The sequence below is a fragment of the Megalops cyprinoides genome, chromosome 1 (genome assembly GCF_013368585.1).
Source record: "Megalops cyprinoides isolate fMegCyp1 chromosome 1, fMegCyp1.pri, whole genome shotgun sequence".
Classification (NCBI taxonomy): Eukaryota; Metazoa; Chordata; class Actinopteri; order Elopiformes; family Megalopidae; genus Megalops; species Megalops cyprinoides.
In genome coordinates, this window is record NC_050583.1 from 34,263,622 (window position 1) to 34,335,710 (window position 72,089).

Below are 72,089 nucleotides of genomic sequence, written 5' to 3' on the forward strand. Positions count from 1 at the left end.
AAATTGGATTTTTAATGGTCTTTCTCAGGTCATTATTTAAGGATTTATATAATTATTTAAATTCTGGTCTCCTTCCAGTGTTGGCTAGTTGGCTGGCTCAGTGAAGGTGAGTGCAGCTTGTGCGCTCCGCAATGTCTTTTTTTGCATTCAGCTGTGAACAATTCCACTTTAACAGGTGATACCTGCAGAGACACGGATGCGCTTTCCAGGATGACGAGGCACAGAACACAGACTCAGGCTGTTGCAATCTTTACAGGGTGGGAGATTGAACTGTGCTTCTCAATGGACTCAGTTCATAGAGAATAGCAAGTCCTTTAACAATGACACATCAGCCAACATGTTAGAACAAAACAGCACCTTGTACAGTTTAAAAAAGGCTGAGAGACAGAGGGAGAAAATAAAATCTTCTATATCTGTTAGCCTAAACAGGACAGCCAATTCTAAATAAGATCACAGAGGCAAAAGGATCAGTAACAGAGAAGTGCAGCAGGCCACTCATACATGGGAAGGTGAGAGTAGAGGAGACGGGAGTGGAGAGGAACAGGCGCCTGCATTCACTCCCAGACACTGGCAGTGAGAACACAGCAAGAGAGTGAAAGTGGAGGAATGAATGTCACGGTGCGGTGAATGAGTGGTTTCCAGGCACTTAGGAAACTGTCTGCTGTTTTCATCCCTCCTGCGCTGTCAGTGGGATCCGCTGTTCATGGCCACATTCGCGTTTCCCCTCTCCCGAGCAGCTCTCCAGGACCAAACACAGGGCAATAAATTAACGCAGGATGTCAGGTGTCCTCTGTGTCTGGGGCTTCATGCATTCCTTAGTGTGATTTAAGTCTTTGCCCAGGTTCGGTCTGAACACTCTCACACGAACACTCATGCACACACACGCGCGCGTTCTCACACACATACACACACACACACACACACACACACACACAAGTGTTCATACACATACGCACATCCACACACATTCAAAAAATGATCTACATTAAAAAATGATTGCTAAATCCTTCAACACTTGTACTGTTTGTGTAGCGTAATGTGTATGTGCATAGCTTAACACTGCACCACAATGTTAACCTGCAGAGCCTGAAGCAGTACCTAATGGATCTCATTAAGGACGTTATTGGTCACGGAATGCAGTCAAGTCACGGGGTGGTTATTACAGGTCTGGTAGCTTGACGGCTCAAAGTAGAGATATCAGAGTAACAAATGCAGAACATTGAACATTGTGTGGAGGGCAGTGTCATTCCCTAAAACAGACTGCTGAAGAGAAATGACTGAACAGTTACCGTGTTTATGCCATTATCCCAAGTGAGTGATCTGAGCAATAAATACAGCAAGAATGTTGATCTTCTTACAATGGAGTCAGGAGGCACCAAGCACATGTACGACCGCACACTAAAATAATAGACTACTTGTACTGAGATATCTGGCACCAGCAAACAATGGCATGATGTTTGAAATGACTTCTTAAAATTATAGCAAATGAAATTCACCTTGATTGCTCCCTCTCAGACCACATGAACATGTAACGTCACCCCATGGCAACATTACAGAGGCTGCATAGGCCATCCCATAACAATTGAAGATTGAATGTGTGAATAATAATACAGTTGTGTCTCCTTTTTGGTCAATCTCACCAGACGATGTATGCTCTCCCCCTCAACAGTTCTATTGTCAACACACTGGGACCCAGAAAAAACGGCCCAAATCACACAGTTTTCATTCAAACTATATGGCCCCTCCTCCACATGCATGTTTGGTTTTGAACTGTAGATATATGACACATTATTTATTATTCTAAATGTGCGAGGAGTTAAAATGAAACAAAACACTCAAAATCCTTTGTATTCATGTGCGTGTGGGTGCGTGTGTTTCATTTCGTCTGTAGGACTATTTTTAATACATTGCACTAGAAATAAAACTGAAATGCTCTAAAGTACAAATGATGTGGCCTAAGAACAGAACTAGCTACATGAGCTGTGCCATTATCAATAATAAGTCAGTGACATTGAAGGACAGCGACACTGGTGGCTACTAATGTTGCTAAGGCAGTTTTATTTTTTAAAATTATTCTTAAAATATGTAATAGGAATCGCATCTGTCTTTAGTTTCTGCGTGCCCCTAAGCCCTTTATACTTAGTTTAAACAAGTGCGGTGTTTTGTGTTCTCGTTTTACGACTGCCATATGGCTGCCAGTGAAAACACCATCCACGGGGACTTTCATTTAACCGCCTTCGGATTGGTATGAATTGCAGGGTATGTTTTTGGGCATAACTAAGATGGATGCTTCACTTTAACAAAAATGACAAAATTATCTGTTGCAAAATAAGGGATTGATAAATTGATTTTTAAATTATCCCTATGAAAGATAATCATTACTTTTCGGTGACAGTAAACTAAATATGTATCAATTATTATTATTTTACTAAGTTAATTCAGACGCTGGATAACATCTTGCGTGAACATCAATATTCAGTAATATCTCGTTTGACATATCTAGCCCGCTTCAGTCATAAAGTTTCTAGCTTAAAATCTCTCTCTCTCTCTCTCTCTCTCTCTCTCTCTCTCTCTCTCTCTCTCTCTCTCTCTCTCTCTCTCTCTCTCTCTCTCTCTCTCTCTCTCTCTCTCTCTCTCTCTCTCTCTCTCTCTCTCTCTCTCTCTCTCTCTCTCTCTCTCTCTCTCTCTCTGCGGTTTCGACTATGTGCCAAGGGGCTCTTGTGAGCAATGTTTTCAAAGTCTGGAATTGATTTTAATGGGGAGTATCCTTTCCCTGCTTTTCAACCTATGGATGTATTCGAGCTTTCTTGCTTGGCTTAAACGTGACAACCGAGTGCACTTTCTCACCTTGGTGCTTTATCCCTGTTGCTCAAGATAGCCAGCACTTCTCAGCAGTAAAACCCGAAAGCGTTTGTAAACGGCTGTATTACAAGGTGAAGCTGCCATCAGAGGTGTGGAGATAGTCGCACAGAAGAAGCAGAATCCGTTTGCAGAACTGGTGTATTTCCTTTTTTTTCATTTTAGACATATATTTATTACTTTTTTCTTTTAATTGTTTTGGATTTCAATTACTGGACTGCGCTTGCGTTTTCTGCCTTCAAAGGGAGACTAGCGGGATTTGACAGAGGTTTGGTAAGTCTCCATGTACCTTTCTATTTGATGCGGTACTGAACAGGTTTCGCAAAATTGCGTGTAATTGAAAGAGTTTGAGGGGAAAAGGAACTGTCAACTGTCGCTATGAGTTAATTATAACAACAGCAATAACTGTTTACATGCTTTTCGCGTGTTTTCTATTGATTTATCTAAACAGTTGACATTTTCGAGATTTAATTTCAGACATTTCTTCAGATGAAAACAAAACATTTTGGACACCTTTCAGAGGGTTCAACTACGACGCGTACAACACGGAGCATTAATTTAGGAATGACTTGTAGAAAGAGAGTTGGCGCAGCGTGGGTGTGAAAAAGTTACTGATCTTTGACAGCCATTTCCCTTTTCTTAGATTATGCGATCACAGAACTGCACGTGCGTCGGTGCTGCTCCCTTTCTAGCTAAGTTTGGGCGCTGTTTTTCAGTTTCCTAACAACTGTGTCTCTTACCTTTGACAAAATACAAACTGAGAAAATCTATTTGCTAGTATTTCAGACAATTCAGATCTTTACGATGAGGAATAAATATCCACTGTAAATTATTATTATTATCGCTATTTTTGTATTTGCACGTAAGCTAAGTAGCTCCGGCTTGCCGACGGGAAAACAGGTGTATGATGCACGAAAGCGAGAGAGTAACGCAAAGCGCTGAGTGTCACGTGTAGTTTGACACTTTTACAAGGCAAAAGCAAGCAAAAAATATCCCGTCCAGAGTTTTTCATATAACTGCGTTACAAGTGATACCGTTCAGTCAGCGTTCAGTATGTGGCCTTCTTTAATATCAATTTCATGCTGGCCATCTAGCTATGCCAAACAAAGCACCACCTTGCAGTTCCCTATTACCCAACGAGACTGCAAATGCCAAGTCTCCCAATGCGTTTGTCAACTCTAATATTTTTGTCTAAGTTTGATGACTATTGCCCTCATGTTAATACTGAAGTTAGGATATGTTGTCATTTAATTTCACAGTCACTTTGCGGATTCCAGTCAATTTACTGAAGACTTCCTATACCTAGCTCAGTTGGGTTTAAGGCATTGCTAAACGCAAACTAAACTTGTGACAATGACACTGTTTGCTTTTCTGGATCATTGATTGTTAAATTAGTTCTGTACAAACTATTTGATTTAAAAAATCCTAAGTCTTTTCTGTTTTCTCTTGACGAGGAATAGCTAGATCTGTATTCAATTGTTCTATGACCCTAGTGAGAACGAATTCGAGATACACGTTCACGTACGTGGTAAAACACTGAAATATTCTTTTTCTTATGGAAATTTGCCACAAGTAACAGAGAAAAACAAAGTTTGATTAATAACGCCTCCTCAGATCATTTATCCAGTCGCCGGACAGATTTTTTTCTCAGAAGGCTGGCTATTTAACATTCTAGACACGAAATTTGAAATGAATCCCGCGAAGCAGTTTGTTATGGGAATAATAAGGGAGTTGTGGCGGTGTCTTCCACGTTCGAGAGGACGCGCGAAATTTCTAAAAATTATCAAAAACCATTTACACTGTTCCACGGACAAGGTTTTCAGACCAGAATTAGGCATGGATGCTATCTAGGTCTGACATGCATGCAGATTTAAAAGCAGTAACACGGTAATTTATACGCCTGTGTGATGGTTTGTGTCATCTACAGCTGCATACCAGGAGAGCTATCTATTTTTATGGGCCCAAGTAAATTAAACTACGCACACAAACCCACAGAACTGCAGACTCATGTAACAGACACACCACCCTACGGCATAACTACATGTGTTACGTAGGAAACGTTGTCGCCTTCATTCTGCGGACAGGTTAAGTTGGTATGAAATCAAGACCTTGACATTTTTCCATTTCACTTCCTTTCCGTTATGTGGTGATAACCATTGTCATTCAGAGATGGCAACTGATCTGTAATTTTCGAGCTGATTGTTTGGGATACATCTTTGTCAGTCAAAATTCATAAGAAACTCCCAGCATATCTGCAGCTACGAGTTCTCTGGCTGTAACAAATGGTCATGCACAAACAAGTCACGAGATGTTAAAAAAGTTTTTATCTTATGGCTGAAATCTCCCAGGATCAGGGTACCCATGTTTCTGTGACCTGCTGACAGACAGGACGGAATGGTTTGATATATTTAACTTGATTATGGCTGTGGGTGGTTCTGAATACCCATTTGTGTGCAGAAGGAATTAGAATAATATTTATGATAATCATGATTCTCGCAGTAACGAACCTCATGTGAGACGGGAGAGCTGTTTGTGAGAGGATTCGATTTTCAGCTCCAGGTGGCTGATGGGAAGCAGGGACTGCCTCTTCTCCTCTCCTGATGTAGCAGATCACTTTCTCTGCTTTGAAAGGCAGGGTTCCCTGGGCCGTTTGGCACGGGCGAGGTGAACGGGTAAAATCAACACATCCAATATATTTTTCTTCCCTGGGCCGAGCAGCTTGAGGAGGAATGGAATGCCTGTTTTTTTTTTCTCTCAGCTCTCCCTCTTTCTTTACACTCGTGTTGCTGAGCCCTGTTTCAGAGATAAACGGTCATCATTTTTCTCAAAACAATCCAAGAGACTGTGGCAAAGGCAAAATGCATATGCTGTTCTTTTGCACTGCAGATTGTGCACTTTTCAAAAGACCATTATGGATGTGATGATATATAATTATTCCCATTAGGTCATAGCTCCCCGGAATACTTCAATTACGTTAATGTCTGTGTTTTTGGAGAAACAATTTAGACAAAAATCCCACATAATATCTTTAGCTGAATTGCTCGGTTAAAGCAGGTCGTACACGGCTCTCCTTTCCTTGTTCTGTTTTTTTTTTTTTTTACAATACTTCGCAATTAGCAGGCTTTTATGTTTATGTATTCAGCTTTGGTTGAATTTCTGAGCAGCTCACTGTATCCGCCAGTAAATGTAAGTGATGACGATCACTGGGTGCAAGACTTCTTTTGTTGGTGGGAGAGGGGTGAAGACAAAGATCTGTTTCTTGTCTGAGGGTGGTGGAAGTACGTGGCCCGCGCCCGTCTCCCGGACGTCCCTCGACCATCCGTCATTCGTCACTGCAAAGCCTTGCGAAGCGCTTCCCGTGGAATCTGCTCTGAGATTCCGACGCTCAGTCAACTGCTCCCCAGCCCTGCCAAGTCCACATGTGTCATCTCCACAGATTTCCTCCAGATGCTGGGGATTTGGGGATGTGTGAGAGGTCTCTTTCTGTGTACGGCTTGGTCATGCATTCTCCAATTCAGGCTCTTCTTTTTTTGTTTGATATTTATTCTGATTGCCTCCCTGTGCAGCAGTGACTGGGAGGTAAGAGCACACTTGGGCGGAAGCTGTTCACTTGGTATTAATCCCCTGTTTTTATATGCACATGAGCGGTCACAAATATCATAATTACAGCAATCAAAGATAATTGTTGCTATCAAAGTTCATGTGTGCGCCACAGATTTAGTTGTAGGGTCTGTGTGTGCAAAGTTTTTACACTTCGATCTGTTTGGATTTGTCCATATCAGACAGACCTGCCCATGTATTTGGAACAGGTAGAGGATATTAAAATAGCTAGTGTAATATGCAGAAGTAAACATGCACTTGTTTTCAGTGGCATGAGGCTTGGACCAGTGAGATGTTTAAGTTGGATGAGGAGAAAATGAGTGCTTGCCCTGTAGGTCGTGTGGCTTGAAGCATGAAGCTGGGTCAATCATGCCATTACTCACCAATGGGAATGTACCATTACTGCTTAACTTGGCAAATGTACAACACTGACCCCACAAGAAAAGAGGTTGAGAGAGTGTAATGGAGGGAAAGAGAAAGGGTCGGAGGAGTGTGTGTGTGTGTGTGTGTGTGTGTGTGTGTGTGTGTGTGTGTGCGTGGGGGGGGGGGGGGGTGGATGAGGGATGGGGAAGGGGTGCTATTTAATGAGTCCAGCTCCCTTTGAAAGTCCTGGCACCCTTGATAATATGTGTGTCAGTATTTGAACACTTAATAAAATTATTTGCGGTTTCCCCCGGAGTTCAAAGCAGCTCGCTGCCTGGCTGTTGGGAAGGCGCTTGTGCAATGGAAAATGCAGCCTTCCTTTTGGAATGCCTCAGAAACCACAAGTTGCCTACCGCAGCACAGCGTCAAAGGCCTCTGAACGGGGGCCTTGGGCCTAGTGGCTGCTCTCACTGATTAAGACATGACTTACCTGGCTCATGTGACCGGCCGCTGCTTGATCCCGATCCATCTCACAGCATGGAGGCGAGCGTGGAGAGAAATTCCCACATCGTGCACAGGGGAAAGAAAAAAAGCGTAACGATGAAAAGGGAAGCAGAGGTAGCTCACTAAGGCATGCAGTTTGGTGAAGGCCTGGTGGAACCTCTGTGAGCTTCAGCAATTTGTTTTCATGTTTTGCAGTCTTCATCCAAAATAGAAATCTTGAGAGGAAGCCTGGGAACGGAAGACTTGCCATGTGGAATGATCACCAGCCAGTGTCATCTTCACAGCTTGAGAGCATATGCTGGCTTCTTTTATGATACCAAACCATCAGCATTAAATGAGGGCAATAAATGCTGTCTATAGGAAGCAGCAGTATAACCACCCATCATGATATGAGGTGGGTTCTCCTCATTTGTTCTTGTGTGTTCCTCATTGATTAATTCCAGGAAATACTGGAATTGCAGGAAATATTCTCATTTCCTCTGTTCAGTTCAATTAAATCCAAATTTCCTGAACTCCTTTAAAGAGTCTGCCTGTCATTTCAGGTCAAAAGGTTTATCTGTATAGGCACGGTTGCACATTGGTAGGCAGGGAGACTTTCTGTATGAATCTGATTCCTTTCTTGCTTCTGCAGAATGGCTGTAGATGACTGTTTCTCTATGTGTCAGGGTTGCCTTCACTGTTTGTCATTGAAGAAATTTGATAGTGTGAGCTCATTGGTGGAGGCTCTCAGGAAGTGTAGGACACTCCAACCCAAAAGTGAGAGCCAACATATTCCTCTTGGGATCTCTCCATGGTGCTGAACCCTTTCTGTGGTCACAATCATTCATTCATTTATTCATTCATTCATTCTTTTGCATCGCTCAGCTACCAACTGTGGCGACTCTGAACAGCGTCAGTTCATTTAGGTCAGGAAATGAAGTCTGAAAGGAGCCTGGGTGCTGAATATGGAGGACTCCAGACTGAGGATCCTTAGCCGACATTTGTTTGTATCTGCCAGTTCCTTTGACTTCTGCACAAGCTGGTGGCATTTCCTGGTTCATTTCCTTTCTTTTATGCATCCCTCCATGTCCTGTTTGGCAGCTCAAAGCAAACCCTGTTTCCTTTGTGTCATTATGGAGTTTTCTATCTCCAGTAAAACATCAAGAAGCTTGGCGTAAACTCTCACATTGTACGTTTTTTTTTTTATCCATTATTAAGTGACACCATTTGTTTTGCTCCTGTAAAACACCTGTTTACTTGTGGCAGCATCTCTGAAAGGGCTTTCATTTTTGAGACTTGGTTGTTCACAAATGCAATGGCTTGTATTTGTGAACTACCAACATAGCTCAATGATATCTGCGAGTCCTGGTACAACGTGAACAGCACAATGAAGGCTTTCCCCGGAGCTTTAAGCAGCTGCTCATGAGGAGTCAAGCTCAAATCCAGATTTCCCCCATGTTGACTTGCTTGACAGCCGTAGTTTTGATTTTTTTTTTCTCTGGTTTATTTTTTCACTCAGTGTGAGGGCAACTATGCCTACCACTGCGGCACTCAAGATCATGTGGCTCTTATTAAATTTGGGATTGCTAACACACTCCACCAATTTTGATTTAAGCGATTGAACGTAAACGTCACTGCATGGCATCTGTAATGCCCTGCCAAATGACAGTGTTTGACTTTGTGTTTTTAATCACCTCTAAAGAAATCTGTGAAGTGCATGGATGGATGGCTGGCATTGCACCGTACGCATCTAGTTAGTAATGTGGAGCCCACATCAACGCTTACTGTATCAAAAGATTTTTGCTGCAACAAATGGGTGCATTTTGCCTTCATGTGCAATATGATTTGCTGTTTCTACATAACATAAGATTGTGACTATTCAACAGACGTAGTCGGGGAGCATAATTGCACCAGCACCTGTTTTAGCTTGATCAAACCTCAGTCTCCAGCAGCCAGTAAATAGAGTGCTTGAGTGAGTGTCCAGCCAAGTACTGTTTCCTGTCTGTGTGCCTGAGGAAGGTGCCGACCAGTTGTTCTGAGCTTTCTCTCAGGTTCTGTTGTTTTAATGTGCGCTGGAATCCACAGTCAGGGAAGTGTGGGCTGTGGGAGCAGCTGCATTTCTTTCTTGGGCGTTCTCCCTCTCGGAGCAGGAAGATGGGAGCGCAGAAAGTATTTTAATAAGTCCCGGGCTCGGCTGCTGCTTAATGCACTGCAGTGGCACACATGAGGCCCACAGCTTCTCATGCCAAAGCCCAAGTCTGAGACCAAGAGCAGGGGCTTGAGACGGCAGGTCACAAAGAGACACACCCGTTTCTGTTTCTTTACAATGCATGGGAATCATATTGCTTAAAAATGCGTTTAATTGGCCCTGCTAATTGTTTTAAGAAATTATTTCCCAACACAGAATAAAATCTCCTAAAGCCAAACTAACATGGAGGGACAGGAGCGTAGCACACTCACAAACAGACACACAGAAGCTGCTTTTGAGCGGACCAGGGGATTTCTCAATTTGTTAGTGATCCCCCTGTTAATGGTACCCTCAGCTGTGAGCTGGGCCTCCCTCCCCTTCCTCTGGTGCTAATGAAGACCAGAGAGGTGCTCTGGGACCATGCCCCCCCCCCACTGTCCTCAGGCTGAGTTTGAACCGCCGACCCTTGACCTTCGTTACCTGCGGAGTCCCCATCACGAGGGACTTCGTTTATCCAGCTGGAAGGGTCAGAAAGTGTGAGGAGAGGAAGGGATGTGAGAAATGGGGAGGGAGGGTGAAGTACAGCTGAGGCTCCTGTTTGCTTTTCATCTCATTTGTTGATCCTGCCATTCATAGTCTGACCGCTCGCCCGATGACTGTGAAGATCCCAACAAAAGGAACAGAACGAGGCGGTAGCTCAATGGAGCTTCCTTGGCATTTTTAATCAGACATATTGGTCTGTGTAGGTCCTTTCCCTGAGCTGAGTCTGGTACAGATGAGGTGTTGAGTTAGGTTGGGAAGCTATGGAACAGATCAATATCAGTCTGTAAGCGTAAATGTACAGCATCTGCAGGGGGAAGATTAGACATTTCAAGCAGTGAAGTGAAATATATAGCGACGGGGACAGAGTCTTTCATTATGTTTATACATTTCAAATATGTTTACATGTGTAAACTGAAGGTACACCTGCACATTAGACATGCCATGAATTAAAATGAAATGGAATGTATTGCTATCCTTTTAAAAAAAATGCATCCAAATCCATAGTTTGCAAGTGATAGAGAGAAAGTGTTAAACACATTAGTTCTGGGCGTCAGTGTGTGGAATCTCTGGTTAAAACCCTGAGTGCCTGGTAAAGCTGATTAAAGCCCAACCTGGGATTACTGGGGTCCTGAAACAGTGGGGATCTGAGGGCGAGTGCTCACACAGGTCAGAGGAGTGGCTCAACAGCGAGAGGCTCCAATTAGCGTGGGCGAGGGGAGCTCTCCCCCAGCCAGAGAGCTTAAGACAGGGCAAGAAGCTCTGCAGCCATCCTTCTCCTCCCTCCCAAGCCAAATAATGCCTCTCAGCACCTCTTGTTGTTTTAATCTCTGAACTGAGACACACAGAGAGAAAGGCTTAAAAGGAAGAGGGCTCAATGTGGGATCATCTCCCAGTGACAGGAAAAGCTGAAAAAACGTTCCCCGGAATTTGTCAGGCAAGACCACCCTTCCCCAACACCCCTGGCCCAACCCCCACTCTTAGTCCACAGTGAGAGTCCCAAGCCTCCTTGCTGAACTTTCCAAACTCTACAGGGGCGTAGGACTGATAGCCACTCTCTCAGCTGTGACAGCAACCACAGCAAAGATAAGGAGGACTGAATGCATAGGATCGTGTGTCCTGAGTTGTACCTCTTGTTTGTAAGGCAATACAGCTGGGAGATATTGATACAGAATGTGATAAGGATTTTTGTGATTAGGCAAAGCAGCTGCTAATGAAGCAAATGAACTGATGTTAATGCTCAATGCATTATTCTCATTGCATTATTCATTTGTATCATTTATTTTTCATTTATGGTATATTGATGTGTTATATCAATATCAATAAATAATTATTTGCAAGTGTAAGCTTTGTACTTTGCTTTGCAGCTTAGTAAGTTCAGTGATGACCAAATTTAATCATTAAAAATGTGTGTTTGAAAGTAACACATACCTCTGCAGTAGTCATAAACTGAAATTAAGGACAAATTTTGATTAAAGTCAGGGGGCAGAACCATTAGAACAATTATAACAGGTGAACAAATGTTTATTATTTAATTCAAAAGTTGAATTAAACACATCTTCTCGGCAGTTTGTTTCTGTCACACTTCCTCGACAGGGGCAGCCTTAGAGAAAACAAAAATAAGACAGGGGTCTGCAAATAATTTAATGCAGTAAGCTAACAGTATAAGAAGCATAGACAATTGGTTATTATTTTGTTAATCTTTCAACCCACCAAATTACACATTTAATTTACCAAAACACTGGAAAATATTTATAAATATGAATGACTTAATTAAATTAATAAATAGCCACACCCTAACATGTTTGTAAAATGAGGGCTAACTGTTAAAAACTAAAAAGAATATTTCATTTAAAGGAAGCCAACAGGTAAAATCTGATCAGTCATATCAGTTCCAGAGGACAGAGTGCATAAAATTGGATTACCAAAGTCAGATCACATCCAAGGATAGACGTCTTGTCCCATAACTAAAATCTTGTACCCCTTTCCCCATCCCCCACCCCCAAGATACACACACACACACACACACACACACACACACACAGATAGCAGTAAAAAATGAATCCCTGTGCACACACACTACAGTTAGGTGAACTTGCAGAAACCCTGGAGACCCTGACAGCCCTGACAAAATGCAGGAGTGCCTGTTCTCAGTCGTCACACACACACAGATCCAGGCTCCTGAATGCACCCTCTTCCTCCCCTGTCATCTCCCCTGCCTGTGTCAGACAATGCCAACCCACAGATGGCACAGTGATACAGTTAGCAGTGTCTACAGCGCACCGATGCTTCAGTTAACAGTGTCCCACAAATACACTGCTTTCTTTCTCTCATCACATTTCTTACAGTAGGTTTCTGGTTTCAGAGTAATGATGATGGACTCATGCGTTACATCCCCGCCCTGGTGCGTTTCCAGAGAGCGGCGTCTTGAAATGTTGTTAGCACTATTCTCATCGTGAAGTGAGGCACCTCTTTGTGGTATGTTCCTCACAGCTGCAGTTGTTCCCCTTTCTGTCAAGAGGGACGGTTTGTTCCATCATACAAGGAATACAGACCTGTGAACCTGAAACCTCTCAGTACAGTAGTTACAGACATCAGCATCTGTCAGCTGACAATTAGGCCACCAGCATTGCAGAATTCAGAAAGCACACAGAAATTAACAGGCAATCAATACAGATTGAGACAGGATGTGACTCTCCATAATGTAGTGTTAGTTTGTCCATTTTTTCAATAGCATAAACAGCTTGCGACGCCACTGACTTGCCATTGAGGGGAACCATAAAAGTTGAATTAAACAGCGGTGTCAGCCCTTTCATTTCTGTTTACACATCCGTGCGCCAGACTTGCTTGACAGGAGCAGCCCCTCGCAGGGGCAAAGATGAGAGAACTGTAGGAAGAGGTGGTGTTCGGCGCACCATATTTGGTCATTCATGCCTTGCCCCTCTTGTCTTTCACCTCAATCTGTCTCCTTTTCTTTCTTTACTCCACTCCTCTTCTCCCTCTTTCTCTTGCTCTCTTTAGCCACTCATTAACACAGTGCTGACGGAAGCTCGAGGAATGCTAATTAGTTGCTAATTATATCAGCGGGGTCCTCGGCCAGCCAGTAACTCTAAGTCTTGTGTTCTGGCCAGGCTTTAATGGAATCGCTCGCCAGATGAAGCACTGGAAACACGCTCGCCTTATTATTTTTCGCGAGACACCCTCAAGGTACTTGATCAACTCCTCATTCTTTCCACAGAGGGCACCTCTCTCTCTCTTTCTCTCTCTCACACACACACACACACACACACACACACACACATACACACATTTGACGAGAGAAGAGGTCAAGTCTTTTGGAAGAGAGGGCTGGGAGGGAGGGCGAGAGGGGAAGTGGTGTTTTTCGGCCGAATGGACCCTTTCTCCTGTGCTTTGACAAGTCCCTGTGTTAGGGCCCAATAAAAAAGGGAACCTCACTTCTGCTTTTGAAGTCGCAGGCTCCTTCTTCCTGATGGACTGTGACTGAACTAGAGGCAGAGGCAGGCTTTTGTTCTGCTGAACAAGGGAGGGAATGAGAGGGAAAAGGAGTATGAGGAGTGCGACTCCGTGCAAGTGGGGGCCACCCCCCCCCCCCCCACCACCATTGTGGCTTAATAAATACCTCCCAAAAGGACTGAGGGTGCCTTCTCAACCCCTAGATGAGCATCTGAATTGGGCCTCTTCCATGCTGACAACCTGAGAAGTGAGCAAAAATGTGTGGGGGACCAGAGAAAAAGGCACAGGCCTTTAACATTAACCTTTCAAAGACAAATGAGGGAGAAACGAGTTTTGCTCGACCACTGTCGCTTTCCAATTAGGGCCTGTTCCTGAGCGTAATCACCACTCCGTCTCCCGAGATGTATTTTTAGGGCTTTTTCCATTGGGGCTGATTATGATTAGCCCTGCAGTGTGAGCCCAGGGAGGGCTGCAGGAGACCATACTACAAAGAAGCTCAGTTTAAAAAAAAAAGGCAAATATTTGTCAAACTTTAGATCACGTATTTACCTGTGAAGGAATATGACCCTTCAGTGGCTCTGTTGTTTGACAATAATTGAGTTTGCTTTGTGCTCTATGTTCCAGACCAGCTATAACACAAATATGTCCAGGCGCGTGCTGACTGGGGCTCTAACTGTTAGAAGTGCTGGCGGTTTTTACAGTGCTGCTGCCAGACAGAGGAAATGAACGTTCGTTTTGTGCATAATATGAGCAGTTTAGTTTAAAGACCCATTTTTTTAAGTGGAGGTTGTGCATTCCATGTGTACAAAACTTTTGGTGGAAAAAGATACAGATGTCGATGTGTCCTGATGTGTGATTTGTTGAATAAAGCACACCCTCAGTTGGGAAAGAAAGCATTTGCCATTTTTATGCTTTTCAGCTTTTGTTTTGTTTTTTTCTGTCGTAGACCATGCAGAGAGGCATAGGCCTGAGTGCATGAATGGAATATTTCAGACTGAGATTATGTTGTGACTTCTCCCGGGTTTTTTGGTGGGGGGGTTTCTGGGGGGGTGGGGGGGTACATGACCAGAATCCCACACAGGGACCTGAATGGAGGTGCTGAAAGGGCAGTGTCATTGAAATTCAGCACACAGTCCCAGGCAGCCCCTAACATCTCTCTTTATATCTGCAATTGCTCCCTTTCTCTGTTCCACTTCAGAAGTGAGTAGAAGGAGGAAACACCCACTCAGACAGGAGCAGGTCAGAGATGCGTTAGTGCCAAGCAACCTGCAGTTTGAGCAAAAAATCTGAGGGATTGGAGCTCGGAGGAACCATGCTGCTAACTGATGTTTTGAGAATAGCAATAATGATAAGACCAGGCTTTGTGCTGCAGATTGTTCCTTTGCGAAATGAGTATAATGTACAGCAAAATCTATAAATCAGTGTGAACATGTTGCTGTAGCTTTTGTAATCTTTATGCCATAATCTTTCTCTCTCTTTGTAATCTTTATAGGCTGTCAAATGGATTTAGCTTCCCTTTTTCCACTATTCACATGCAGCTCCCTTGCCTTCAAAATCTACATTGTACCCACTGCTGTTGGTCAGAATGATCTCATTGTGCATTTTGCTGTTTTTGTGTGTTTGTTTCCTGCTCTCGATAGCACTGGGCTGCCGGAGAAGATCTGTACAGCAGGACTGTCTCTTCTCTCCCCGAGGCCCACACAGCAAGATGAGTCAAGCCTGGGTGAAATGGCTGCTGGGAGCCTGCCTGCTGGGCATGGCGGCCGCTGCTCACAACAGTAACCCCTTCGCGGGCCAGCAGAGCCCCCTGGACCCCTGCTACGATGACAACGGCGCCGCCCGCCGCTGCATCCCCGAGTTCATCAACGCAGCCTTCGGCAAGGAGGTGCAGGTGTCCAGCACCTGCGGTAGGCCGCCCTCCCGCTCCTGCAGCATCGTGGAGCGCGAGGAGAAGCCCACGGTCCGCACCTGCCAGATCTGCGACGCCTCAGACCCGCGCCGCGCCCACCCTGCGTCCTACCTCACCGACCTCAACTCCGCCCACAACCTGACCTGCTGGCAGTCGGAGAACCTGCACACCTCCCCGCACAACGTCACGCTCACCCTCTCCCTGGGCAAGAAGTTTGAGATCACCTACGTCAGCCTACAGTTCTGCTCGCCTCGCCCCGAGTCGCTGGCCATCTTCAAGAGCATGGACTACGGCAAGAGCTGGACCCCGTACCAGTTCTACTCGTCACAGTGCCGGCGCATGTACAACCGGCCCAACAAGGCGGTGATCACCAAGCAGAACGAGCAGGAGGCGCTGTGCACCGACGGGCACACGGAGCTCCACCCGCTGTCCGGGGGGCTCATCGCCTTCAGCACCCTGGATGGGCGACCCTCAGGCAAGGACTTTGACAACAGCCCTGTGCTGCAGGACTGGGTAACCGTGACGGACATCCGCGTGGTCTTCAGCCGGCCGCAGCTGCCCCGCGAGCTGGGCGGGCCAGGCCGGGAGGAGGAGGCGGGTGCGGCACCTGCCACGATGCCACCATACTTCTACGCTGTGGGCGACTTCCAGGTGGGCGGCCGGTGCAAGTGCAACGGCCACGCCTCCCGCTGCCTGAAGGACAAGGAGGGCAAGCTGGTGTGCGACTGCAAGCACAACACGGAGGGCCCGGAGTGCGACCGCTGCAAGCCCTTCCACTACGACCGGCCCTGGCAAAGAGCAAGCGCGCGCGAGGCCAATGAGTGTCTACGTGAGTCCCTATTCTTCCTCCTCTCCCTCTTCCCCTATGCACTGTGCCCAAAAGAATGCTTATCATCCTCTTGTGCATTTTACACTTTCTGCTCTGTTCACACATGCATAAGTTTAAATCAGTTTAAATCAGGTTAATCAATAATGACCAAAGTTATCTCTTATCTAATGGTATTAGATCAGAGTGAAGCTGCTCTTCCTTTTCATTTTCACTTCCGCATACAGCATAGCAAGCCATTTAATCTCAGGGTTTCAAGGTTTGTTTCACCTGCTCTTGAAATCATTTTTCATGTTTTTAGTCCCGATACAACAGTGCCTTCCCAGAGTCAAAGGCCAGTGTGCCAGTTTCCCTGAGGCCCAGCTGGTGGTCTCTTGTGTGTGTGTATCATATCCAATCATCTGCCTGATTAAGCGCAAAGTCAGTCATCTCCACTAAAGCAGAGCTTTACCAGCTTTAAAGGGCATTAGAAAGCGGTGCTGTCCTGCTGTGGTGGCAGGGGTCGCTTGTTATTTCTCACCTCATGGCTCCGCACACTCACAACAGAAGACTTTTACGCTGGGTCTCACCGTTCCAGTCCCAGCCCTTGCGCGGCTCCTGTGAATTTTTCCACAGCCAAAACTCTTGACTGTGAATGCAGAAGGAACAATGAGAGGGTCTGGCCCACGAGAGTATAATGAATGTAAATACAAACAGCTGCCTGTTTTGGTGTTCAGCGCCGCGTCTCCCTCTCTGCCCATCAACTCATGGCCCGTTCCTCCCTCGCTTGACTGAAGGAATTATTCTCCACCTCTGACAAGCGCTTGAATGAAGCTCAGAATAAATAATGAGGGATTTGAGTCAAGTTCAGCCCGGGCCCTGACGTGTGGACAGCAGTTTAATTGTGCAGTGCAGTCGCCCTCGCACAAGTGCCATCTCTGAATGTGGCCTGTCATCTGTGCTTAGGTGAAAGATTCTTTCTCTGCTCTCCCACCATGGTTGAAAAGCTGCTGAATAATAATTTTGTAAAAAAAAAAAAAAAAAAAAGATCTTTCCCTGTTTTGGCCTCTCCTATTTATATTGTGGCTAGAAAAAAAATGCACCAAAAGTTGAAATAAAGAGTTGAAGAACATGGTTGTATTACACCAAACTGATATTCTTATATTGGCTCGCTCTGTGAAACCAAAGAGTAAGACTCAGGCGGCTTGAAGATTTATCACAGAGACAGCCACAGAATCAGCCATTTATGTTCCACATTAATTCTGAAGGATTTATGGGCAAATTCATTTTCTATAATTTTGGATAGACCTAGAATTAATGCTCTGAAGAGACTCACTCTTTGTTTTCTAATAAATGATCTTTCAGTGTTTTTTCACGCTGTTGGGAGTTACAATAGCGCATTTTTTAAGAACATGTGCCAGGAGTGAGTGAGAATAGGAAAAAGAAACAGGAATAAGCGTTTTTATGCGCAGTAGTGAAGACTGAAGTCTCTTAGGCTTCAATAGAAATATAGAGGACGAGTGTTGCCGGAGTGTGGATCTGGAGGAGACTGCCGTGGAGAGGGAGTTTTGAAGTGAGCAATGCCAAGTCATTTAGCGAGAAGGATTAGAGGGTGGAGAGGTCAGGGAGGAGTCTGGGGAGGCTTGAATATTTATTTAAATTGGACCTCGAATGCTTTTGTTGAAAAGAGGAGGTCCTCGAAACAAAAAAAAGAGAGAAGAAAGTGAAGAAGAAGGGGGGCATGAAAAGAGAAACAAGGATCTTTTTGTGGAGGGATGAAAAGGGGAGGAGAGGGATTACAGAGTGACAGTTTCTCCCCCTGCCCCTCGTCGCGGCACAGGGCTGGGTGCACAAGGGCACCGCCAGCCTTGCTGGGCTCCTTTCTCGCTGTGGGTCAGATGGACCATGTGGCACATGCTGTCTCCTCTGCACAACAGTGACTTTGCCATAACAAAGCCAACAATGGGGTGTCTCCGATTTTCTTTCTTCATTTGGGGTTTTTAAGGGTATAAAGCCCAGAAGGGGTGCTCTGTTGAGAATTTAGTTATTTCTTTCTCCTTGTCATAGTGGGCACAGACGTGTATATGTTTAAGTCTGACAGGGCTTAATGGGTTGTAGAACCTTTCTTGATGTTACAGCCCTTGCTCATAAATAAAACTCCTTGATGAACAAGTCTAAACAGTGAATGACACGAGTTCCTGTCATTGGCATACCACTGTGTCTTAGTCGTCCAAGAATGTCATTTGGCTATGATTGCTTTTAACCTCAAGACAAGAAATAATATTCCAGACATGCTCTGAAAGCTTGCCAAGTGAAATTACTGTAGTTTTTGTAACCTCTTGTTAATGTTAACAGATTACCTTTGTACAGGATTACCGTGCTGCATGATAAGATGTGCTAAAAGAAACACCTGGTATTTCTGCATCTGTCAGAATTAATCCACATTTTTCGAGACATTTCATTCTTTGATGTAGGAGATTATTTTGTCATTTACTATAAGATCTTTTCAGAGTGGGCACTTTAATTACATTTGTGGAGTTTTACATTACTGTAACCTTTAATATTTGTCAGGATTGATCTAGTGTTTTCTTACTTACTTGTTTTTATAAATGGGTACAGCCGGAACTCAATTTGGTTCAATTGACTGAATTCGCTTGTCAGAAAAAAATGTTTCTAGGAGAAAAGAATCCCTCACTGTCCCTTTTCTAACCTTTAGACTCAAGTAAATGAAATTATGGAAGAGGAAAAAAAAGCCAAAAAAAAATGTGTATATTTTTGTAGCGTTTTGTAATTGCCAAGGCTCTGGCCTGAGATCATATTTAGTAGTGAAGAGTGCCAGATCTGGTAACGGGCAGTAAAGTGACAGGGCCAGAGAAGCGGGCCCGCGGCATTCCAGCGCTGGCAGAGGAGCGTGTCTATTTCCATTTCCCCTCCCTGTCCGTGTGCAGGTCCCCACCACACAAGCGCAGGAGTGAGCGAGCGCCACAGCTGCCGAGGAAGCGCTCCTGCCCGCTCCCCGTATGGCTCTCCGACGACTGGCGACCTCGTCTCTCTCCTTTCACTTCTCTTGCATACGGGCGTGAGATGGAGGGCGGACAGCACAAATGACATAATTCCTTGCTGATACAGTGCAGAGGAGCAGCGCATGAGGGGGAATGAGAAATGCACGCGCGCTGTACCTGATTACAGTGGAGGGGAGCCAGGAACTGGTGGTCGTCCAAAATGTCATTGGAATACTTGCTCCACATGATACCCACCATATTAAAATGACTGGCCCCCGAGCAACAGCGGAGGGCTGTTGAGAGGTTACAGGGGGAGGGGGCCCAGGGGAGCTGTCAGTTACAGGGCGGTGGCGTCGAGGCTGTGTGGTCAGCTCGGGGTTTTGAGAGTTCCAATCCAGGGGAATGTGTGGCCATCACCGTTATTGTTCCTCTGGGCCCCCCGGGCGTGAGGGGATTTTGGGGCCAGGATAGCGGGGTTGAGTTAGGGGGGGTGCAAGGTCATGACCTGCTGTGGAGTGATGACAGGGCTAAGCTGACACGGAGAGGTCTGAGAGCGGAGGTGATGGAGGAGCAGGTGGGCAGCAGACCGGGCGCTCCGCGTCCGCCCGCCTCCCTCCATACCGATCTGAGCATGTCTCAGTAACCGCCCGAGGCTCACTGCGCATCATACCATTATCGGGTCAAAAAGACACATGGCAATTAAAGAAATACTTTTTCCCTTAGCTGTCTTTAGCTGTTTTCAGCATCATCTGATAAGTTGTGTGCTTGTGCCAACTGTGTGGAGAAACCCTCACGTCTCCCTGCACTCGAAAGTTTCAGCATGTTGCCGTTTTCACGATTGGTTATCAGTAATGAAGATTAAAGAGATTGCAATCCAACCCACACACTACACGCAGACGAATGCCAACGGCGCTGTCTCGGCAGACCTGCGGTATTCCAGCGGTCGTACAGGGGTGTGTGTGTGACTGTTTATGCAGCGCGCCGAGATTTGACATGTAGCTTGAAGAGATTACTGCCTTGGCTTTTGGCAGCTGGAGACCAGCGCTGAGACACAAACCAGCGCATACAAGTTCAGCGGCTCCAGCATGGATTTCGCAGACAGAAGTTTACAAATAGTAGCTGGAGCGGTGGTATAGGAGCCCGAAGAGTAAGTGTGAGAGAGACTTTTTTTTCCCCTTCCAGAAAATGCATAAATAAAGTACATCATGGAAAAAGTGAATGATTTATTTTGTGTTGCTTGTCTGTGTATATCAGCCATTAGATGTGGCAGATAACATGTATAACTGATGAGGGAGGGATTACATTCCTGGCTGTGACCGTGAGGACTGCAGTGCATTGGGCCGAGTGTCTGCTCTGGTGAGCATGTGAATCTCATCGCTTTGGACTGTGAACCAGTTCACCCGCTGGATCAGGGTTCAGCTATTTCTCTTCATTAGTCCAAACCGTGTGCCGCTGGAGCAAAACCTTCTGCAAACTGGACCTGCAGTGGGAAGATTAACGGAGGATTTAAAAGCCAGACATTGCTCTTTTTAATGAGGCGGATCAGCCAATTAAGTCAGTACTTTGTGTAATTATATGGGATTCTTTTTTTTTTTTTGGAAAATAATTGTAACCTCAACGCCTGTCTGGGTTTACCTTGAAGGGCGTGCAGGTTTAGCTGAGATGAGCCAAATGTTATAAGCTTCTGAGCTGTCGTCTTTAGGTGTCTCCGACCTCTGAATTTGAATTTCAAAAACGCCGCTCTCCGTTACATACCGCTTTCTCAGGGGGAAAGGGGGCTCTCCTTTTCATTTGTAATCTCCTCGGGAAAATGAGGGATGTGTCCTGAGGTGGCAGACACATGTTGGACCCCTTTATTGCGAGGGAGTCCCAGCTCGAGCCATACGCCTCGCTCTTTATTTCTGGTCATAAAAAAAGGCAGGAGGGCTGAGGACCGCCTTCCTGCCAACGGCTCGTGAGGCCCATCCACTGAGGGGTTAAAGCGGAGCCTCTGTTTTGGAAACAATTAGGTGGAATTAAAAGAGAGATGACAGATGGGTTGCTAGCGAGAGCGGCGCGTTCCAGACAGGGTGTGCTGGGCCCGGCAGAGGTGCGGCGTGGCCGGGGGTCCGCTGGGACACCCCTGCCCGCGCTGCCGGGAACTGAGCTCAAGGTTCCCTGGAACTTTGGACGCGCAGAGCTTCGGGGGCTCTGTGGAACTCGCAGGCAACGCGGGTTCCAGACCTGCCACAGTCTCATTCTGTGTCAGTCACTGACAGATTACCTCAGACACATGCTGTGTGACACCCATTACAATTTCAAATTTGAATCTCCACTGGAAGAGAGCGTTTTTTTTTTTTTTTTTTTGTACGTGGCTCAGACAAAGGTGCACAAAGAGGTCATCAGACTTAACAATGTTTTATCGTTGCTGTTGAAAGCATGATTAGCAAAGGACTGAGTTGAGTTACATTCAAAGAGATTTGGATGAGATATGATCAGCTGAACAGCTTATATGTTAAGTAGACATATGAAGTCACATTGAATTTCTTCATTGTGCCCTACCTGTTATTTTCTTTCTAAATTTCCAGGGTTCAACTCTAGATGGCACTGTAAGGTATGAACACTGTTGGGTTTTCAAGGGCACTCTATTTTGTTGTTATTACATGTATTTTTGTACTGTTATCATTCATTTATTTTTTTTACCCGCCTCTCATTTCCACTAAAGCTCCAAAAAGCCCCCAGGCCCGCTGCGACTTGACGCTTCAATTACTTAAACCGTGACACTGCAGTCAACAGCAGGGAGGGAAGGAGGAAAAGAAATCTTCTACGCTTTTAAATAATTACATTGTTGAGGAATGTTGTTCTGAAAGTGGCTGAGATGTGAAACGGTGCCCCTGGGGCAGTAACTCAGAGGCCGGGTGAAGGAGTGGTGATAAAGATGGCCTGCCGGGCATGCTGGGAGTGGCAGGTCGGGATCAGGGCAAAGTTCTCTTTTCAAGCGCCGATGCTAAGCCTCGCAGGCCCATTGTGGGCCCAGCCTGGTAGGATGCTCTTGGCATCCACATTGCCTGGGTGCGTGATTCCCGGTGGCCCCTGGAGCAGCCAACACAAACCCCTACCCTTTTTCTTCTGTCAAAAAAAAAGAAACAACGACAATCAGCAGCAATGGGATGAGTCAGCTCAAGGTGCCGTGGGAACTCGCAACTCGGAACGGCAAGGGATGGCATGAGTGCGGCTTGCAGCTTTTGGAAGTCGATCTGAGGTGCTGGCTTTATCGACGTGCCAACGCAAGCTGCTCGCTTCGTGTGCCCGTCGTCTCCGCTCTACAGATGTTTGCAATCAGTGCCATGGGGAGCTGCTGTTATGATGTTTTCTGTAACTGAATCCACTCCATGACTAAGGCGGCTCCAGCGCCGTCTCAGCCAGTCAGTGAGGACTTTTTGTCTGTTTTTTTTTTTTTGCTGATGCTCAATCTTACTAATATCATAAAATGCAGCATGAATTTTGTGTTGCTTTACTGTTTTCCTTTTTTTCATAGAAGTACTGAATAAATTGATTGGAAAGTACTCCTTGAAATAGAGTGGTCAGAGTGTGGTTTGTGACAGTAAACCACTGCCGGGCAAGGCTGCTGAGTCTGTCCAGGATCACTTGGGGCTCTAGAACACAATGTGATCAGCTTGTTGTTCCTGCATGCCACGCCAGCTGCCATGTGCCCTGGATGGCACCGGGAGAGAGGAAGGCAGCTTCAGTTTAAAGACACACTGGAAGGGGGAAAGGAGGCTGGGGAGCCGCAAGCGATGCTGCAGTCCCCCCGTGAACAGTGAGGAGTGGGTCTGTTTTGTAGTTGATTTGACACCTGCGGTTAACCATATCTCGTTCAACAGCCATTAGTGAACGTAGTCAGACAGGGGAGCTTTAAGCTCATTTGGAGCACTGGAGGTTTTTAGGCGAGTAGTAACCCGCTTATGGGACAGATCCACAGGGAGGTCTCAACCCAGTTCTGCATTTTTATTTCCTTCCTTGTCGACTCCATTAGATGTTTCCCCGCAAGGCTTGTTTGTGAGAATTGGAGGTGGGGTTGCAGAGGACAGGGTCAATAATTAAGCTTACTTGACAGAAAAAAAACAGTCTTGCAAGCGATGCGTGTCCATCTATGTGATTTTCAAATATAATTCAAGTTCTTTAGTGTTGAAAATGAATGCTTGTAGTAGTGGCCCATTTGTGGTTTGTGTGCTGAAAGCTAACATTCATCCACAAACACGTGGTTTTCAGACCCAGTATTTGCAATCCACATTTAAGAGCAGACACATTTGTTGTTGGATTTTTCGAGGTTGCGGTGGGACTGTCAGAATACTATTTGCCTCACCCGCTGGGTGTAGGTGCGTCTTAAGTTATGACTCTCTCAGTGAACCCATAACAACAACAATAAAGGACTTAGACTGGCGAGAGCCAAAGAGAACCTCAATAATGAAAATGCAAGCGTGACGAAAGTGCTCACGGTCCCACCTCCCATAGTCCCTCTATGAGGTGTACGGTGTAGTGTGCTGAATTTTAACACAATTCCACTGGTTAATAGAGGACCAACATGGGGCTTTGTTGTTTTCAGCTGGTAAAGCTCTGTGCTAGCATGTTAACATTCTGTGCACCCAAATGCAGTTTCAATACATGTGTCATAATGCATTGTATTGTGGAGGGGCAGAGGTGGAGTCTACTTTAGTTTTTGAGTCGTGTCATTCACATTTTACTGAAATGACATTCAAAGCTCAGAATTGTCTCCTCTCTGTGAAAGATTTCATTTCTGGTTTATTGCTCAGCTGTTCAAACATAGACTATGGTACAGGTATATGCAAGAGTAAATATATTTCCAATGGAAAATTTAGTAACAAGCATTGGTAGCTTATTAAAGTCTGCATATTTTATAGTAATTAATGTATGCTCTATGTAAGATCATAACACTAAATTCATACTTTCAAAAAATTCAAAGTGTATTTAGTTTATTTGTGATCCTCTGGAACTTGACTGACAGATGTTTGAATGAATCAGCGATAACATACATCAGTCAGATACAGCTTGCCTGTAATGATTTTAATTTGTGTTTTGTGAGGATGAGAGGATCTCAGTGAAAGATACTGCAGGGATTGTAGTACATGACGCACATCAGCAAAAATCCTGTTGACTAAATGCTTGTTTTAGAAACATTTTACTACTTCTGTTAATTCTCAAGAATAGTTGTAATGGGTTTAATGGTGAATCATTACAGGGCGTTAATACACAATGCAGATTTAAACATTTCAATAAAGTTAATGGTGGAATATCACACCAAGAGGGAAAAAGAATTTCCACCACAACGTCATGCCAGTGGTGTTTATGTATCTACTGTTTCCTATTCTGTGTTTGTGTACAGCATTTTAACAATAACATTAACCATTTACTGTGCTGAGTATACTACCCATTTCATTATTCTAAATGTTAACAAGAGTGATCATGATTGTTGCTGTTATTATTATTGACATTATATTATTGTCTTAAGTGTGTAACTGGCTAAATTTTTGGCTGCAGTTTTATATTTCAGTGCTTTATCAGCAACAGTACATATTTCCTACAGCTGCTTGGGTGTCAACAATCTGATCAATGTTATTTTCTAGAATCTTTTTATAGATATAGATAAAGTATAATTGTAGGTCAGCATACCAATGATAAATGTGTTCAATAACTGTTTTGTTTTCAGGCTACCCTGTTATTTTGTTATTATTATTAAAAGAATTAGGATAATAACAGAGGTATTAATCCATATAAATACCATTTAAATGTGATAGCATTGGTTTGGCTCACATGCACACACATCTGTGATCAGGTCAGGCATATCATGTCATCTGGGGCCTAAATGGGTAAGAAATAAGTCAGTTAATTTTAATCTAATATTGTTGTGTTAACTGATTAGATTATGTGACTTGAATTGTGCAGTATCTCAGCACTAACTGATGCCACCCAAGCTGTAGCGAGACAGTAGGGGAAAATTCATTTAGAGGGGGTTTCAGCCAGGGAAGATTAGAGGGAGGTGGGAAGAGACCGGCAGAGATGCAGACAGATCAAATAACAGCTGAGCCTTGCTTCCAGTCATTTCACCTTCTCAGACTTTGGAGCTTTAATTAAAATGTATCAGAGTTAGGCTCGTGACCATATCAGATTTTTGTTGTCAATTCGATTTTTTTTTTTTAAATAAAGAAAATGCCTTTTACTATACTGGTGAGAACAGGTGTCCCTCTATATGCATCTTTGTAGTTTCAGATAATTGTGTCCCAGTAATGCAAAGTTTTGTGCCTACCAAGGGCTAAAATGTCCATGCGTCTCTCTCTGTCTTTCTTCCTCCCCTTTTCCTGCCATCTGGTTCTCTGCTGTGGCTGCTGGTGGTCCCTCTAGTCTCATCCTGCATACACATAGTATTTGATGCTTTACTCCTGAATCATTCTGTTCCTTTCTAACACTTAACCATTGAATCAATTGCCCATCTTCACAGAACAAATACTGAAATGCATTAATATCAAGGACATGACATTCATACATCAGTTTCAAGGCTAGAAGAGTCTACGACAACATCTGAGTGGTTAGGTTTTTCAGTGTGAAGGTATGACCCTTAACAAATGCCCTGTAATTTGTCTTCATTGGTTGATCTGAAACAATTCACTTTGTTTTCACATTTGTTTAGTTTAATTTTGTCAGCAATAAAAGAGGAGAGAGTGGACAGAGAGGACTGTGGAGGTTGAGGTGGTGTGGGGGTGAAGTGGGGCAGAAGACTCGGTGCTTAAGCAGACTCACACTGACACAGGACCACTCTGGCTGCACTCCAGCGTAATCTTGTTAAAATCTGCCTCCCGTTGACGCCTTCCAAGAGTGAGAGGAGAGAGCCGCGAGCAGGGCGGAATGAAAGGGCTAAGTTCAATAGGTTTGGAGAGGCTGGCTCTGGCGGGACGGTGGGCGACTGGCTGACCAGGAAGAGAGGTGAAACTGAGACTGGGGGTGGGGGGTGGGGGGGATAGCCAAGCTGGTGTCAGGGGAGGCGCGTGCGAAGCTTCATTGTGTCAGCAGTACCCAAAGCTGCCTGGGCTGTGAAGAGGGGCTAGCATGACAGGCGTAGTCCTAGGGAAGTCCAGGAGGCCGGGGCTGTGAGGGGGAGGCCTTCAGTCACCAGGTCGAGTGCACTCACTTGCCTTTTTTTACAGGAAGATTACAGGCAGGCTTCACGGGTCCTGAGCAGGTGGTTGGTGCGCCTTGGCAGAACCTGGCCCGCGTGTTTGTGGTCAGGCGCGGGGGAGGCTGGCTGAGAGTGCCAGACGCAGACAGGCCCGCTAATCTAGAGCACGGGACTGGAGGCTGCAGGGATTCTCATCTATTCATGGGCAACGGCAACTTAGACAAGCCACGGATTCTCAGGGACTATTTTAGGATTTTAGGCCTGGAACTCACATTGTGTATGCTTCTGAAAGCACCCGACCATACGAGTACGACTTGATTCCTCCACAGACACATCACAAAGCACCGGCAGAGGACAGAAACACAGCCTGGATCATTATGAAGTTGCAGTGGAAGGTGATTTGTTTAGAAGAAAATTTGAATAGGCAATTGCTGTTGAGGACAAATTGTGCCATTTGTCAATGCATCTTTTTGTGTCTGAGTGATATATGCTGAAACAGTAGTAGAACACATTTACATGAATCAAAGCACCCCCCCGAACCCACCACCACCACCACCTCTACCGCTGAATCACCACCCCCTTCCCCCAGTCAGCCAGCCACATATTTTTCCTCCAGTTTAGGAAATAAGCAATGGTATGCACACAGAAACAGCAGCATCACTGTAAACAACCCAAAATAATAACGTTGAGGGAAATTTAAATGAGGCAAATATTTTAATGTGGGTTTGATATGGTAATGACTGTATCAGCAGGACATTAAAAAGTTCAGAGTGGAACCAATTAAGACCTGCTGTGAAGACAGGGTAGAGGGGCTCTCTGGAGAAAGAAAACAGGATAAAGATTTCAAAAGAAAGACAAGCTCTTCTCACCACACTGCCTTTGTATTGTACACAGTGCTGGCTGTGTACTGTAAAACCCAGAGTGCCAATGACTGACAGGCAGAATGACTGAACACCCTAGACTCCTCAGAATATATGGACATTAATTTACACTTTATTACACAGATGATTTCTGCTGTCCAGGTATTGTCAATATCTTTAATTTCCCTCATGAAATGTGACCTCACCCCATTCTAGATTTAACTGCCAATGACCACAGCTTTGTATTCTGAGGGTGCAGATCCATAGTACTAAAGCAAGGAGGGCACAATTAGTGGAAAGTCTGTGGTAATAATCCAGTCTCATTGTTCTTCTTGTTTTCTCTATGGCTTTCTCCCTGCACTTCATTCCTTCAGTATTTCAGTTGTGTAATTTATTGAGTGTTTGTCTTTGTTTTTAAAAATTCACAAAACAGCAAAACTTGTGTGCTCGGCTCTGACCTATAAAATCTGCTTGGCTGTTTTAATCACAGACTTCTGGAGTCCCCACACTCTTGCTTTGAACCCCCAGCTTTCTCCAACAGATAACAATTACCAAGTGTTTTTAAAAATCTCCCGTTCAGCTTTGATGTGTTAATGAATTTAGAAATGGCCTTGCTGGGGCGCAGTTATCCCTGCTGAGACTAATTAGGGGGAATTGTCTGGAGTGTGCGGCTCTTCAAAACAAACTCATAAACATTCCATGTGTTGCAGAAAATCCTGGAGCACCACGGAGGTGAATTTAACAGCCCCCTTTTTCCCCTTTCCTCACCCCCTTTTTCAAGCTCTCTGAAAAGCAAAAAAAAAAATAATAAGCTCAAAATGTGGTTCAAGCGCAGCTCAGGTCACAAACGGATCACTGGTGCTCTACTTGGTTCCCCTGCTCTTACAGGCTGTTTGGCCCAAATTCAAGCAGAGGATAAATGGTGGGCCACTGGGCCCTGAGTTCAACCCAGAGCTGGCTTGTCATATTTATTGTTCGTTTATGCTGGTCTTAATGGCCAGAACCTTCTGCCTCACTTCAGGAAATGGCACAATGTTTTTACTGCAAACACCCAGTGCACCACATCTTTGACACGCTCTGGTCCAATAGAGATGTTCTAGCGCATTTTAAAGCTCTCAAGGCTTTTTCCCCTTTTTTGGTGTGGGGACTAATTGGGTAATCAGTCTTTTGCATGCCCTCCAACAAGGTGTTAATGGACGCAAGTGCTCACAGCTGGGCCTGGGTATTAGGCATTTGATTACTACATATCTCAAACTCTCTCTGCTGATGTGCTCTGTTTCATATTCTTTTAAGCAGATTTTGACAAGGAGTTAGATTCAGAGTAGCATAACATCCTTAAGCAGCAAGGAATGGAAAATTAGAAACTTGGCATTGTGGGTTTTTTCCAGAAATTACTCTGAAGTCCATCCGGCATGTTTTTCCGCTACACTGCTACTCGGTGCATCCATTCAAAAGAAAGGAAATAGTCTTATTGCCCATCTTTTTCTCTCCACTTTCTGCTCATGTAAACAGCCCTAAAGGCTTGGTCTGTCCAATCTTAATCTAAGTTGCTGCTTCCAGGACTGGGACCAATACCACTGGTTTTTGAAACCACACAGGAAAAGAGGCTGCGCTGTATCATAGGAAAAGTGACTTATCTCTGAGGGGGATTTAAGTAAATAGTTTTTCATTAAGTGGAGAATTCCGTACAAATTGGTTCCATAATAATAGTCAGATGGAACTGTGGAGGAGAATTGGGAAAGAGTGTGGGAATGCACTCTTTGCTGGGCCCTATGACCCTTTTAGGCAGGGTTCCTGCCTATGCCAATGCTAAGGCCTTACTTTACCTCAGCCTGTCCTAGTACCAGACCTTCTCTCTCAGCTTAAGCCATCACCAATGCCTATCCCAATGCAACATGTTCCCCCTCAAACCTCAAACCTATACCATGGCCAGATATACCCTTTAGTCCTTAGTCACCTTTAGTCTCTACCAGTGCAAGGGTTTCCCTCTCATTTTAAGCCTCTGCCGGAACTAGACGTGTTCCTCTATGGTGTGAGGACTGTCTTGTGACTGGTCTAACAGAATAGCAAGATGAAGAGCAGGTAAAGGCTCCAGTCTGTCTACAATTCACCTTTGTTTGTGTCGGTTGAAGGGTATCTGGGGAAATGTTGGAATGCTTTTACGCAAATGTAAGTAATGGTTACCGGTTTGTTTCAAATTATGCTTCAGGTTTTTCCCCTGTTCACATGTGGGGCTTTTTCTTCAAATTTCCCTCCATTTGTTTAGAAAGACAATTAGAACTAGATTGCCAATGACACGTTTCCTGTTATCAAGGGAGGCAAAAGCCCCCCAGGGTCATACTCCTGCAGTGTGAAGGACAGAGTGCTTCAATGTGCCTGTCACGACTGAAGAGTATGGGCTGACCTTCAAATGAATAAAATAAACTCTTAAAATGTACTATAATTCGTAAATATCTTTTAAAAGTCATGCACAGTTGTTATTTATTTCACCTTTATTTGGAGGCAGGGGGTAGGGGTGGGTATGGTTTTGTTTCTGTTTACTTGCATCAGACAGCTCATTTTGAGCTGGAGAAAATCAGTGTAATAATGAGCTTTGAAGCCCCTTCCAAGTGCTTGACTCAGGAGTCTGAATCTTATTTAACCTGGAGACGGACTGGACTCCCAGCCCATGCGGCAGTCTGTGCCAGCTCTTTCACCAGATGATTCTAATGCAGCCAGCAAGCGAAAAGTGAGTGTAAATTAGACAGGGACCTGCATAATACAACGTACATTGTCCAGCTATAGCAGTACCGAAGAGCTGAATTCCCCATGACCCTCTAAGAATTAACAGTGCTGAAAAAGAATAGGAGCATCAGTTGTCTGGATCACACAGGCCCACTGCCAACAGAGCTGCAAATCAGATAGATGACTCAAATGAACCCTCATCACAGACATGGAGACTAAACAGCAGCTTTAGCTTCAGTACCTTCAGTACAGCACAGAGAAAGTGAAACCTGTAGTGCAAACATGACAGACACCTCTGTCAGGACAGATACTCCTGTATTTCACTTAGCAGGCAGCTGTAAGACAAGTTGTTCTACTTCACCCAAGCAGTGATGGTGCACTGGACATGACTAGAAAATGGCCACTGCTGTCTGAATGGGGGAACTGGGGTCCATTAGCGCATAAGCGTCCCTGCAATAGTTTTATTGTAGTATGAACAGATTGGATTAATAACTGTTTTACTGTCGTTATTTTAATGGCGCACATATGACGGAAAGTGGATGTTCTAATGATGTTGTTCGGCCAAGGAAGGATGTTGTTCTAACAAGGTAACAATAAAAGCGCAAAAAGGGGAGGAACTGCAGGGTGTGCCTCTTCGGTCCAATTTGGAGCTCTGCTTTTTCTTTCAGTCCAAGGTTAATTTAGGTGAATGCATTTTTCCTGCAATGAGCCTCTTTAGTCTGTGTGGTGATGAGCAAGTTGGACCGCAAGTGGGTCAGAGCCTGCCTTATAGGGGAATTGTGATTTCACATAAAAGTTCATTCCCCTTCTAAAAAAAGAAGAGAAGGAAGTGAGAAAAGTTTTGCTGATCGATGCAGAGGTGTTTTAAAACTTTACATGTTATGTGGAAATTCAAAAGTGTTGTGGCCTAGGGGTCCATTTCAGTATACTCTGAAATGTATAACCCAAACACCTCTCTTTGTGAATTAAAGAGGTGGCAAAACAACATCTGCGGGGCAGATGGCACTCGGTTCCATTTGAGTTTGATGATGCCACTGGCCAAAATGCTCAAGGTGCCCCCCTCCCCAGGGTAAACAGTCAAGGCTCCTGGTCACTGTCTTTTGCTTTCAGTTCCTGAGCGGAATAAGAGCCATTGTCTCCCATTTCCAGCAGGGTTTGTGGAAATGTAACCAGAAAGGGAGTGTTTGATTGTGTTTGCAGAGACTGGGGTGTCTTTGAGGATCTGACATCTTGATAATTTGAATCTCACTTGGCAGTAACTCAGTACCTTCACCTAACCTCCACTCCAGTCTCCCCCTCCTGCCCAGCTTCAGAGCCCCTCCTCAGTCATATATTCTCTGACAGCCTCCCTGTCCCACTCACAGAGGAACTGCCACCGCAGCAGAAACAGCATCTGCATCAGCGAATCCTGCCAAGTTAGACGGGTATTTACTCAGCATGTAATGTATGTGATGATATAGCCCCAGCGTGTGAGAAAGACTCCCATTCTGAGTTTTATATCAACCAGCCTGCTGGCTGGAAATGATAAGCGTTTCTTATATTGTCCTCAGCAGACAAACTGCTGAGACCCTGAAATTTCGAAAAAAGTAATGAACTGTAATCTTCCTCTGGCTTTTCTGGTTTTTGAGAGATTTTTGACTCTCACTTTCACATTTATGTTGACCTTCCACTCAGTGAGAAAGCACTCTCAGATGTCCCTTTAATTGAATTTCCTTATCATGGTAATTTAAATCCTCTGCTTTACAGTTAAGGCAATACACTCTTCTGTAAAATTGTATTCATGCTATGCTTTGATAATAAATGTTACTGATAACGCAGAGAAGCAAATATGTTGATGTAATATTAGTGATATTAAAACTGCATAGTACTGTGAGTGCAGGGTTTTTACAAGCCTGTCCAACTGTAGTCTTGCTGTTTTTTTTTCTTTTCAGTGCATTTTCAGCATTAGAAATGGGGATTTTGGAGAATAACTCCTGTTTATTGCTTCTCCTTCTTTATTTCCCCCCTCCCTCTCTCTGTCTCTTCTCCAGCGTGTAACTGCAACCTGCACGCCCGGCGCTGCCGCTTCAACATGGAGCTGTACAAGCTGTCCGGGAGGAAGAGCGGGGGCGTCTGCATGAACTGCCGACACAACACCGCCGGCCGCCACTGTCACTACTGCAAGGAAGGCTTCTACAGAGACCTGGCCCGGCCAATCACACACCGCAGGGCTTGCAAAGGTACAGGACCTGAGAGTGAACATTTGTTTATTCACCGTTACTGTCCTTACAGAAAAAGAATCTGTTTGCCAGGTTTCAGGATTAACCAAACCGGATCCAGGTTTATTTCTGAACTTTCACCATGTTTGAATTGCTCACATAAACAAAGTTTTTAAAAGCTTTTTTTATAGTTTAACTTCAACAATGAAAAGATTCAACAAAATATTTTTTACTGGAGGTTATTTACTCCATGCTAAATTAGATTAGTTGTTGATTGAGTTATGTTTGTCGTAAAAAATAGTTTTTGACTGACAGCAAATATCTAACAGCATGTATCCCGTTTGGCTGTTTTTTTCTTGTTCCATCTCATGCTAAGAGCAACTCAAGTTTCCTTTTGGTTCTTTTTTGCTTTAGGGAAATGGGCAATTGCTGTCTCTCCAAATCAACAGCAGAAGGAGCTTTTACAGGCCAGCCGTGTAGATTAGTATCTGTGTCTGTGTGTGTGTGTGTGTGTGTGTGTGTGTGTGAGAGAGAGAGAGAGAGAGAGAGACAGACAGACAGACAGACAGAGAGAAAGAGAGAACATTTTGGTCCTGTGGTAGGAGAGAGATTGGAAAGGTCAGGAGTTTGGAATTGGCTGCCAAACCGCCATGGTTACTTGTGAGGGTCTCTATCAGAATCAACATTGCTACAACCAGCCTGATCACACTGTCTCATGTTTCCACTTCAGTCATTTCCATGACTGACACATGACATTGTTCTCACCTGGAGACGATCCAACCAAACCTGGGTCAGGCTGTGTCAGTATCAGAGTATTCTCTACTTAGCCTGTTTTCTTTAAAACAATAAGAAGTCAAATCTAGGAAGCTGTTGTGTTGCTTTTGGCTCTTAGGGCATGTCTATTGTTTAGAAAATGGAGTATTGTTTATTTCATAAGGGTATCAGTTTTCCTCCATAGGGATATGCAGTGATCCACACCAAAGAGCTCATGGGGTCACATTGATCTGTTTGATGGAGATAACGTCTATGCCACTAATGATAATGATGTTTGTGGCAAGGCTGAGTGGTGATTGACCTAACCTGGCCCTCCGATCACACAGAGCCTCCTTCGGGTGTGTAATAGAATCCAGAACTCTGTTGCCTCCTCACTCACAGGACAAACCAGGAGGAGGTGATTTGTTTTATCAAAGCCTACAAATGCAGCAGGTCAGAATTGGCTCGGCGGTGATAAAAGTTTATCGCTCTCCCTTCAAAAGCCCGGATGTGTAGGAAATGAAAATCCTTTGGCCATAGGGATCAGCTTGGGCGGCTGGCAAGCTGATTGATCTGGGCTCTTGTTATTCTCAGCTCTCTTCTTTCAAGTTCTCCAGTCCTCTGAAGCCCAGGCGTCCACTCTCCTCCTGTCGTGGGGTTCCTCAGGTCCGCCTGCGACGGGTAGGGGGGGGGGGGGGGGGCGTTAATAAATCGGCGGGGTCAGTGTCACGTTTGAAACGGGGTAGCGGCAATAAAATACAGGTGTTTCCTGAAGGAACACGGTGGGGGAAATCTGCTTCAAATCAGACCTCCGTGGTGGAGCTGGTGGTGCCAGGGTCGCCAATCCTCTCCCCTCGCCCTCGGAGCACCGCCATTTAATGGACGGGCTAGACGTTGATCGATGGGTCAAGTGGCCGGCGCGTCATCTGCTCTCAATCACGCCTCTGTATCAGCTGCGGGTCCTTCAAAGCCACACTTGCAGACCCAGGCGTCCGGCCTCTTTGAGCTGCTGCCCGGCCCAGCAGGCCCTAAGCCCTGAGCTAGGTGGCACCATGCCACTCCTGCAATTTTATAGAGCGAGGAGTAGGAAAAGCGCAGAAGTAAACACGGGAAAGATAAGCTGTCTGGAATATATGGATATGGAGGAGGACGTTAATGCATGTGCGTGCTCAGACGCAGTAGGCGCAGTTTTCCACTCAACCTTGGCGTCCACAGATGAGGAGCATAAAAAAAAAATAGCCCAAAGTGCAAATCGAACTGGCTGTGCCAGCGAAAGCCACGTAGTCATCTCTGCATGTTTAAAGAACTCTGACTTGGGAAGACTTCTTCTAAAATGAAACACATGTAAAGCATTTGAAAAAAAAATAACATGAGGCGATCCCAGAGTATAAACAGGGAGATGAAATATCAGGCTGGAGCCAGTGGTGTCCATTGAGAGACACGCACAGCCAGCCTGGTCTGGACGCTTGTTATGAAAGGCTTAGATGAGAACATGTTTGGAGAAAGGACATCCAATCTAAAGTTATCTTGCTTGTCACAAACACCCCTACCTTCTCCTGCACTCCATTAAGCCCATGTCTCTCTGCCCCTATACACTATCATACTGCTTTGTGAAACCTTGTTAGGATTCAGCAGGTAATAGGGTAACCCTCTGTTAACTACAACTGAGCTGGGTCCATTACGTAATGGTTAAATAAAAGGTCTGTCAAAAAAACTGCATAATTTGTTATGCTATTCCTTGCCTATGAAGCGGTCAACATCTCTTTTCCTTTAATTTGAACCAACCTTGGAATTCTTAAACAGGCAGACATCTACAGGTTGAATACGGTGTGCTCATACATTAAAGCAAGATTTGGAACTCCAAGATATAAAGTTGCTACAGATGTTCACTAGCACTCAGATGTAGCTGTGATGTAGCTTGCTTTTTAGTTGTGTTTTGAATCCACAAGCGGTACATTGTCCAGTTTTATTACTGTTATGAAATGGGGGTAATATGGTCTTGTTCTGCAAATGAAATCTAAATGACTGGTCAAGGCTGTTTCCACAACATACACTGTGATAGCTAACTTTATATCTCCCATAGAAAAAAAATCTTGAACTGTATGCTTGTCATGGCTTCATATGCCTTCTCAGTGCCATTTTTGGTGTCAGGCCCATGCATGCACTGTCCCTAGTCAGGGGATTCTGGGTCATGTGTGACCCTTTCACCTCTAATGCTTCTTCATGACCTGTGCTACCACTGACTGTGTTGATTAAGTGGTCACCAGAGAACCAGAGCTGTTCCAAAGCTGCCCGTCATGTCTTCAGACACATAGACTTGGAAAGTCATCAGTGTCCGAAATCCTTTTTACTGCTTTTTAACTGCCTATCGCCTCCCCACATAAAACTTCAAACGGGCACAGTGTCGGAGGTGGGGGTGGGCGCGATGTGAAGTGTGATGGTGTGGCACTCCTGCCATTCTCTGGCCAGCATCAATAAAATCTCAGTGTAGTGGCGTCATGGCGATTTAATGCAGTCACAGGGTATGGCTGTAAGTGATATTCCAGCTCTTCAGATTCCTCTTCAGTGATGCAGTGTGTGAGCATGCTCTTAAATGTCTTATTGTCATTTTTATTACGCTGAACAGCTTTTGTCTGCAGCTCGGGGCAACTGTGGTTTATGTCTGTGAGTTTGTGGCTGTGGTTTTGAGGTCTTGTAACGGCAGTTCTTTGGAGTAGCTGTTGCCCCGTTTCAGCCGCGGTGCCGGGGTCAGACCAGGGCAGGAGTTCAGGCAAGTGGAAGATTTACTTGAGGCTGTTGGCATCACAGATGTATTTCACACCATTTTTTCACAAAGCAGGTTAGTATGCCAATTTTGGTGACATCAGGCCATATTAATTACCTGATTGAGATGCTGATTACAGAAACACATTGCCTTATTCTCATTCAACTTGTGTTTTCTTATGACTTTTATAATGGCTTAGTGATTATAGTGTGTGTGTGTTTGCGCTGCAATATCAAAGGACACAACTCTTTTGTTAATCAATTATACACTTACCCAAGGTTTGCATGGAACTCAGCATGATCTCCAGCAATGTCATGGTTGAATTCAAAATACCAATTCCCTTGCTCCAGGAGAGTTAATAATACTGAAGCATTTTCCCTTTCAGTCTGAGCCACTTTTGTGATCATGGCACTTTTCTCATTTTTGGGTTAATGACTTATAGACATCATGGATGCTCCTTGTTCCTCTGTTGTACACCTGTTATTTGTCATACCTTCGTCGTCTGTTAGCAGCTCAGTTCTGGACACCATGCAAGAAATCATTTGAATAATTGTGCAGAATTCTTCCATTGGCCTGTATCTCCAGGCATATTTTCTTTTGGATTTGCCATAAAGTTGGCTTTAAGTATTTGGATATTTTTTATATTTGGAACATTTTCAATTCATTTTTTCATTTTCTTAAAATGTCCTACGGATAAATGGTCTTAATGTATCAACCAAGGTAGTGTCTACAGTACCTATCATATAAATATATTTTCTGTGAAATCTTTGGCAAACTGGTGTAAAGTAAAGACATAGGTTGGTGTCCTCTATGTTAAACATGTTAAAAAATGTTGAACATATCCTTACCATTAAACTCTCATTTATGATGTTTTATATATCATTACCTAGGATGCATTTTAAAGGTCAGCTTGTTAAAATACTATAAATATGGTTACTGAACTCAAAAAATATGTTGTAATTCTACCAAATTCATCAGATAAACTCAATCAACACACACACACACACAAACACACACACACACACACACACACACACACACACACACACATATAAACATCGTTCTAGCGGACATGTAAATACAGATAGTCCACAGAACCCACCCCTGTGGTTTTGTAGCTCTGTTTTCTAGCTTTATTTTTTCCACAGCATGGCTTTGTACTTCGGTTAAACCCTGTTGTGGCCAGTTCATTTGAAATGCCCTGAAAGACTTTTTTTGTGCAGTGAAGATTTAGGATGTTTTTAATCGCATCATGAAAGCGTAAATCTCATGATTCCATGGTTGGTCTGGTTTGCCAGATTCTCTTTCAGACTTTTTCAGTACTTTGTTGTAACCCTAGTGATCTCCCTTAACATTTTCAGTTTGTAGTGCTGTTATGTCTGTAGGATCAGTCTTACCAAGCACCTCTGCTTTGGCACAGAATTGTACAGTACTGTACACTAACCCCACCCATGGCTCAATATTTAGGGGCCAGTCCCACCCATGGTTTGTTACAGTGGGCTCTTCTCCCAGAATGGCTCTCGTTAAGCTTGATCTTCAATAGTGCAGAAAAAAGCAGTGGAAGCATAGCCTGGCCATTGTGGAAAAGCTGCATGCGTGGTCTCCATAGACCCTAAACAGCAAAAGGACAATGTACAAGCACAATCCAAAACTGGACACCCGTGTACATTTGAAAAATGCAAAAAGCACCCATTATGTTAATGCTAATTGTTGCTTTTTTATCACTAATGGTCCAAAAGGTCTGAAAAATAAAAGAAGGAAAAGAAAGGCCCTAAATAAGTATAACTACCCTTTCAGATTACTGCCCTCACATTCTCTGCCAACTTTCATCACTATTAATCTTCATTTTCTTCATTCGTGTTTTTCTGCCATTAAGAACTGAAGAATGTCTTCCTCCATTTTCTATTTGATGTTGGAACTTGGAAGTAGAAAGCTGTTGGAATTTAGGAATTTGTTACGTCTATCAAGTGCGTGTTTCAGTTGAGATAAGGATCTTAGCTGATTTGCACGTATCGAAACATTGTTTGGAATGATGGCATTTTGAAATACCTGAGAGAATTGTGGTATTTATTTTCAAGACAGCAAAAACCTCTCTCATTCCATCCTGTGCTGGTGAGAGCTTTTACGGGTAACATGCAAGCATGCATGGGTAATTCCAAACTGACTAATACATTATTTTTACAAAGAATTCAGCCAATGTGCTGAATAAATTAAGATGACACAAGCATGAGTCAAAGTCTTCCCAGACAGCGATATGCATCTGTTATGATTAAATAAGAGTGTGTGACATAGAGGAAGAGAGTGATGATGTATATATGTGGTACTTGTTTATTATTTGGGTAGTGCCCAATACTGGTGCAAGAACAATGGACGAGTGCTCTTCTGAAGCGGCGACACAAGCCTTGACAGGCCTCTGACATTAAGAAAGCCGGTTTTATGAACTGGATCAAATGACAGGAAGTTTTTAATGTGGCACCTCCATCTTGGGATCTGATGACAGCGCATTAAACAGTCTGGCTCTTTCCTCCCGTCTCTGACAGATCCTCGACATGCCGACAATATTGCATGACACCGAGTGCCAAATCTCTCCTCTGCCCGGTCAACTTCTGCTTGCATTTTCCACGGAGTGGAAAATGCGAAGTATCTTTCTTGTCCTCTCATCGTGCAACAAAAGGAGACCTGCATTAACCATGGTGGATCAGAGCTCGCATGGCTTGGGCTGTGTAGCTCTCGGTTACGGCGTATTTTTACGACCTGTGGAGTAGTTCAGGATGGTGGTGAAAATCTGGGCTATTTGTGCTCTGAAGCCCCCTTCATCCTCTTTCTCTCGCTTAATGACCTCGGTGACTTCAAACGGCGGCTGTTAGGAGCCTGATCAGCTGCAGTTTGTTAGCACATCTGTGAGCGTGAAGGGGAGCGAGGAGAAGGAATGTCAGAAATTCCCAAATGGGCTCCCCTCGGCACCTGGGCGCAGGAACTAACCGGACTGAGTCACGCTGTGGCGCTGGGGGAGGGTCAGAGTCACACCGGAGGACTGGCGACCTCTGACCTTCACCCTTTACGCCCTTTCCTCAAATACAGGCATGTAACAGGCCCGCCCCTTGCCTCTGCAACACAGGACGTGACCAAAAGTCTTGGGACCGGGAGGCGGGAATTTGCACGTATAAGGGCGGGAGTGGATTTACAGAGAGCAGCTTCAAACAGGCAGAGGTCACTGACACCCCAGAAAGAGCACACATGTGCAATCATGGGACCGCCTCCTGTTTTCATGGTCGTTCCCATTAACAGGTGGTTGAGCCTGTCAGCTGTGCAGCAGACTAAAAGTGGAAATAAAATACAATTAAACCAAACAACACAAAGCCCAGGAATTCTTTTGAGCGCCGCACGCTTGTCGCTCCTTTGGTAACCTGTGTCTCAGGGCAGTTCAGTTACTGGGATTTCCCCGAGGTGTAATTTCGACTGTTTGAGGCAGGGTAATAATTACACCTCTCGTATTACAGTCTAGTAATGTTGCTTACTTGTGCAATTTTTGAATCAAACAGGGTTGTTTTCTACCAAATTAATCACTAACAAGGGGGAAAGAGCTCTGCTTCCGTGCTGTTGCCAGTCGTTGTGCGTTAGGAACTCCTCCCTGCGCCAGATCTGATAGAGACAATAAACGTACCATTTTCATTTTTCGCTTGATCCTATCTCTCACCAGAATGTTTTTTAGTCGTATTTTTTTATTCACCCGGGGCAGAATAACCCCCATTTCAAGCCCAGGCAAATTGGCTCTACTGGCCCCTGTCAAACCTGTTCAAGCCTAGTGAGCCAAAGTTTGACTCTGGATCGCTGCTCATCAATAGTTCGCAATATTTCAAAATCTTACAGTTTGTGTATGTTGTTTTCTTAATTCATGATATGGCGGGCTCAGATTACATGAATCCTGTTGTGATTCCTCTTGGGATCTGATTAGCCATCAGGTTCCTGGATCCTGTTTCACCTGAGCTCTCTGGCTCACTGTTTGGCAGAACAAACATTTCACACAATTAAAGTACAGAAGTGCAACTTATTGGAATTTGAATTATTTGGTTTAGCATAATCAATTGAAAACATGTCTCAGTTGTCAGAGTGTTCATGCCACCTAGGTAACAATAACCTGCTGTTGAAGATTGTAGAAATACTGAGAATCTAACACAGATTTGCATGGTTATTAAACCGGTATGCATGCGTGTGTGTGTGTGTGTGTGTGTGTGTGTGTGTGTGTGTGTGTCTCTGTGTCTCTGTGTATGTGTGTGTCTGTGTGCATATGTGTGAATGTGTGCATGTGTGAGTGTGTGAGTGTGTGTGTGGTAAAAAAGCACAGTCTAAATCATTGGCTCTTGACTTGGGTGATATAAAGTGTTTACCCATGGAGCTCTGCACTGGATGGGGTGCAGCTCTGCTCGTGTGAGTGTAGGCTCCCGGGGTGCTCTGTTTATTCTCCGGTGCAGAGCCAGGGAAAGCTGCAGACAGGGAGATTTACTCCTGTTTACGGTGAGGACAGCGGGAGCTGCATGGCCTGAGCCGGGTTCCTTACGAGACCCAGGACACAGGAATGCAGACAACAGCTTTTACTTCGTCCCTCACCTTGTAAAGAAGGGGCTGAGCTGACAATGGGCGCTGTCACCATGTTCCTTTTTCTGAGAGCAGCACAGTTTTTGTAGCTCGTAAAGATCTCATTGCCCAATGTGGGCCGAACGGGCCGTACTGTAACACCGCATAAAAACCCGAGAAGGAGCTCTCGCGTGTTGGTGTTGGCAGGAGGGCCGGCCGTTGGAGCTGGGTGGAAGACGTGAAATGGAGAGTATGTCACAGCGCTAACACGGCACTTATGAGACCGGACATGCAGCACAGCACTTTGCATTTCCTCCCCAGGCTGCCCGTTCTCCGCCTGGCAGTGCCAGCTGCAGTCACCCAGGGCGTTCTGCCCTCGCTGGCGCTTGACTGGGCCAGGAAGCTTGATGGGTTAAAGGGAGCACCTCAGAGGAGGGGGGGCAGTATGGGGGTTGTACTGCCCAAATCACTATTTGTAGCTGTAAAAAGGAAAATAAAACCCATTACATCTGAACTATTTCCTTGGCTGCTCTGGTTGTTTGGTCAACATGGATGTATGAGCTACCCTGGTTTGGTTTTTCCATTAGAGCCTCAAATTGCATCCCAAACCAATAAATCAGAACAAGAGACTGCAAGAAATGAGCACCATGTCCCAGTGCAATTTGATAATACATTCCATCAAGTGACTTCTAACCCATCTCTCTCTGCCTCTCTCCCTCTCATTCTCCCTTTCCCCCTCTCTCTCTCTCTCTCTTCCTGCTTGTCATTCTCTCTCTCTCTCTAGCTTGTGACTGCCATCCAGTGGGAGCTGCAGGCAAGACGTGTAACCAGACGACAGGTCAGTGCCCCTGTAAGGACGGGGTGACGGGCATCACCTGCAACCGCTGCGCCAAGGGCTACCAGCAGAGCCGCTCCCCGGTAGCCCCCTGCATCAGTGAGTCTCACAGCTCTAAACACTCTCACACTGCCTGTCTCACTCCTCCACAGGGCTCTGTGACTCCAGTGAATCTCACAGCTCTAAACACTCTCACAGCACCTGTCTCACTGTTCCACAGGACCTCTGTAGGTAGAGCACACCTCACCTAGATGTGAATGACCTTGAGTCATTTACAGGACCTTCAAATAAGCTTCTGCCTAATGATTGTGTGGCTTTGTGCCGTTGATCCGTTGTGTACCCTGGTGGACCTGAGGGGTGCCAGCTGCTCTGTAGGTGCTGTGTACTGTGCTCTGGGACTTGCTATGTGCCTGTGGTTCTGAGAGCCTCAGTCTCTGTAAACATACCTGCACATGATCAGGTGAAGCAAAGTGCTGTACTGAGATCAGGGGATTTGGGAAGAGGGGAGCTGGTGGGAACATGCCCAGAGACGGGTCCAGTAATCTGATCCCAGGGACTGACTGCTCTGCATCGGAGCATGAACCAGCTGAGGCCCCTGCGCCGCACAGAGGAGCACCGATGGCAGACTCAGCTCTGCTTCCTTTATTTGTTTGTGTTCCTGTCTCCATGCTACTCAGATCAAGAGATTGTTTCCACTTTCTCATCTGGGGTAATGGAGTGCCCTTTTGCCAGCCATTAAAACATGCTGCGCGCCACTCCATGTTCAATTAACCTGCTCCAAGCGGCGATTTGCACCTTGGTAACGCCGGAGTGTTGTGCATGCAATTCACCCTCCAGGAGGGGAAAGCCTTCGAACGCAGCAATTTGCGTCTTCCACAGTTAAAACAGAAGAAAAGAAGGTCTTTTTTCCCCCCCCAGATCTGCGGCGACGATCGGCACCTCAGTCGCTCCCGCAGCGGTGCCTAAGCTCCTCCGGAGCGGGACGCCGCGCGGAGCGGAGGTCTGCGCGCCCAGGTGGGGGGGAATTGGAAGCAGCTTGCCGGCATGCTGCTCCGTGTGGCGGGGGCCGCACTGGCCCACCCCGCTTTACTCAGAGCAGATGGCAGAGGGCAGGGAGGGAAAACACTGCGGTCGCAGGCCGCAAACAAGGCGAATTCCAGTAGCGCTGGAGGGACGCGCGACCAGGAGATGGTCCGCGGGGCACGCGCAACCCTCTGCGTTGCCACCTCTGCCACCGGTGTCTTTTTGTTCCTGCGTGGTCCAAAAAAAGGTGGACTGCATGGAAATCGCACCTGGGGCATGTGGGAGGAGGTTAGAGGGGTGCCACGCTGTTCAGTTACAGCAGCTTTCAGCACCGCATGCAGACAGAGCGCTACAGCTGATAGAGGCATTAGGGTGGGTGGGCGCTCTCTGCAGACACCCATTGAATGCACAGAAATACTGCGGCAGGGGACAGCCGTTAGGGCATCTGCTGATGAGGCACAGCTTGTGACAGGCGTCTGAATGCTTTTTGTTTTTCTTCTTGAGGGGGCTGCATCACTTTCAAGGAAATCATCTGTCACTCGCATCCAAGCGCTTGCCTGTCAATCAAAATCAAATGCAGCAATTCTCCTGGGAGATTCCCAGCTGGCTCCCTAATCAAATGAGGAGCGTTAGAGCAGGACAAGCTCCCTATGTTTTACAATTTCAGTTTCAAATGAATACATTTTTGTGGGTATTCCCTGAGTGTCCATTGTTGTGTAGGCTTGGCTGTGCCGCGCTCTGGTTAAAAAACTACTGTATAGCACCTTTCTTTCGAGTTTTTGTTCCGGGGTTTCAAAGGATGTCGTAGTTTCAACATACAGTGCTGGGTGTTAAAGCGTGGCTCTTTTTTTAACAGATGAGCTCTGTTTGATTTCATTCCCATCATCAGTTTTACTGTTTACATCATTTTCACCCAAAAACATTCAAAGCATGTTGACATTTCCCTCTTAGCCAAAAAGGGATCCAGCCAACATCTGAGCAAAAATAACACTTAATCCCATAATTAATAGCAGGAATGTGTGGCGCATTAGAGCCGGTCCCTCCCCAAGACATTTCTTTGTCAGTCTGGCGAGTGTATGTAGCGGTGTGTTTGTGTGTGTGTGTGTGTGTGGCATGTTGCGGTGTGCTTCGTGTGGAGTATGTTTTCGAATGTGTATGGCGCGGTCCGTGTCTGTGTGTGTGCTTGTGTGTGTGTTCGCGCGAGTGAAACAGTATGCGCTCTGTCAGCGTGTGATGTGGTGTGGTTTGTATCACTGGAATGGTGTGGTGTGTGCGTGTGTCTGTGCGTATTATGACTTCTGCCATCTCTGTGTGATGTGGTGTACTGTGTGTCTGCACGCGGCGTGCTGTGCTTAATGTCCGGGCGGCAGGGGCGGGGTGCGCTCGCGTGTGTCTGTGTTCAGTTTGGTGCACTTCACGTCTGGGTCCTGTCATGTGAGGTTTTTATATGTGTGGGGGGCATTCCTTGTGTAAGGTGGGGTACGATTGGGTGGGAATAGTGGAAATCCCCCATCATTAGCGCTCTGCTCATTATCCCAGGCAGGAGAACCATGTAATTATATACTTCAGTCATATAATATGCTATCATTACAATTCCCCATATGCATTAGCGCAGCATTTCAGAGGGCTCAACATCGTATCAGGATATCATAAACACTAGGTGAAGGATTGTAAAATAAGTAAGGATGGTGAATGAATGTACACATATATATTCGCACACACTTACACATCCATAGCCCACATACACTGCATCATACATGACCAGTTACTTAATCAGTCATAAGACATCATGTATATGATACCTCCATATGGGATAGCAGGCCAACAAGGGTACGGTGTCATTGAGCAGCAGGCAGCCCTTAAACCCCGTCTGTCCAAGCCGTCGCCATGGAGCGAGTGAGGGGACTCATTTGTGGGGCCTGCAGTGTGATTGGCTGTATGCTGCAGGGTTTGCCGGCAGATGATGCTGGTTCCCTGTGTCCCTCCCCCTCACCCTACCCTGTCAGGTGGCCCCCACAGAGCAGCACTCACAGGGAAATCTTTCATTTACACCATGTAAATGCTGCCAATTACGTTAGATTAATGGTGAGATTATTGTGTCATAACAGTATTTGCTCACTGCACCCTTTTTCTCTCTCTCCCTTAGAGATCCCAGTGGTGAACCCTACTGCGGTGGTCAGCAGCACAGAGGAGCCTGCAGGTCAGAGCTGCCCCCATCCACACACACACACGCACACACGCACACACGCATACACGCATACACACACACACACACACACACACACACACACACACACACACACACACACACACACATATGTACACACACGCACACAAACACAGACACACCTGTTTAAAGAACGACCTCTTACCCATTATAATAGCCCTCCAGTGAGTGTCTGTTCTGTGTATTCATGGTGTACATCCCATGATATCCATTAATCAAGAGATTGTCTTATCACCTTTAGTAAGATGTTACCTGTTTTTCTTGACTTCTGGGCTGTACATTTGTTCTTTTCTTGAACTTGTATTTGTTCACTGGTATAAATTCAATATGAAGCACAGTGAAAACACTTGCATTGTGGCTCAGGCCTGTTTCAGTGTCTGTGTAGATGGACTTGTCATGATACTTGTTCTCTGTAAGACCCATTCACCCTTTTCAGGTAGATCAAGTGAAAACCATTGTCATTTCCAAGCGCATTTATTTATTTTAACAAAGTAATTCGTTTAACTCTTTTGATAAACACATCTGAATCTTGTTATCAGTTCCTCACAGTGCAGACCCTTGACAGGCTGCTGAGCTTGACAGGCTGCTGTATTCTTCCAGATGCTTCGCTTTGTTGATGGAATATTTTTGAATATGTTTCCATTGTCATTATCGTCAAATTACCATTACAAAAATTTATAATTAGATGGATCGGCAGGAAATAAAGACAAGATGCTTACCTTATTGATACAGACAAAGTAGCTGTGATCATGACAGTCAAATCCTGACAGCTTATTCACTGCTATACAGGCAGGTTTGTTACACTCTCTTATGGTTAATGCCATTAGGCATATATAACAAACAAGCAAACTGGACCTAATGGTTCATAATGATATGCCTTCATGAGGGAAGAGGAGGTGCAGAAACAGAGGGATAGCAGCTCAAGCCTGGATCAGCCCCACCGCTCCACTCCTAATGGTCCACTCTCAGTTCAGCCCTGGTCACTTCCAGTTCCAGTTTTGCAGGTTGGCATTCTGCTCCAGTTCCAAAATGCCAAATCATAATTCAGTGGCCATTGTGTTGGCTGAATCAATAGTAGGGAGGGAGGGCGATCCCCTGTGCAATACTGCAGGCTGAGGACAGACATATTGAGTGGCCATGATTTACCCCTCACACAGAGCCAGTGAGGAAGGGCGGCAGTGTAGCATAGTGGTAAGGAGCAGGGCTTGTAACCAAAAGGTTGCCGGATTGATTCTCAGCTGGGGCACTGCTGCTATACCCTTGGGCAAGATACTTTTCCCACAGTTGCCTCAGTAAATATCTGGATAAGAACGTCTGCTAAATGACAGTAATGTAATGTAATGTAAGAAGCTGCAGCCTGATGGCATACAGACATGCAGGTTTTAGTTGGGGTGGAGGGCGGCGATGGCTTTGACTTGTAGCCAAGCCACCCTGGGTCTCGTTGCAGGAGGTTAGAAGCCATGATGACAGCAGTGCTCTGGAGAATGTGACTCTCTTGGGAGTGGTAGGGATTTGTTGTCACTTCACCAGCCCCACAGGCAGGATGCTTGACCCCCCCCCCCCCCCCCCCCCCTCAAGCTCCAAAGCTCCAGAGGATGAGCTTAGACCCCCTGCAGACACATAAGGACATTCAGACATGCAGTAGTATTTGCGGGGATACCACAGTCAACTTTGCTTCGGTGTTCATCCATGCCTCTTTGATGCTATGTAGGCTATATTAACAGAATATGGTCATTATATGTAGATGTATGTTAAAATACAGTGTTTTTGCGCCTGTTCTGTGGAAGTGAAACCTCTCCTGTGCCGCCTGTGAGCTTGTACTCACAATCTGAAAAGTGCTGCGGGTGTGTTGGGTTTGCAATTTGTCCTAGACATTGATTTAAAGAGAAGGGGAAACCACAGTAACCAGAGATCTTGACACAATTGTGCTGGTTTTCAGCAGCAACTCTTCAGGGTCAATGGCTGATTCATTGGGCTTTCCAGGTGATCGACCATCAGTAAGTGACTCTTCATGGGAAAATACACACTGGCCAGTAGCCAGATGCTCACCACTAACACTGGGCAACCATTGTGGCTAGCTTTCAGCTCACATGTTGCCTTCTCCTCCTGCATATTTCAAATTTAAAGAATTAACCAGACTCCCTTTTAAGACATGCAATCAAGTCTAGGCCATGATTTTCAGAGCAATATGTCATGTGACAACCAACAGTAACATAGAGAAGGGGAATGTTTTGTTTGGGACAAACCTCCTTTGAAGATGTGGTTGTGGTGGTGCAAAATCTGGATCTTTGTTTTCTCTAAGCAACCAAAAGTTACAGTTTAATACCAGTGATATTGGAGGTTCCTAATTAATTATCAAAACTATTATGCTTATCACTGAAGCATTTTTCTTAACACGTATGTATAAGAAAAAACAGCAGAACCTGCAACATCTTCAACTTATAACCACAAAACCTCTTGCCTTGCATCTCTGCACTGCATAATCTTTTCCACTCATATTTCTCAGGCACTAATGCCACTTTTACTGGCCAATCCCCCAACAGTGGCATGACACTACATGCAGCCCACACCTTCTCTTAGGCCCACAGGCTCATAGTGAGATCTCACTGGCACCCGCTCTGACACCAGTAATGAGTGAACTCATGCCACCTCCGCCCCCAGGGGTGGCACACGTGGCCCCTACCACCACACCCCCTCCCCAGCCACATCTGGTAACACTCGGGGCCTCGTCAGTCGCCTGGCAACCGAATGGCAGACAGTCAACGCAATAACGGAGAGCCACCATGTGTAGCAGAGACCGTGTTTTGTCTGCTTTGCCTCCCTCCCCTCCTTCCTGTAAAAAATGTTTTTATTCATCTTAGTAGCTGGCCAAGAGGCAATGGCAGCCTGTGTCAGCGCTGTTTGTTTTTGTAGTGGGTCCTCGGGGTGCTGCTCCGGGCCTGCGCTTGGGGACACAGTGAGGGGAAGGCGCTTGAATGGCGTTCAGTTCCCCCCTCACAGATTTATTGAAAGCTCCACTGAGTTGTGAGAAGCAGCTGGCCCAGCTTCTCTCTGGTTACCACTAATAAAAACTGCATCGCTCTGATATACAGCCAAGTTCCCCTGACATTTTTATAGTTTTTTCTTCCTTTTTTTCCTCCTGTTCTCCCTCTCTCTCTCTTTCTTTCTTTCAAAAATCAACGCCGAAATGAGCAATACTGTCCTACAACATGCATCGAGAAAACATTTGTTTTTTTAATAGGGGAAAAAGACCATTCCTAAGTTAGCAATCACTTTTATTTCGTTGTATTTGGAACTGAAGCCACCCCTTTGACTAGACTTCTGAATGATTTCATTTTGAGGGCTGCAGGACTAAGCCACAGATTCATCAGTGCACAGAACCACAGGCTCTCAGTTTCATGCCAGAAAAATTCATTGGTATCCTTGAAATCCTTTTGCATGTGCTCTTTAACCAGCTTAGAATTCCATATGAATTATTCCGTTGGTATCAAAGCGGAAAACATGACAATTTTCAAAGTCATTATTTGGCTTTGTTTTGGCTTTGTTTTATATACAGTACACATATGTGCACATACGCATACATATGCTTATAGAGGTTTGATTTGTGTCAGTCGCTAAGGAGCCAGTTGTTGTAAACATGTGTCCAGTGTCCTACATTAAGCTGAAGTTAGTGATATAAAAGTTAGGCGTCCTTTTACAGTCTGTTCGCCCCAGACGCAAAAGGCTCACATTTCTTAACAACAACAGAGAATGCTCATTAAAAATATTTAATGAACATCTTTTACCTCCTATGTCATGACAGCTACTGTGGTAATGTTATAGCTGTAGTGCTGTGTGGGCTGCAAAGTCAGGCCATGACGTAAGATTGACCGCAACTACACACATGAGGTTTCTATAGCCCATTCAGCTTCTGCACTTGTCTTTTATGTACTGTCATAGAGTTGTTTTTGCTTCTTTCTTCCTTCAGCTCTGTGTGTGGGACCCACAGGGAGAGCAGCTCCTACTAGTGGCACTAGTGTCACTGGCACATTCTATCAAAACACTGGCATTAGGCGCTCAATGGCCACCCCAGGGTCACCACTCTGCAGAGCGCTCTTCCCATGTCCTGAATGAGCCCGGGGTCTGGTGTTCTGTCTTCATAGTACTGCAGCTTCACTTTCTTAACCCACTCTGAATCCTTTGTTCAGCGAATAAGGCAATAAAGAGGTCTTTCCCTCGTACTCTGTGAGCCCTTTAACCACTGGGCTACTGCAGAGATTTGAATATTATTTGTGAAGGGCTGTTTTTCGCTCCTGCCCACCTCATCTGGATTAATGGTTCTTTGCTGTTGTTGCTTCACACATGTCCCAGGTGCTGCTCTGGGCCTGAAGTGCTAGAAGGATACACCACCTCTTCCTCATAGAGTAGTTTCGATCACTTTGTGATTTGACTAGCTCTTTTGATTGCTCTCCTGAGTTTGCTATAATTCTTAATGGTAGATGCTGCAAGTTGAAATCATATTTTGTGTGTAATTTGTCAGGTCATGTGAGTGATGATAATTGCTTTTTCGAGCATCTTAGAGGTTGCGAGTCATCTTGATGTTTTCGCCAACTCCTTTTTAGCATAGGGTTTCACGAGCAGTGAGAAACTGCCAGTAGAAAATGAAAAATAACCATTCAATAATAGCCTTTAAATAATAAACTTATATGCCAAAAAATAAAAGACAGCCATTTTCTGAAAACAATTTTGACAATGTTTCCTGTTGAACTGCAAAAAAGTGTGGAGTAAGCCATGGAATAAGTAAGATGCAAAACAGAGCAACAAGCCAAACACTTGCACAGAAGATGAGGAATTTATTAAACTGTGGCAAGAGTATGAGGGATTTATCTGAAAACATAAGACATGGATGTAAACTTTGTGTGTCCTGGAGTGCTGGTGTTTATTGAAGCTGCAAGGCAGCATCAGTGACCAGAGAGTGGCTCTGAAATTGTCCTGAGATGGTGGAACATGGTATGATTCTCTAATTTGAAATTGTGTGTAGTGATTGCTTGCGAGTGATTTTCAGGAACTGTATGTGTACTAGCCTTGAGTTTCCTCAGACAGGGGCACATCCATCTGCCTGTCACACACTGTATTGTAATAATGGTGAAACATGATCATTTCAGATGACCTACACTTGGAGCATACGGGATGTCATCAAACATTTTTGTGAATAAACAATAGGGTAGCAGCTGTGGGTCTAGTGACCAACTGGGTGTATCTGCTGTTTTCAGACATGGAACATATCACTGTGAATAGTATCAGTATGAAGCAGTGAAAGTGTTTGGACATCAACCTGTCTTCAAAACCACTAAATGAGACAAAGAACTTCAAAAGATGAACTTAAGCTATTGTACTGGCTGTACTTTTAATCACTGATGATTTTTTTATTGAACTGTAGTTCTGTGAGGTTACATGACCTGTCTAAAAACAGTTGCATTATGGGTCTCCCCCACAGTCTGTGACTTATTGAACGTTATATTGCCAGTAAGATCATCTCCAATGACACAGAGATAAGATTGTTTTGTTAAGTCATATTAGATATGCCCACTAATTTTAAGATTATTTGTGAACATTTTCACTGCTTGCAATAGTGCTCCAGTCTTGGTGACAAGAACAAGGACTAATGTCTAGCTTGGTTTACAATCCTATCCCTAGCTGTGTTACTTTGTGATTCACACTTAAATTCTTGAAATTTCTGCTGTTTCAGCGGGTATGTTTTGCGTAAAAGGACCTTGACTTGCATTCAACATGATGATTAGTCAGAGTCTTTCTGTGGCTCCAGAGGAAAGTCATTGATTAGTCTATGAGTTTAAAAGGCTATGTTTAAAACTGTATGTGACTGTTTGTTCACAGATTGTGAGTCATACTGCAAACCAGTGAAGGGCAATCTGAAGATCAACATGAAGAAGTACTGCAAGAAGGACTATGGTGAGAGATTTGGGTGTACATAAAATACCATTGAGAATAAATGTAATATTTTGCAGAGTCTCTGAGAAATGCAGGGTTTAACAGAAATAATGCAACAGAGTATATATGCATTAGTTAATCTTAACCCCTCTCTCTGCCATTTCTCTTTGCTACTCTTACTGTGCCATGTGTCCCGTGACATCTCCCAGCGGTGCAAGTGAACGTGCTGGACATGGAGACAGTCGGGGACTGGGCAAAGTTCTCGGTCAACGTGGTGGCAGTATACAAGAGTCGCGGAGAGCCACTGAAACGGGGCGACCACTTCCTCTGGATCCACATGAAGGACCTGGCCTGCAAGTGCCCCAAGATCCAGATGAGCAAGCGCTTCCTGGTGATGGGCACCAGCGAGAGCGGGGCCGAGCGGGCGGGCCTCCTGGCCGACAAGAACAGCCTGGTCATCCAGTGGCGGGACGTTTGGACACGACGGCTGCGGAAGTTCCAGCGCAAAGAGAAGAAGGGCAAGTGCAGCAAAGCATGATGGGAGAACAGCCCCCTTCCCGACATGCCCAGGGGCACAGCACATACAGAGACTGCATGTATCTTGCCCATTTTAAGGACCACTTTGTGTATATTGTATTATTTTTTCCCGTTTTTTGTTGTTTTTCATTTGCGTGTGACTTTCTTTTTTTATTGGTCTGCCTTGAAAAGGGACCGTTAAAAAGGGTACGATGTGTAAACGAGAGCTGATACCATTCCCTCTCTTGACAACGACAGCAAAAAATGTCCACTTTTTTTCCTCAAGACCCTGCCATATCTGTTTTTCAAAGTAGGACACCGTGGTTAAGGTTAACTTTTTTCCATAAAAATCAATGGAAGTGGTCAGATATAATGACTGATTTTAGTTTCAGCCTTCCCAGTCACAAAACCTACACAACCTCTGTCCCACTGCCTCTCTGATCCTGGAAACTCTGCCCAGCCACAGAGCCATTGTGGATCAGGCTGCTTACCACAGAGCACAGTTAACCTCTGCTTTCACCATCTTCATCCATCTTGCATCTGAAGACCTTTCGTCCTTACAGCACAGTGGACTGTTTGGAAGAAGGCATGTAACTGTATCCTGTAAGACCACGTGGTCTTGCAGCAGACTCTTTTAACGCAGATTTGCCACTCTGCCTCAAGCAATCCTCATAACAAGGGCTGTCCTTGTGTGTCCCCTTTCCATGATCCTCAGCTGCTCACAGACTGTGCTCCACACCGGTTGACACAGTAAGCCATTGCTGTACCCATACCTACTCTATACAGGGCTTTGTTTTATCCTATAGGCCCAAATGGTAGGCCAGTCTGTCCTGTCTTTCATGTTGCTCAGATGACATCTCCAGCATCAGCACTGCACAGTTCTAGAATGACTCCTCCATTCATGGAAACAGGGAATGCCTGTCAACACCAGTAAACATTGACAGGGGAACCTCTGGAATCATCATGATGCCGTCAGTGTTTTATGATCTCCTCCTTTCTCTTTCCTCTTTGACTTTTACTTGTGTTGTAGTGCACCTTTGTGGGCTGTGAATCACCTTCCAGGAATGGTACTGAAGAGAGTCACATGAAAAGACTCATTTCAGCAATAAGCATTTACAGCTGCATGAACCTTGCCTCTCTTCATCCGGCTGCATTACATAAACTAATCTGGCTTGATGATGGCTCTAAGCTCCTTGATTGTACTGCGACGGGAGGAGGCTCAGTCTTTGAGGGTTTTCCGAATGCTTTAGCAGATTCTGCCCATGCAGCAGCCTGAGAGATACTGTACAGCAGCAAAAAAGACTGGCTACATTTTCCTTTATTTTTCCTCACTCGCTTTCGATCGGTTTCGAAAATGAATTGAGGAAGGAGAATCAGAACAGACTCAACCACAAAATAACCATTTTTCTCTGAAGGTTTTTTGTTTGTTGTTTTATTTTTAAGCTCATTAAAAATTATTTTAAAAAGAGAATGTAAACAGAATGTATGCATGTTCCAAAATAGCCAGCTATTAGCATGCCTCCAGTAATATTTTATGCTACTAGTTTACTATTTTGGCAGGAGTGTGCTGTTTGGTTTGTCATATTTCCAGGCCCTTCTCAAGTACGCTTTGCTCCCACCATGTCAGCTCTCTGCTCCCGATCCTGTGCGCTTCGTGTTGTAGATGTGTGATACTAGTGGGGGGAGCAGGCAGAATCATTCAGTGTTGTGTATCTTGTGTTTTTCATCTCAGAAAGAATGTATATAAAAAAAAGACAAATGTAAAATCACAGAGACACACGTTTTAATTGTGATGCTTTCAATTACATCCTAATGTTACACCAAGCATTTGGCTTACTGTAACATGCCCATGTGTAAGTCAGTGTAACATAAAAATAAAGGTGCATTGGTCCAAATAATGAACAGTATTATACCACTAAGAATTGTGGGTAACTGGTGTGGGTCCTCCATCTGAATATTTGTTTACGTTTGCAGCAGATTTTTTTTTCAACACTTGAGGTGATAGTTAGGGTAGCACAGGACTCTCCAAACTGGTAAGGCCAAATTCAATCTGTAACCAAAGTGTAATGTACTTAGTCATTGAATAAGAGTAGGTTCGACATCCTGGAAACATCCAGGAGCATGTACTAATACTTTTGGAATAGTAATTCGAGTGTCCATACTGAGACAGGCTTATTGCAATGGAATTTCACAAATGCAGAACCAAATTGCAGATTATTTATGTATTGTCTTCCCATGACTAACTAACAGTCGGACAGACTGTCTTACAGTAGCAGTCATTCACCTCAGCGGCATGCGAGTTACACGGCTGTCACGCAGGAATGTCATGCAAGCAACGTGTCCAAAATGGTCAGACAGAATGGATTTCAAGATTTGGCGCATATTAAACTGACTTACTCATGGGGTGTATGCAGCTCCTGTTCACTCAAGCGTGGACATCAGAGACTCAGATGCATTCAGCAATGTCCTGCATTTCTCTCTTGTTTCTTTTTTTTTCTTTCTTTAACGCTGTGCCACCCCGAATGTTGGAATAAAAATAACAATCTGTCCCAGATGGGCGAAGGGGTGCAGAAATGTGCAGGCAGGGCTCCGCCATGCTCCACGTTGCTCCTGTTTAGTTAGGGAAACGAGGAGAGACACCTGTTGTTTGGACTAAACCACAGCCAGAAAACCAGGCAGTTTAATTGAGGTCTTAACAAGTTTTCTTAAAACATGTTCCCTGCTAGTATTTGTAACATTCACAGGTGTGTGCGCCTTATTAAAAAGCAGGGATAAAAGTATTATGAGAGACAGATGACAAGGCGGCAGAGAAAATGGAAGGAGGTTATACAAACACTAGGGGTATTGTGTGTGGACTGCATCGCTGAATAAAGGGAAGCTTTTTAGTAAGTTCTCAATCAGTGTGAATTTCCCATACAGCGTACAGCACAGGATCAGAGTGGTTTTGCATAAAGTGTTTCGTTTAAGATATACTTTTTTCTTTACAAATGTATTGAAACATCACACACACACTCCCCGCCACAAGAACACATGCAATGTTTGACCTGAAAGAAACTGTTACGGTTTAAAAAAACAGATTGGGAAGAGAGAACAAGTAAATAACCAACATCAGCAAATGGAGAACAGTATAAAGAAAATGTGAACATGCCATGTGGATATTGAGCTTTAACAATGAAAATCTTGCGGAGGTTGTTTACAGGAAATGGGTAGAGTAGGGGCTTAACAGGTCTCAGCATTGCCTGATGTTTTGTCTGTTGCGGGCAGCCTGTGTTTATGGCTCACCTTACTCTTGGGTGCCCAAAAATTCCATAAGGATCCTCTGTTTTTGCATGGATGGCATTTCTCTCTCCATTCAAACCTCTGTTTTTAATTCATGAAATTATTTGTAAAGTGGGTGACTTGGGGAGGTAGCTTTTGAATGCCTTCTCATTGTGAGTGTTGCTATGCTCTTGTGATCAAAATACACTTTATGGCTTGAGCCAAAAAAAGAAGGGATTTCTTCTGGTGCACTGACAAGCTGGTTGCATGGTCAAGTTACTGCTTGGATAGTAGCATCTTACAAAACTTTCAGAATGAAAGCTGCATACAAGCTGCAATGACCCATTTTTCCACAAATCACAAAATTGGTTCCAGAAAAAAAAACGCTTTCTTGTCCTAAATGAATGAAGAGACTGGCATTCTGGCAGTCTTTTGAAGCTTTGGCGCAATACTACCTACCTGTTTGTTACTGAATTGTACTTTAAAGCACGTGAGATGTGCACTCCGTATAGAAGAAGAAACTGTTGTGAATTTGTCATGCTGTAAAAAAAGTTGAGACAGTGTTGGAACCAACCTGATGCTTCCATTTACCCTCAATGTGATCCAGTAGGCAACAGAGGACACAATGTCACGTCAGAATGATTGCTACTTGTGTACTTTTGGCTTGATTTTCGTTTTTCTTTTTCTGACCAGGATCATAACTTTGCTGTTATGTCTGTAATGTTGTAAATATGTACTGTTATTAACTTTTCCTTGTTTGTTTTTGTAAAGCACATGTTTGTCTTAACAATGGAAGAGACAGCCCCAAGCCCAGACCAATGTCAGCAATGACACAGAGGAGAGGTTGAGGAGAGGGGTGAGGGTGGTGCTTTCAGCCTCTCACTTCTCCTGTTTGTGAACTTTGTGCTTTGTGCTGTCTCACTATGATTATTCATGAGGGGCGAGTTCAGAGACAGAACATTCATAGCCATCATACCAGTGCAGGCAACACAGGAACCTTCTACCACCGACTGGAATCTCCTAGACACTGAAGTACGGGAGACAGAAGGAACAGTCTCCCCTTTACTGTCTGACTTTTCCTTTCAGAGGCCACACGCACTGCTCTCAAGGAGACACCCCTGAGTTTCTCCACACCTCCCCTATGATGTTGATGTTTGAATTATTAGGCTTTTGCCCCACCCGTTTATCATCATAGCCACAGTGGAGTAAAAAAAGACGACCTGCGGACTTGGAGAAGTGTTCCATTTGTCTTTAGCCCTGACGGGGGAAATGGGTCTTGAGTCTGTCCCTGTATCATTCATCTTTTTATTTCCACTTTGTAAATTCTCCTCTGATGCAATGACCACTGACTTTTTAATCATAAACGGAAAATAAATTATTAGTTAATGAGCTGTGTGTGCTGTCTGTTTGTGAGCCTGCAGTAAGTGCGCTGCGTGGTGAGTGTGCTCTCACGGTCTGTGGCTCCGCCGGTGAGGCACGGGGCATGAGGCCTGGCCTGACTGCTGTGCAGAGTGCTGAAGGAGTGCAGTGCCACTCCATCACACAGCCAGAATGAGCACAGGACTCTGCAGAAAAAGCCTGACACCGACACATGGCAGGGGGCTCAGCTTCAGGAACAGAAGGCCCACCGCCCACCGTTTTTGCCTGTACGGTAAGGAGGGAGATTGCAGCGGGTTTTTGATTCAGACTTCAACACGCAGACGTTTCGACACAGATTAAAGGAGAGCAGATATGAAGACAGGGAGAAGGGGACAGAGAGCAAGAGAGAGAGTTCCCACCCAACCAAGGGCAGGAGCTCTGAAAATAAACAGCAAGGCAGTGTCCCCCCACTGCAAAGGAAATCCAACACTCCAGCGCCAGGCAGCAGCAGGAAACGCAGATCTCTCCCCAGCCTCCACCCCCCACCCTCTAACCAAACAGCCCACTGGCTCTCCATGGCAAATTGCAGGAAAGAGGTGATTTATCGCTCCCCTCTGACGGAGACGCTCCCGGCTCGGACACACCAGCGTGTCCTGCAGGTCCACCAGAGCGTCGCCGGGCCTGTGCTCTTCATCAGTGTCTGGCTCCTGTCCGCTGTCGGGGGGAAGCAGCGCCCAGAGAAGCCTGATTCCGCATACCTGGCTTTCCTCTCCCTGGGTTTTGTAAATGATGTGCTGAGAGCGAGTCGCGCCCAGCGGGGAGCGCCTTCCCCTGGCGTGTGACAGCTTAGGCACGCGCCGGCAGGCGGTCCGCTTCTTTCGCCACCGTCCCCGGCCTGAAAGGAAACAGAGCGGGAGAGCTGAGCGCGGCACGCACCCATCGGGGGAAATCACCACGCAGACAATGAATAAAGCACACTCCCCGCCACAAGCCTTCGGGAAGAACTTCGGGAGGCGGGGGACGGAGGGGGGGGGGGGGGGGGGGTTGGGCTGTAACTGATATTGCTATGAATCACTCCTGATTGATGAAGCTAAGATGTGGACAGAGGGCTGTTTAATAGTGTTCACCGTCTCTTGATCCTGGGAAGTGTTGGGATGCTCTGTCTTGGATGGCTGCTGCTGTCATTTCCCTCCCGCCACAGCTATCGCATTAAGAGTCTCGTCCCGGCTCTTGACACTTTGTTAGCAGTTTCATCCTCTAGGCACAGCCCGGCACTTTTATTTTGGTTTTTGATCTAAATGCCCAGGAGTGCAATCTGCTCTTAATATGCACATGGTAACCCACGTGGCCTGGGGAACAAACTGCAGTCCCCGGCACCCAGGCTGCCTGGCGTGGGGCCTCCACACCATTTCTTCTGGTTAATAGCCGGCTCGTTTTTAACGCGACTGTGACAGTATAAAAAGCTCCACCACCTTTCATTTCTAACCTAACCTAACATTCCACCTTTAAATTTAATTCTAATCTCGAAATAGGGGAAATCATTATGTGTGTGTGTGTGTGCTTCAACCTGTGTGACAGGTGGCTCACATTTTCAAACCAGAGTTATGGATACTTTAGTCAGTGACAACATCCATGACTGTAGGGGCTGTGAAAACACTTTCTTCCTGTTAGCAGAGTTAAGGAACGGACTCTAGATGGACGTGTAGTGTGGAAGATCTGGAGATGCAGTGCAAAGTGGCTGCCTCATCAGACCTGTCTTTACCAGTTCTGGCAGTTCTCCAGTGCTTTCATGTCATGTTATAAAATAGAACTCGTATTTGTTCCTCTCCAAACATAGGGGAAAGTGTAGGAGCAGGGGAACGTAGAATTTAAAATTCTTCAAAAAATGGCATATACAAGTCTTGTGGAAAAATATCATATTGAGAGGAACATGAGGGAGAGAAGGGCATGCTATGATGTAGTGCTGCAGTGTTCAGAATGTGTCTGCAATTACTGAGCTCACCAGTGGGGGCTGGAATGGGGAGCTAATTGATTCATTACACCAACAATTCTGCTTATCAGCTCTAGAGAACTGCCGAATGGCTACAGGGGGTAGAAGATGATGAGGTTAAGGGGTTTACCAATGCATGGAGAAGGGTGGGGTGTAACATTTGGTTGAGACGGGGAGGAGGATGTGGGGGGTGCAGGACGTGATCTCAGACCCTGTGCATGGCGGAATGCCTCTCTGTGGAGCAGATCTTGGCAAAGGCCTGGCTGCTCTGGAATCATGGCCTCAGGGTAGATTTGGAGGGGGGGGGTACTGATCGCACTTTAATAATCTGCCAAATGAGCATAATTTAGGCTAAATGGGAGCTCATTACCACATTGCTTCAAAGAAAACAATGGTATTTTTCAGCATGGAGGCATGTTTCTCCCCTCTCCTCCTTTTCAAGACCCCGGAGAGCGGCACTGCAGTCATCTTGCAATCACACTGTTTTCATTTTCCTCACTTTGTATCCATTTCTCCAACAATGCCCTTCTTTAGATTAAATCATCCCTTATCTAATGCACCGTTAAATGCCATTCACCGCGGGCAGAGTATGTTTCAACTGAGGCCGTGCAATGGGACTATTAATACCCCTTGTGCATAAAAAATGTCAGCTATGGATTCCAGAAGTTTCAGCTTGACATGCTTGATAAAAACCTGAATTATTTGCCAAGTGAAGATCCCAGTAGCAAAGTCTAGACATAGAGAAGGCTGAACTGAAAGTGTGAGGACTATCTCAATCCTCTTCATGTCTGGTGAGAGGCTGCTCTTCCACTTCCCTTCGACGCTGTGCATGGGTAATGACAGGCATGGAAACACACACATGACAGCACAGCTGTAGCTGATATACTGACCCCCTGCATCCCTGCTCCATGTCTTTTTGTCCATTTAACCCTGAAATGCCCATAAGGCTCTCTAGCCTCAACTGATAGGCCATGTTTTGCACCAGGGATATTTGGTCAATAAAATAAACATGACTGCTTTAATGATACTATAGAGAGCTGACCAATGAATACTGACTTATGAAATGAACCACAAATTCCTCAGCCAGATAATGCACAGCTTCCAACAATAATCTACAAAAGGCTTGCATTCTTCTCAGGCTCTATTCACACAGGCTTCTTATAACGTTGAAGAAGACGTTGGTTACAACACACAGTATGATGCAAAATTTTTAAAAATGAACATTCGATACAATCTCAAGAATAAAATTTACATCTGCAAGAACAGAAATATAGTTTATAATTAAACTATTTAATTACACCTCATTACTAACATATTCACTGTACAAAAATGATCTCACCATTTTCTGTTACACTTGTAAAGGTCCAACACACAGTCTTCAAGAGGAAGTCAAGAGTCCCAGGACATTTGAGTCCAGTCCCCCTTGATTTTAAAGTTTGAAAAAGAACCAGAGGACAGGTGTAGATGAGATGGAGTAGGTTTGAGAGTGTTGAACAGGTATGAGCAAAGGTTGGATCAAAGGAAAACTAATGCAATCCCCAGCATTGAGTTCCAGTCCCTTGTGTTTATAAGGCTTTAATCCTATAATACTTCAATTCATTCTCATTTGGTTAATTAAACATAATTCAGTAATGTAATTCACTTGGCGGAGTACAGAATAAACACATTTCTGCATGACTAAGGTTGCCTAAATCTGGTGAAGGTGTAGCCTCTCCACCCCTTCTCAAGACGCTATGGTACATTGTCAGGAACAAGCTTGAGCCCCTTCCAAGCCAAAACAAGACAGGGAAGAGCTGGAGGAGCCCAGTCATAAATATTCAGCTCATGAATGTTGTCCTCCATTGGCGTCACCTTTAACGAAAGCAGCTGTGCGAGGAAGACACCGGAATACTGGAACTGATAGCATGAGTGAAAATCATTACACATCTGTCTTCCATTTCAATCAGTCTTTGTTTCCCTTTTTAATTCAATAACATGGGTGGACTCATTTCTTGGAGTACACCCCAGTCACCTCCGCCTCTTTCTCCTTCCCTGACACCAAAGCAACTCCAACCCCCATTTCCCGCAAAAAACAGCCAGCTCCCCTCATCTATGTGAAGCATAAAAAAAAAATGAGCTGAAGTTGCTCTCTGAGGCCGTCATTAACTGACTGCACGTACGTGCAAATTTATTCTAATTTATTAGCCTGCTCATACGCCCCAGCATTCTTCAGTCGCAACTGGAAAACGGCAGCCGCTCTGACCCCTCATCACCAACACCAACAGCAATTGTTTCCACAGCACTTGTTTGTGGAACTCAAGGCCATGAGCAGAGAGGGGAAATGCTGGGTCTCGGCACATCTCCCTGCTCACATTCCAGCCCATGTTATTTCAGTTCTCTAATGAGCCTAATTATTTCATTAGCTGGAATTCGTGCCCTCTGGTCCCTGCTCAGACAGAGCAGCCGTCCGGCCTGCTCTGCTTGTTGTTCGGCTCTTAATTGGAGTCTCAGCTTCATCGCCAGGGCTTTTTCAATATTCAGCAGCACAGGTTCTGGGAGAACATCCAGCTGATTAAACGACTGATCATTATTCAAATGAAGAACCTGACCGTTAGCATGGTAATACTTCAGCATTTCAGGCACTAGAGTACACTAGCCTAAGGCTATTTTTATCTCCTACATGTGTTGTCATAGTGAATTGTAAGAAAATAAGGAAGAATAATGCCCTCAATTCAGAGCAGGATTTAGATGTATGGTTGATGCACCTTGGCACAGCTCGGGGAAGGGCCTGGGGAAGCAGAGTGCAAACCCTTTGTACAGGGATTTGTGTTTAGCATATGCGTGTTGCGGCTAGGAAAGGACACTTCAAGGGCAAAAGCCTTGAATCCCCTTAGGAATGATCAAAGGACCCTCACAAGGTTCTCTTGGGCAGCAAACAGAAAGCTAGCAGTCCTTTGTTGGCTATGAGCTCTGCCTTGAAACATGTGGGAAAAAGTAGATAATCTACAATTCATCTAAGACCAAGCAAAAGGTACAAAATGGAGACATTCAAGTATCTGTAGTCTCTGGTCTGTGTAGATAATCCGCTGAGCTGTCGTTATAGAGAAAGCTGGGTCCTCATAAACAGTCAGCCTGGTGACTTCAGTGGTGTCCAGTCCAAGAATTTCACAAAGACATAGTAATTCAGACCTCACAAATGTCAGCTCTGAGTGAATTTTGACAACTCTGGCCTGCCCAAAGAATCAGCCTGGTGATGTTTCTGGTATCCAGGCCATAGATTTAGAAAAATGAAGTGACCCAGGTCTGGTGAAACCAGAATCTGAGTTATCATTTCTGAGAAAGGCAAGCATGCCCTAAGAGTCAGTTTGGCAACGTCAGCGGTGCTCACAGCACAAATAAGGAACAACGGAGTGAGTAATGTCTGATAAAAATAAATGGCATGAACAGGTGAGGAACATTCTTGCACACTTCCTTATCCCGCTTCCTGTTTAATGGGGCGCTAGTGAATAATGGAGGCTTGCTCCTTGAGGATATATTGTGTTTATGAGGCACTGATAACAAAATTATTACAGACCTGCACAGTGATGAATCTCTGTGGAGCCACATGAGATGCAAAATAGTATGCGAATACCAGTAATAAGGCAGCTTCTTCAGCCTTCACATCTGATCTTGCCTATCTCATTACAGTAATGATGAGTGAAATCCAGAATGGGTCATTTTGTGATTAGTTTTAAAAGTATATGTTTCTCCCTGGCAGAAGAGCAGAAAGACATAGATTGAACTAAAAGCAATGGGAATACAGATTAATCTAAAGGGCAGCCTGATGTTGACACTACATTCTGGGATAGTCATCACTTTTGCCATTTATTTTACTTATCTATGTGTTTGCTGCAGAATATAACTTGTTGCCCTTAGAGTTACTACATTTGCCAATTACTCAATTACCATACAAGTAAAATCTGAATGGCATGATTTTTCCAGTACAGTACAAGTACGTGGGAAAGTCCCACACATCAAGGATCAGAATTTGGTGACAAAGAAGCTACAATGGTTTTGGTTTAAGCACAGTGGCACCAAATGTTCTGCTTCTAATCAGCAGTAATGAGGTTAGCACCTCTCCCCATCTTTGGGTGTTGGATTTGGGAGGTTTGTGCCAGGCGTGGGCATGCACTTCGAATGGGCACCTTGTTTGCAGACAGGATTGGCAGCAGACATCGGAGCATGTCTTTGCCAGGTTAGGGAGAGGAATCAGATGACGCCAACCCCCACCCCCATCATCCCCTCCAATCCGCTCACACATTTCCTAAGGGGAAATATCTTGGAGGGTTTGAGAGAAAGAGCTCAAATCTGTTTTGTTTCTCTCTACAGAGGAGAACTGCCTGGGAGTGCCGGTGCCGGGAGTTATTGGTGACATTTTCTTCAAAGGAAACAGAAAGCACTATGTGTGCGCGCGCACGTGTGTGTGTGTGTGTGTGTGTGTGTGTGTGTGCATGCACTCACGTGGAAAACAAATATTGCAGAGTCTCAATGTAAATAAATTGTATTTTGGATGTAAAGCCCTCCAGTACCATTACACACATTGTAGAATTATTCCTTTAAATCTTTGTTGAATAAAGACATTTGAGAACCTCTGCCATACATTGCATACTTGACAAATCTGCCTGACACAGTCCACTTTACTATTGCTTTATGTTCTAACACATGCACGTGTAGATCGTGCTCGCCTGTCTCCCCGTTGCTTTCGTGAGGGCCTTTTAGAATAACTTGCCAGGACAGATGTGTTTTTCCAGATAAACTTCAAGGGCAGTCAGATTTTTTAATCCACTTTATGGCACTCTAGGGATGGAACCTATGGCCCGATGCCGTCAAAATAACAAAAACAAGAGGAAGCCATTAATTTGAGATGGATTAAGCAAGCAACACTCACACAACGTGGCTTTTATACCAATCAATCAGAGTGCAGTTTACACAGCAAGACGTGGGAGATAAAAGACTCTTATCCAAGCACGCTGTCAGGGTATGCCAGAATCCAGTCTGGAGCCTGTCGTGGGCTTCATTTTTTATCGGTGTTATTTAATCATTTTGGATAGGTGATCTGTTGAATCGAGACTCTTTCACACAAACTCTCTCTCTCTCTCTCTCTCTCTCTCTCTCTCTCCCCCCTCTCTCTCTCTGTCCCTCTTCTCTCTCTCCAATTCTGTGTTCTTCCTCTCTCCCAGTGTCTCCTGCTTTCACCTGACTTTGGTGGGAGGATCCAGGCCTGTGACTAGGTCAGGGGCCTCAGTGGCTCACTGGAAAGAGCCTGGAGCTCCATTATCTTTAATCATCCTCTGCATCAGCCAAGGGAGGGTAGGTGGTTAGCTGGTGCTGGACAGGCACAGAGAATCAAGCAAAGGCATGTTCTGGAGCTTTCTAACACCCTGCATGCAGAACCTGGCAGGGAAGGACTGGGCCAAACCCAGGGAAAAGAAGAAGAGGGAGAAAGAACAAATGACTAAAATGGAAAATCAGGACCAGAGCACGGACCAGGGGAAAATGAGCCTGCATGCAGGCCGTCCAGTCAGACCTCAGGTATCATGTTTTATTTAATATCTCTGAGACAAGACAACATGTAAAAAGAAAGGAGATTAAAGGAGACCAAATGGGTATTTCCAAGCAAATTTTTTAGCCTCTTCTTCTAACTACCTCAGACATATAAAAATATGATATAGAGCTTGCACTGTTTCCATCTTGGGGCACTAAATAATGCTGTAAAAGAAGCAACTCACCTGAAGTATTTCTACTAAGATCTCTCTCTCTCTCTCTCTCTCTCTCTCTCTCTCTCTCTCTCTCTCTCTCTCTCTCTCTCTCTCTCCTTCTATGTCAGGGAGGAGCAGAGCGGGAGGGGCTCTTTTCCTCTGGGCCGTCCCACCTGGAGAGAGAGCTGTGTGTCAGGCCCATCTGTTGGCGTTTAGCACCAGTGGGCCCTGGGCCTCCCATCGGACTGATCCCCGCCGCACATTAACTCAGCTAATTTGTCTGCCAAAGCCCTGGCTGATTGCTACCATGTGATGGCATGTGAAAGGTGAGGGATGCCTACTTATCTGTAGAGGGTGGAGGAGGGGAAAGAGAGAGAGAGAGGGGAAGAGGCAGAAAAAATGACATTCAGAATAAGATGGTGAGAGGCAAGACCCAAAAGGTGTGAACCAGAGAGGAATATCTTTCACTGGAAAGGAATAAGACATTATTAGAGTACAGCTGGCTCTGAGCGTGACCCAAAGAGCAGTGCACAGTGAAGACTGTGGCAGTGTCCGTGACAGCGTCAGTCTGAGCTTTAACAGGAGCTCCTTAGAAGTGTTCCCCAGCAGAGCATGATGGTCACAGGATGGCCACATGCGGGGCAGGTTTGTCTAGCAGGAGCCTCTAATGGGAAAAGACTGTGAGAGAACAGGGATTCCTCCTCTGCTTTTACAAGGCAGAGATCAGGAAACATCCTGAACACTTCACAGTGGGGGAGCTTCATCTGTGTAATGTGAAGCCGGTGCCAGCTTTCATGGAGACACAAACAGGCCAATGCGATGGAACATTTATTCTTCATCGGAGAAGCCTACAGTGCATCTGCCAGAGATGACTTTAGGTTGGGTCCTCTGGTGCAGAATTTAGGGTCCATGTGGGAACCCTACTGCATGAGAGAAATGCCCCTGTGGCTGTGGCTTTCCCCCTGCTGCGGTCAGCTCATGGGTATGACTTTGCATGGTCTGGCAAAGTATCCATGAGCGCTGACATGGGAGTTCTCAGCTCCCAATGTCCTTAGTACAGCAGGATTCAAGATGATGTTGTCCAGACTGTTTCTTCAATTTCAATTCAAATGACCCCCCACTGCATAAGGGGGTTTTGTGCAATGACTCAATGTAAAGGTTTGCTGTAGAGGGCCTTTAAATCATGGACATGCCATGTGTCGAGAGATTTAAATTGCAGTCATTTGTAGTTTTCATTTTCTCTCGTGCGGTTGAAAGTTAAGTGATCTTACAGACATACTGAAATGTTCATGATTCTACCATAAGTTACTGTCAGCTTTAGTGCACACTAATACTGTGCTATATTGTGCCACATCTCTTAGTTTTTATATATATATTTAACATACTTATATACAGCTCTATACTGCTGTATCAATTCCCCAGAAATATTTTCAGTGAGTGATACTAGGTTGAGAAACATGTCCAACATTAGACTCTTGTCTCTGTAGGCAGCCATTCTCCAAGCGCATGTTGGAGGGGTGGTTTCAGTGGAGAAGATTTAAGGGACCAGGGAATAAAAGGAGCAATGGAAGAAATGGCTTGCAGTATGGAGACCTATTGAAGCACATACCAAGAGCCAGAACACTGAGATCAACCATACCTGACATTAAGTGTGGAGAGGGGTGGGGGCATCGAGGAGGAACAAAGATGCAATACATCTTTATTAATATGTCCTCTGAGATCACCATTTAGCTTGCTTGTCTACCTCCTGCAGATTTCATTGGGCAGAATGATGGGAGGCTCCTGCATAGACAGCCCTGGGGATGGAGGCTGAAGAGCAGAGGGGATACATCAGGACAGTTGAAGGAGGTGGAGAAATCTCAACAACAACATGTTAGTCTTAGCGGTTTTTTTTTAGATAATTTTGGGTATTAGGGAACTTGTGTGTGCTATTGGTTGGGGGTCTGGACTCCTGACTGGGTGGAGTTCACATCCCTGGTACACAAGGTTTGTTTTGCCATTTTGCACAGGATACATCACCATACTTTGGGAAGAAAAAAACTCACCTGTATGAATGGGTCTTTGGATGTGTGTGACCCTCAAAATTTAAGCAGTGAAATCCTGCCTATATTTTTGCTGAACAAAGGGCCAGTCAACAGGTCGCTTTGATTTTAGAAATGCACGTTCTTGCCTCAGTTATCAATATGTAGACTGGCAGCCATTGTGTTCATCAGGTGTCAACCTAGTTAATGGCTAATGATTTGATCTGATGAAAAGTGATCACCTACTATCATATCCAGTTCTTCAATTATGATTCAAGGTGAAATGGAAAACATAATAAGGAAAATTTTGCCCCAGGTTGATTGATTTCCTGTAGATATTACATTTGTGCAGATCCTTGACCATACTACAGTTCAGGCAGAAAGTATCATTAAACCTTGCGTTTTCTCTTATTTTCTGTATTTCACTTTCAGATTTAAACTAACATCATATATTGATGAGCTGATCTTTGATGTGTAGTGTTTTGTCTATGCAGTATTAAGGATTTCATAAAAAAAAAAACTCTGGAAACACAGAGTGTATCAAAAGGACATTTTAAAAGTCCTCAAACTGAATCCAGGCTTCCTTCAATAGAGGAAGTTCTGGACAACTGGAGCCTTGTATCTGCCAGGGAAAGCATGAACTGGGATATAAATTCAACAACACAGGCACCTGTGAAAATAAGGGCAGTGGACCACGTATCAAATTAAATAAACTCACCTTTACTGAAGGGGGAGGCACTGATGACAGACGCCACTCCATGGCCGCGCCCAGGCTAATAAACTCAGAGAGTATGCAGCACAGAGGAAGTGAGCTCAAGCGTTGCACTGGGAACTCTGGGCTTGGGGCCGTAATCAACCTGCTGCCAGGGAGCACTGGCTATTGGCTGAAGCAGTCAACAAGCCGAAGGCTTAGCTTCTGCCCCACCATAAAGGGCTGTTTCCACTAACAGCTATCCTTATGTACATTAGGTTAAAAATATACAGCAGCCATGAATAGAGACGCCAAATGTTTTCTCACCGCACATTTTATTTTGGAGCATTGTGAAGCGTTTTAGATCACTGTTGTCTCAGACAGTGCCATTGATACATTGCTTGTGGATAAACTTGTCTAAACAGACCTACAAGAAAGTTTATGAATATGCAGTTCATTTGGTCTGTTGATGACTGTGTGCTGGATTGTTTATTGAAATGGCTGTAAGTCTATAATCAGCCCTATTTTTGAAAATTAGTGACAGTATTGCCTATATTAGGCACAGTTCATTGGATTAAAGTAGTTTAATGTGCTGGGAGTTTACTAATGGCAAAAACATAGCTTCAGACATGTAAAGTCAAAGAGCTAAAGGAAGGTGGAACTGGGCAACACTATGCATGCACAGACACCAATTGCGGGTTCAGAGAATGTGTGAAGGGCAATGTTCTATAGGGGCCCTTTAGAACAGACTGTGTAGTTAAGTCACATGGAGGAACAACAACGGCAACATCAAACCTCTTTGATGCTGGTGGTTTATTTGTTGATGTTCATTATATTTTTTCTAAAGGCTTTCAGATAGACCTTACTGATCTTCATTTATTTGGCTTTGGTTTTCACCACAGTTGATATCAATTATGCCATGGTTCATGCCCATTCAGCTCATTCAACAGCAATGCTCACGCTCAGTCTCAAGCCAGCAGCCATGTGGTAATCTTTACTGTCGTGTGTGTGTGTGTGTGTGTGTGTATGTGTGTGTGTGTGTGTGTGTGTGTGTGTGTGTGCGTGTGTGTGTGTGTGTGTGTGTGTGTGTGTGTGTGCGTGTGTGTGTGTGTGTGTGTGTGTTTGTGTGTGTGTGTGTGTGTGTGTGTTTGTGCGTGTGTGTGTGTGTGTGTATGTATGACAGTGCACTCTTTCCCACATCCCCAAGCCCCAGGCATCTTCTCCTCTGTGCAGGGTTGCACACCCCAGAACAGGTGTGATGACTGACAGAGCAGGAGCGGAAACCTGATTTCCTCTCAGGCCTGCTGGCTGCTGTCACACAAGCTGGGACACATGGGCACAGAAGGTAAGCTGTGCCATGGAGCATTGCGGAAGGAAGAACTCCAGTTTAGCTTGGCACTCCAACTCAGGCCGCCAGAAAAACGATCCCAGGCCACCTCGCCAGCTGCCACAGCCTCCTCAGCTTCACGGAGGAGATGCCAGGCACCAGAACTGGCGCCACGGTCTGGCATCACTTGTGCCCGCTAAGCCGCTCCCCCTGCCTCCGCTCTCCCCCTTTAGCGGGGCTAATAAAGCAGCACTGACTGGCACTGCCAGGTTAATGTGCTTTGGACTGGTGCACATATTTGGGAAATCTCCTCTGGGAAACCTAAGCACAGGGAACAGGCGCTTCATTGTGGAAACACGCGCAACTGGTCAAACAATCAATGCCCAAAGTCCCAGAGAGATTCTGCGCTCGTAACCGGCCTTTTAAAGCTTTCTGTTTTATGCTGAGGTTTGGGTCTGGTGCCTGTGAACTTTAATCAAGGCAATTACGTTTTTATTTTCAAACCTGTTCTATTTAACAAAACTGACATTGTTTCCATAATAATTTCATTTTAATTAACTTGGCATGCTTTTTGTACTTCGGAAATGAAGTCGGAATTAGGTAATTGCAATCCTGCTTTAAAGGTGTGGGATGTTGTGGTACACCAAGGAGCTTTTTGACAGTCATTCTGCTGCAAGTTCTCCATGAACTGAAACAAGATTCACAGTATCAGTGTGTGATAATTTGGCTTCCAGAGTATGTGGCTCTGTCTTAGGAACAAAGTCCTGCACTTATTATGACCCCTCTGTGCCTGTGAATTCTGTTACTCTAACGTTACCAAACTATATCTGAACCTTCCTGCTGACCATCTGATTGTAGTTTTGCCTGCTTCATTGACTCTTACTACTTACGTCTCCATAGACAGAGAGGAACAGATCAGTATATACATTATGGACATCCAGATTGTATGGATTTTTCACAAGATTACTATTATTTCATAATTCTTCTCTTTTGGAGGCGAATGGAAATCATCATATACATCATGTAATAATTCACAAAGTTATCACGTAATTTTATATCTATACATATTGCTTCACTTCACAATGATATCTAGTAAGGCAGTGATGTGATGGCAGTGCGGCTGTTGAGTTCTGTAATTTTGTACAGTTAAGAAAGATTGCTGTTTAGACTTGCATCATTCGGTTGGCAGCAGGGGACATTGCACTAGCTTTAATGAACTAAAAGCAAATTTAAAAGAAAACTGTAACAGATATGACTCAAAATTGTTAAATATTCGTTAAATATTATATATTTAAGCAGAAATGTACTTGAGGCATATATATAGCTGTAGACTTTTTACATTCTACTAACGTGCAGAAAGCTCATATGTTTGTGCATAAACAGCATCACCTTTTGCTGTTATCCATGCATCTTTGTCAATGATATTTCATGTTAATATACTTAAGATAGTGTACTTTTGTGTGATTTAGCAGTATTTGGCACATTTATTTTTCACCTGTTTCTGATTCAAAACTCCAAATGATTTTTTTTCAAGGGCTTAGCTCTATCTGAACAATGACCGTGCCTTAAAATCATCACCACCACCTAACACCATTCATATTTTTTTCAAAGAAAGACAGAATTTAAAAAAAAATCTTATTCATAAAAATCACCCCTAAAATACAAAGAAGAATGCAAACATAAAACATTCTGAGACTGTCAGTAAGATGCAGTTTGGTATCTCTGCCACTTTGTGCTCTGCCAACACACACCTGTCCTGAGCACCCACCCAGCAGGAGGTGGGAAATAATGCCCAGGTGGCTAGGGTGGCATGCTGGATAGGAAAGTCACCTGGGGCTCCTCAGCACAGAACCATGTGGCACAGTACGGTTTTCAGACTGGGCAGGTAATGATATCACAGCTGGGCTTGAGCCAGGTCATATCGCTTACCTCAGAAAATGCCTCAAAAAAAAGGCTTGCAGAGGTTAATTTATTACCCCCATCGGCCCATGAATTTCCTCACGAAGATACAGGGAGCGAAAAAAGGCTGCATTATATTTTGTAATAGCCCGTGAGCTGCTGAGTTGCAACTTCTACCCTAGCCACACACAGCTTCTGTTTCTGAGAGTTGTCAGTTACCCACATTCACTTCCTAATGGGAGAAGGTTGCACAGCGGTAAGGTCAGATGGCATGGAGTCAAGTCAATGCCTAGTCGCTCAGACATGCCCTCATTGGAATGATATTGCCACATATATTCAGCCCTTGCTGTGTCAAGTCAAAGTTCAGCAGTTCAGCTTCAAAAATTAGGTGAAACTACTTTTTAACGAAAAGGACTGTACTGAGTGTGGATGCAGTGTTTATGCTGCTATGTAACAAAAATCAGAGGCTGAATTTAATTTGAAATTAATATTTATTCATTTTTGTGCGCATACAAAGAGGTTAGTTTGCTCACCCCCTTGCTGCCATAAGTGGAAGGACTGATCCTCTGCTGTCACCTTGTAGTTCAGCACCCATCTTTCTAACTTCACAAAGCTCAAATCACAGAGCATCCCAGATTCACCCCTGCAGTCGAGGGCTACCACAGAATCACTGGCCACCATCAGAGGTCAGCTGCGAGGCCTTGCACAGGCCGGAGGTGCCTGTGTAGGAGCCTGCGACGCTGGGGGAGTGTTTATTGTGTTTAGATAGGTGTGGAGAGGGGGAGAGTCCCTGTGGGGTGGTGGTGTTGGGGGGTCTAATAACAACCAGGTGAGATCGGCTTCGTAAGGCCCGAGGAATGTGACAGATTCGCAAACCTCCAGATTAGAAAAATAAGAGCAAGCAGCCGAGATCAAAGAGGGAGCGGTTTTCATTTGAAAAGGTCAAACTCTCTCTCTGTGAAACTTGGCAGGGAGTGTGAGGGCCCGGGCAGTGACCGGAGTAATACACAAAGGCGGGGGGGGGGGGGCCCTTAGAGGCCTTTCCAGAGACGCAGCTTCCAAGGAAGGCTGGCCTGCTCTGCTTCTGAAAAAATAAGAGTAGTCCCCTTCACCCGAGTGCCTAATTCTTATTTTGAAAGGAGGACTCTCCTCCTCATGCACTCTGTCTGGTAAGATGGCTTCATCAGAACACTCGGGGGTAAAAATTGACTTTGAGGCCCACTTTTCACATGCCCCTGAAGGCCTATCACTGTGGCCTGTTTCATGGATGTCAAGGGTATCAAGTGGTCTTTACTCCTCTGAAAGCTAGCACCACTGAGGCAGGTGAAACACACCAATCAGTTCTACACAAGAAAGACGAGTTGAACTCTGGCAACCAGAGGAGAAAGATATTTATCCAATTGTAAAGTAACATTAGCAAGGCATTAACAAGAGAGTTTTGACATTTTATTGGGAATGACTGTGTGTACAATGAAGACCATATTTTAAGAAATTAAGATGTGGCAGTGTTAAATGTCTGTCAAAAATAAAGAAAAATAAAGATTATCCATGCAAATGTTTGTGTCACAAATAAGCAACCCATTCCACAAAGCCATTTTCCTTGGCCTGTCCCTTTTTGTTTATTTATAACAATTGAAGTGGTCATTAATTTATTCTCAGTGTTTTGAAAGTAGAAAATTATCTGTGCAATAACAACTCTTGAATCCTGAGCATTTCAAAAATATTTTTTGATGTAAGACACAGACAGTTTCCTCATTTTTCTTTCTTTAACTGCCTCCCACCATGTGTTTTTAGTTATGTGCCATCTGGCACTCCATTTCTGAAGATTTTGTGTGATGTATATTGTTTTATTCCTGAGAGAAGACGACGTCTGCTGGGGGGGCAAACATTCTGTGGCCTTAAAGTGAGGGGAAACCAATAAGCAAGGGGAAGAATCATTTAGTATGATGTCATTGGGAGGAGACAGAGAGAGGGCAAGAGAGAAAACTGAGATGATACTCAAAATGAAAGTCAAGGTGGTCTTTGTTAAGGACTGAAAGCAGAACCGAGTTGAAAAGGTGTCCCTGTTTAACATCTTTTTATTAACAACTTAAGGGCTGGAGTTAAGAAGAAAACGTCCTGGAATTGTTTCAATATATTTCGTAAATGTTTCCTTTTCCAAAGGACTCGTTATAGATTATCGGTCTGACCCAGTGCTGTGGAATGTGAGCAATAGCCACACAAAACCCATGTTCTGGACCTTATTGACTTTGTGTCATCTTAATTTTGTTAAACTCTCTTAATCTGCCAGCAAGTGTATTTCACTCATGTCACCTGCCACTCAGTCCTCTATCATCAATCTCACATCCCTCAGCTCCTCTTCCAAGATGCATAGGTTCTTTCTGCATGTCAATCCATCACGTTTCTATTTATTTGAGTTTCTGGTCACAGTCTACACATAAATTGACCCTTTCAGGGTCACAGTCCCTATCCATACGTCTTCAGCGCCACTTTCTTCACCTCACCTCACCTGACCCCACTGCTGCCCTCCTCTTACCCTGTTTATTTCTTTTACGGTGTCTCCCCACGACCTCCTCCCTCTGCACCTTCCTCCCCGCAGGGGAGCCAGCCAGCTGTCAGGGGGGCCTCCGCCCAGCAAGTGTATTCCTCCCCTGCAGCCCTCTGAATATCTGTATCTCGCCAGCTCTGGAGTGCTCCAGCCCGGGGCGCGCATTCCTGCAGCCGGTGAGCCTGCCCTCCTCCTGCGCCCCCTGTGAAAACACCTGGCCAGCTGCCGCCCAGGTGGCAGCCCCGCGTCTCCGTCCCTTGGACAGGCAGCGTGACAGCCAGCCCAGGCTCCCCCCAGCCACCCCCCCCCCCCCCCCCCAACACTTCCAGGTAGGGTTTTGGCCCCTTTGACTCCTGCACTGTTTCACCTCGGTGCTCCTGCTGAGAACTTCTAGTGGTTTCTCCATCCTAGCAGCCAGAGCGTGTCTGCTGACGTAACACTTAAGGGACGTGCATTAATAACTCAGACGGTGACACTGGCAG

At 44.9% G+C, this 72,089-nt stretch overlaps 1 protein-coding gene across 1 annotated transcript; it reads left to right on the plus strand.

The window, feature by feature from the left end:
• The first annotated feature begins 3,111 nt into the window (after positions 1–3,111).
• ntn2 (netrin 2) lies at positions 3,112–51,252 on the plus strand. The gene is made up of 8 exons (XM_036542781.1): positions 3,112–3,132; positions 15,148–16,245; positions 32,009–32,197; positions 41,053–41,202; positions 44,273–44,326; positions 50,082–50,084; positions 50,228–50,302; positions 50,491–51,252. The coding sequence occupies exons 2-8, from the start codon at positions 15,216–15,218 to the stop codon at positions 50,817–50,819; spliced, it is 1,830 nt and encodes a 609-aa protein (XP_036398674.1). The 5' UTR covers positions 3,112–3,132; positions 15,148–15,215; the 3' UTR covers positions 50,820–51,252.
• Positions 51,253–72,089: the final 20,837 nt, after the last annotated feature.

Bases quoted from the DNA above. Each gene is read 5' to 3' on its own strand.
- ntn2 (XM_036542781.1), top strand. From the start codon at position 15,216: ATGAGTCAAGCCTGGGTGAAATGGCTGCTGGGAGCCTGCCTGCTGGGC. The intron at 32,198-41,052 runs GTACAGGACCTG...CTCTCTCTCTAG, and splicing joins ACACCGCAGGGCTTGCAAAG to CTTGTGACTGCCATCCAGTG. The intron at 50,303-50,490 runs GTGAGAGATTTG...GACATCTCCCAG, and splicing joins GTACTGCAAGAAGGACTATG to CGGTGCAAGTGAACGTGCTG.